General features: G+C 39.0%; 1 long non-coding RNA gene and 2 other non-coding genes across 3 annotated transcripts; 1 reads left to right on the forward strand and 2 right to left on the reverse strand.

Annotated features, from left to right (window-relative positions):
* Positions 1–22,629: 22,629 nt before the first annotated feature.
* Positions 22,630–22,737, reverse strand: LOC130959070 (small nucleolar RNA R71). The gene has a single exon (XR_009078166.1). It is a non-coding gene; the product is annotated as a small nucleolar RNA R71 (small nucleolar RNA).
* Positions 22,738–53,993: 31,256 nt separating this feature from the next.
* LOC130954397 (uncharacterized) lies at positions 53,994–54,886 on the reverse strand. Its single transcript, XR_009076296.1, has 4 exons — positions 54,853–54,886; positions 54,619–54,740; positions 54,388–54,504; positions 53,994–54,064 (listed from the first exon to the last, which is right to left on the reverse strand). It is a non-coding gene; the product is annotated as an uncharacterized LOC130954397 (long non-coding RNA).
* Positions 54,887–69,775: 14,889 nt separating this feature from the next.
* On the forward strand, positions 69,776–69,883 carry LOC130959278 (small nucleolar RNA R71). The gene has a single exon (XR_009078371.1). It is a non-coding gene; the product is annotated as a small nucleolar RNA R71 (small nucleolar RNA).
* The last annotated feature ends 2,206 nt before the right edge of the window (positions 69,884–72,089 follow it).

A 72,089-nucleotide genomic window follows, 5' to 3' on the forward strand; every position in this document is an offset into this window, starting at 1 on the left:
TTCACTTTTATTTTTCTTCACTCTCTAAGCGACGCGGACGCGTCGCTGATGCGATCGCGTCGCGTAGCGAAAATTTTTTTTTTTGATGCAATATGCAGATGCAAATGCAATGCTTAATGTGAATGCTATGCATGATTCCAGTTTCAATAAAATAAAATAAATCTAAAAAACAAACAAAACTAAATAAAATTAAAATTTGCAAAATGAACGATCATACCATGGTGGGTTGTCTCCCACCTAGCACTTTTAGTTATAGTCCTTAAGTTGGACATTTGATGAGCTTCCTACTATGGTGGCTTGTGCTTGTACTGATCCAGGAATCCCCACCATTGTTTGTATTTCCAGTAACCTCCGGGGTCCCAGACTAAGCACGTAAAGCCCTTACGAAGCTTCAAACAGATTTTAAGGCTCCCGGGGTGACAAATGTCAGAACAGATTCTAGGATCCCAAGCTTTACCCTTACACCCGTTTTTGTCTTGATCTGCATTTTTCCAGCCGGGTGAAAGGTGATCTGAATTCTCACTGCAGCGACCAAACAGCTTCCTAGACCCATTTAATTGAGCTCTATACCAACCTTTGCGTTTAAACTTAAAGCTTCCAACCATAATGAACCTTGCAGGTCAATTCTTACCACTGACCATCTTCCTTTTACTCTTAATGCCACAAAGAGCTCTAAGTTGACCATCCGTCTCCAGTAGCCCATATTCAAGTGGGATTAGAAAGCTACGGGATATGAATTTTACCCACTTGAATGTTGTGAAGGATGATGGCAACTTAGGGGGAGGTATCTTTAATGAAATTGCAAGCTCCACTCCCTTGTGCTCTTCTCTGATAATTACCACCTCTTTGCAAACTTCTTCAATTTCAACCTCTTCCTCTTGGTAGCTCTCTTTCAATTCAATCTCCTTTTCATTGCTTTCCAAGGGCATGGGAGGTTGTGCTTCTTCTTCTTGAATCCCCGGCAACGGCGCCATTTTGACATTGGGATTTTTGCCAGTAAAGAATGTCATAAAAACAGTCGCGTTGTAGATATAGTCTCTAAACCGACAAAAATCCCTTCGTACAAACGTTTTGGTTGTCACAAGTAACAAACCCCTTAAAATTGATAACCGAGTATTTAAACCTCGGGTCGTCTTCTCAAGGAATTGCAGGGAGGTATGTTCTTATTATTGGTTATGGAGATTGTAAATTTGGGGTTTGAGAAAGTAGTGGTAGGGATTTTAGAAATTAAGGGAGCAGTATGTTGAATGGCAAGTAACATAAAATAATAATAATAAAATCTCTTGGCAAGGTATGGAGAACTGGAGGTCCTATCCTAGTTATCCTTATCAATTGTGATGAGAATTGGATTCTTCCCCCACCTTATTAACCTCTAACTATGAAGGTAAGTTAAGTGGACAAATCAATTCCAATTTTCAATCAACAATGAGTTTGATAACTCAAGAGTTACCAAGGTCTCAACCAAAGCCAAAAGAAAGAAAATGTGTAAGTTAAATTGAGAGCACTTATAAATAAAGCAAAGCAAAATTAAATCTGAAATTACCTCGAATTGAATTATTAATAGAAGATCAATCTAAACATAAAGAGTTCATAAATTAAATTGAAAAAAATAAGTAAAAATAAAGAACCTGGGATTGAGAGTTACTCCTAAAACTAAGAGAAATCCTAAATCCTAAGAGAGAGAGGAGAGAACCTCTCTCAAAACTAATCTAAATCATGAGAAGTGAATTATGAATGGCCTCCTCATGAATGGATGCATTCCCCCACTTTATAGCCTCTAATCTGTGTTCTCCGGGCCGAAAACTGGGTCAGAAACAGCCCAAAAGTCACTTCCAGTGCTTTCTGGTCCGTACAGGTCGCGGAAAAGTGACGCGGCCGCATGGCCCACGCGGCCGCGCGGGTTGCATTCCTGCCAGGTCACGCGTCCGCGTGACTCACGCGTTCGCGTCACCTGGCGTCGAGGCAGCTATGGCAAATTATATATCAAATCGAAGCCCCGGACGTTAGCTTTCCAACGCAACTAGAACTGCATCATTTGGACCTCTGTAGCTAAAGTTATAGCTGTTTGAGTGCGAAGAGGTCAGGCTGGACAGCTTAGCAGTTTCTCCAACTTCCTGTATTCCTTCCACTTTTGCATGCTTCCTTTCCATCCTCCAAGCCATTCCTGCCCTATAATATCTGAAAACACTTAACACACATATCAAGGCATCTAATGGTAATAAGAGAGGATTAATAATAAGCAAATATAGGATCAAAGAAGCATGTTTTGAATCATAGCACAAAATCGGGAAGGAAAATGTAAAACATGCGAATTGCATGAATAAGTGAGTAAAGAGTTGATAAAATCCACTCAATTAAGCACAAGATGAACCATAAAATAGTGGTTTATCAATCCACCTACAGAATGGTCCAATGACATCTTAGACAATTCAGACAGGCCATCATAAAATATATCCAGGATGGTCCATTCTGAGAGCATGTCAGAAGGACACTTTTTGGTCAGTTGCTTGTATCTTTCCCAAGCTTCATAGAGGGATTCACCTTCTTTTTGCCTGAAGGTTTGAATATCCACTCTAAGCTTGCTCAGCTTTTGAGGAGGAAAGAATTTGGCTAAGAAAGCCGTGACCAGCTTATCCCAAGAATTCAGGCTATCTCTAGGTTGAGAGTCCAACCATATTCTAGCTCTGTCTCTTACAGCAAAAGGGAAAAGCATAAGCTTATAGACCTCGGGATCAACTCCATTGGTCTTAACAGTATCACAGATCTGCAAGAATTTAGTTAAGAACTGAAAAGGATCTTCTGATGGAAGTCTATAGAACTTGCAATTCTGTTACATCAGAAAAACTAATTGAGGCTTAAGCTCAAAGTTATTTGCTCCAATGGCCGGGATTGAGATGTTTCTTACATGGAAGTTGGAAGTTGGTGTAGTAAAATCATCAATCACCTTCCTTACATTGTTATTGTTGTTGGGTTTGGTCATTACTTCTTTTTCGAGATTCTCTGTAAGGTTTTCTCTGGATTGTTGTGCTTTAGCTTCTCTTAGCTTCTTCTTAGAGTCCTTTCAGGTTCAGGGTCAGCTTCAACAAGAATATTCTTGTCCTTGCTCCTGCTCATATGAAAAAGAAGAGAACAGAAAAGAAGATGAGTCCTCTATGTCACAGTATAGAGATTCCTTTATGTGAGTAGAAGAAGAGAAGAATATGGTAGATAGAAAATAAAGGGAATTTGAACACAGAGAGGGAGAGAGGGTTTGAATTTTAAGAAGGAGAGAAGTGTTAGTAAATAAATAAATAAATGGAAAGAGATGAGAGAAAAGAGAAATTCGAAAATCAAATAAAATAAAAAAAGAAATAAAATAAAATTAGAATTTAAAACAATTAGTTAATTAAAAAGATTTTGAAAAAAGTTGTTAGTGGTTTTTGAAAATTGAGAAGTGAAAAAGTAGTTAGATGGTTTTGAAAAAGATAAGAAATAGTAAGTTTTGAAAAGATAAGAAGTTAGAAAAAGATTTTGAAATTAAAATTTGAAAAAGATATGATTTGAAAAAGATTTGATTGAAAAAGATATGTTTAAAAAGATATGATTGATAAAGAGATTAAAAAGATTTGATTTTTAAAATTAAACAAGAAACTAAAAGATATGATTCTAGAATTTAAAGATTGAAACTTTCTTAACAAGAAAGTAACAAACTTAAAATTTTTTTTTTGAATCAAATCCTTAATTGTTAGCAAGGTTTTCGAAAATATGAAATAAAAATAAGAAAAAGATTTTAAAAATCAATTTTTAAGATTTTCAAAAATATTAAGAAGAAAAATGAAAAAGATTTGATTTTTGAAAAAGATTTGAAAAGATAGAATTTTTAAATTGAAATTTTGACTTGACTAACAAGAAACGACTAAGTTTTAAAATTTTTTGACTAAGTCAACCCAAAATTTCGAAATTTATGAGTGAAATAAGGAAAATATATTTTTTGATTTTTTTGAATTTAATGAGGAAAGAGAAAAACCACAAAATGACTCAACACATAAAAATTTTTTATTAAAACAAATGATGCATGCAAGAACACTATGAATGTCAAGATGAACACCAATAACACTTTGAAGATCATGATGATCATCAAGAACTTATTTTTGAAAAATTTTCAAGAAAAGAAAAACATGCAAGACACCAAACTTAGAGATTTTTCATGTTTAGACACTATGAATTCAAAAATGCATATGAAAAACAACAAAAGATACAAAACAAGAAAATATGAAGATCAAACAAGGAGACTAATTAAGAACAACTTGAAGATCATGAAGAATGCAATGAATGAATTTTCGAAATTTTTTTTAGAAAAATTAAAACATGCAATTAACACCAAACTTAAAAATTGACACTAGACTCAAACAAGAAACACAAAATATTTTTTTGTTTTTATGATTTTATTAAAAAAAATTTTCGAGAATTATTAAGAAAATAAGAAATTCAAAAAAAAATTTCAATAGGAATTCCAGGAAGCATGCAATGTTAGTCTAAAGCTTCAGTCTAAAAAGATTAGACATGGCTAGCCAACCTTCAGCAAGACATCACATACAACAGCCAAATTGATGGGAATCAAAAAGGCTCTTGTGATGATGAAAGTATCATCTGAAACTCTAGAATTCATTCTTAAAAATTTTGAACAATTTTTCGAAAATAGAAGGAAAGTTTTGAAAGATTTTTTTGAAAATAAAACGAGAAGAAAGTTACCTCATCTGAGCAACAAGATGAACCGTCAGTTGTCCAAACTCGAACAATCTCCACCAACGGCGCCAAAAACTTGGTACAGAAAATCGTGATACACAACTTCGTGCAGTTGACCAACAAATGCACTGGGTCGTCCAAGTAATACCTTACGTGAGTAAGGGTCGATCCCACAGAGATTGTCGGCTTGAAGCAAGCTATGGTCATCTTGTAAATCTCAGTCAGGTGGATTCAAATGGTTATGGAGTTTTGATAATTAAAAGATAAATAAACATAAAATAAAGATAGAGATACTTATGTAATTCATTGTTGGGAATTTCAGATAAGCGTATGGAGATGCGTTATTCCTTCTGAATATCTGCTTTCCTACTGTCTTCATTCAATCATTCATACTCCTTTCCATGGCAAGCTGTATGTTGGGGATCACCATTGTTAATGGCTACCTCCCGTCCTCTCAGTGAAAATGGTCCTCTACGGTTTCTGTACGGCTAATCAACTGTCGGATTTCTTGTCTCAGATGAAAAATACCAGGCATAGCTACCGCATGGCTAATCAGCTGTCGGTTCTCGATCGTGTCGGAATAAGATCCAATGATCCTTTTGCACACAGTCACTGCGCCCCACAGTCGCAAGTTTGAAGCTCGTCACAGTCATCCCTTCCCAGATCCTACTTGGAATACCACATACAAGGTTTAGACTTTCCGGATCTCAGGAATGCTGCCAAATGTTTCTAGCTTATACCACGAAGGTTCTAATCTCAGATTCAGATGCCCCATTGTCAGAGCAGAAACGATGTGAATCGTTGATTAGAGACCCAAGAGATATGCATTCAAGCTTGTTTTCATGTAGAATGGGAGTGTTTGTCAGGCACGCGTTCATAAGTGAGAATGGTGATGAGTGTCACTTGATCATCACATTCATCATGTTCTTGTGTGCAAATGAATATCTTAGAATAAGGATAAGCTTGTATTGAATAGAAGAACGATAGTAATTTGCATTAATACTCGAGGAACAGCAGAGCTCCACACCTTAATCTATGGTGTGTAGAAACTCCACCGTTGGAAATACATAAGAACAAGGTTTAGGCATGGCCGTTCCTAAAAGTGATCAAAAGATCAAAATATGATCCAATGATGTCAGTACAATAGTAAAAATTCCTATTTATACTAAACTAGTTACTAGGATTACAGAAATAAGTAAATGATGCAGAAATCTACTTTCGGGCCCACTTGGTGTGTGCTTGGGATAAGCATTGAAGCTTTCATGTGTAGAAACTTTTCTTGGAGTTAAACGCCAGCTTTTATGCCAGTTTGGGCGTTTAACTCTAGCTTTTATCTTGTTTCTGGCGTTTAACGCTAGAATAGGGCAGGAAGTTGGCATTTGAACGCCAGTTTTCATCGTCAAAACTCGGGCAAAGTATAGACTATTATATATTGCTGGAAATCTCAGGATGTCTACTTTCCAACGCAATTGAGAACGCACTAATTGGACTTCTGTAGCTCCAGAAAATCTATTTCGAGTGCAGGCAGGTCAGAATCCAATAGTATCTGCAGTCTTTTTTCAGCCTCTGAATCAGATTTTTGCTCAGGTCCCACAATTTCAGCCAAAAAATACCTGGAATCACATAAAAACACACAAACTTATAGTAAAGTCCAAAAATGTGAATTTTGCTTAAAAACTAATAAAAATATACTAAAAAGTAGCTAGATCATACTAAAAACTACCTAAAAATAATGCCAAAAAGCGTATAAATTATTCGCTCATCAATTACGCACAAAATATACCACGAAATAGTGGCGCATCAGATTCCCCGGCAACGGTGCCAAAAACTTGATGTTTATACCGATTTGGAATTTAGCAAAATAATTTCGTTGTGAGCATAGTCCAAACCAATAATCGATCTTCAAATCAAATTTCAATGTTTGGTTGTCACAAGTACAAATCCCAATGAAAATTAACGAAGTATTTAAACCTCGGGTCGTCTCACAAGGAATTGCAATGAAGTGATCAATGATTGGCTATGAAGGAACAAGGGGGTTCGATTTGGTAATTGACAAGAAAATAAATGACAAGAACTAATAAAAGAAAGGAAAGAACTCTTGACTAAGGCATGGGAATTGAGACCACCATTCTTTTTCACAAATCATATATTGACAATTATGAGGGACAAACCCATTAAGTCTACCTCTATGCTTGAAGTACGTATAATGTCTACTTCAATTCTTGAAGTACGTCAAATAGGCTTGATCAACATCAATCCATAAGTCCTAACCTAGCTACTAATTGACTTAGTAGTAGGCTAGTGTTAATGGTTATCAAATTGATCACATAGGGTTCTCAAATTACCAATTCAATGAGACCCAATGATTCAAGGTCACTTAATTCCCTTAGCCTAGGCCAAGAGTAAAGAAAACTACTCTAAAACTAGTGAGAACATTTTATCAAACACCTAGAGTACAATAAAAGTAAACATCACAAAATACGAGAATTAAAGAAACCCATAACTAACACTAGCAAGAAATCAACAATAGCAACTAAGATAAACATAAAAAGACATGGAAACATAAAATTACATTAAAAGAAAATAGAAATCCAACAAGGATCATAAACATAAAAGAGAGCAAAATAAGAAAATTAATAAGAAAATCTAAGAAGATTGAGATAATAGAATATAAGGAGAATTGAAATAAAAACAAGAATTGAAAGTTGGATCTAAGGAAATTTAACCTAAACTACCCTAAATTCTAGAGAGAAGGGAGAGCTTTTCTCTCTAGAATTCTAACCTACAATATGATGAATACTACCCTATGAGTACTCCCCCATTCTCTTGCAATCTTTGGGTTCAAAATCATCAAAAATGAGTTGGATTTGGACCTCCTTGAGCTCAGAAATCGCCCTAATGTTTTGCCTTTAGTGAAGTCACATGCAGCTTGTCACGCATACGCATGGGTCACGCATACGCGTCACTGGCAAAATTTCTCTTCACGAGTGCGTCTGGGTGACACGTGTGCATCGCTGGGCGAATCTCCTTTTCACACGTACGCGTGGGTGGCGCGTGTGCGTGGCATTCTGTTTAGCAAATCCTCATTTCTTCATGAATTCTCCATTTTTGCATGCTTTTTCTTCATTTCTTCAACCCAATCTTTGCCTTTTAATCCTGAAATCACTTAACAAACATATCACGGCATCTAATGAAATTAAAGTGAATTAAAATTAGCGATTTAAGCCTAAAAAGCATGTTTTTACTCTTAAGCACAAATTAAGAGGAATTCACAAAACCATGCTATTTCATTGAATAAATGTAAAAAAAGTTGATAAAATTTTCAAAATTCAACACAAGACAAACCACAAAATTGAAGTTTATCACACAAACTATAAGCTCATTGACTTTCTTATAGAGTTTCCCCTTATTCCATGTTAGAGCAGTTATTGGCTTGGGAGAAAAAATTCTGCAAAGAAGTTAAGATAAATAATCTTTCTTTTTGCTTATTTAACAATCTAAAACTTTTTGTGTTTTCAATTGATTTAATAAACTATTTGTATAGGAGAGTATTATTGGAGTCTTTGATGAGAGTAAGATCAATGCGAGTTAGATAAATAGAATTGTAGATATGAAATGAGTCATAATCTTACTTCTACTCTAAAATAAAATATTATGTAATGCTATAGCAATAATATAATGATGCAGATATTTATTTTTTGAAAATAACATTTCTTTCTCTCTTTTACATTTATTTATTTGCTTAATTTAGAGTAAATCTTTAATTTGGTCCGAAAAATTTTTTTAAATGTTAGTTGTTTTTAAAAGATTAATGGCATTAAATAAGCCTTTAAATTTTATATTATTTTAATGATAATTGAAAGCACATATTTACTTCTAATCCTTCTTTACGAGTTGCTTTAGAAAGTTTGATTTCATTGAGACAATTGCTTTATTGAGTTTTCTTTTTTTTTTTTTGTTTTGTTTTGTTTTTTTTATTTGACTGATTTTCAATGAATGATTATTTATTTCCATCTTATCTTTGCACTTAGTATCAAATTAGGCATGACTCTTCATGAAAATTTTATTGGGTTTTAAACCCACGTGGTACACTTTTTTATTTTTAATATTGGAGAGAAGATGGTGTATTATCACGTTATGGGTGTCTATGGTGCTTCACCAAACTGTGACGGCTGGGCTGAAGAAATAGGACGGACCGATTTCACCACGGAAATCGGACGGTCCGATTTAGGGGCTGGAAAGGAACACAAATCGGACGGTCCGATTTGTGCCCCCAGCCAAGTGTCACGCATGCAAGTATAGTCCCGCACCCCTTGTAGCTAGAATTTCATGATTGCTGAACCCCCCTCCCTCATTCTTTCACTTTCAGCAACCCACCAAACTTTCTTCTTCTCCAACCCCTCTCAAACCCCACAGTAGCTTCTCCATGGCCTCCATTGATAACGTTTAAAATAAAAAAAATTGCACCACTCTCTAACAATGCCTAGAAGAAGAAGAAGAATAAAATATGTTAATCGTCTGGAGTTTCACATTGCAAATTATCTTGATCATCCTAACTATGTAAGTTTGTATTGTAAAAAATTTTATTTTAAGTAAAATAATAATTATTATTAAGTTAGAGATTAATAAATTATTATGATGATAATGTTAGAAATTAGTGTAGTAGTAGTGTCTGAGTATTTTAATATGATTAGTTAAATTTTAGGAATTAGTAATGTTAGAGTATAATGATGCAGAGATTAGAGATTAGTGTAATAAGATTATTTAGAAGAAAGGATTATGATACATTATAATAAAATAATAAATTAATTATTGTTGTTAGCAAAATAATTAAATTAATGATAATAATAATACTGTTATTAAAAATGGAGATATAATAAAAAAATAATTAATATTAATTATTATTACTGAATTTATTAGAATAATAATAATAATAATAATAATAATAATAATAATAATAATAATAATAATAATAATAATAAGTCATACTGATGGTTTTATTATTTTTATTAGGATACGGCCCTAATAGAATAGAATAGATAGATACCAATGTATGATAATAAATCGTTTAGTTAGCATTAATTGTTAGTAATAAATAAATTTTTGTAGTAATAATATTTATTTATGATTAAACGTTCCTAGGATAGTAAAATAATTATTATGATTTAAGTATTATTAAATTAATTATTTTTGTTATAAGTAAAACATAAATATTTAATAAAGAATTAATGATTGATTTATTGTTGTATGTATATTGTTAGAACATAATTGAATAGTTACTTGAATATTAGTATATAATATAATAGTTATCTATTTAACAGTATTGTTATTATTATTATTTTTATTGGTTGTAGTTGTGGATATGTTTTACTGGTTATTTGGTAATGAAAGTTTGATTTGATCAATTTAATTTGATAATTAATTAATATTATGTTTGTGTTTAGGGTTCTCGAATGTTGCAATGTGACCACTACATGCCGCCGGATCGGTACAATCCAATAGTGGAGGGGTATTTACGGGACACCGGCTTTTATCATGTTTCACAGATTGGAGTTGTCCAATGTCAGTCGGCATTGATTAATGCTCTGGTCGAGAGATGGCGCCCTGAGACGCATACTTTTCACTTTCCGGTTGGTGAGTGTGCCGTGACACTAGAGGATGTGGTGCTAATTCTTGGTCTTCCGACAAATGGTTTGCTAGTTATGGGACCAACACTGAGCAGTTATGAGGCTTTAGAGGCTGAATGCTTGGATCAGTTTGTGTTGCACCTATGAAGACAGACTGCAGGGAAAGTTTCATTAAGTTGGTTTGGTTTCGAGCATTGAAAAATCGATTAGTGTTGGTTGATGAGGTCCAGATTCATAGGTACGTGAAGTGCCATATAATGTTATTGTTTGGGATCGTTATGTTTGGAGATAAGTCTGCAGCAGGAGTGCACTGGAAGTTTCTACCGTTACTCCGTAACATTGGCGGGATCATACAGTTCAGTTGGGGATCGACCTGCCTGGCACACCTGTATAGATCGTTGTGTAGAGCAACTCGTGTCGAGTGTAAGGAGATTGATGGTCCGCTGACACTGTTGCTTGCCTGGGCATGGATCCGTCTACCATTCATGGCGCCGATTCCAAGCAATCCTCAAATCTTTCCGATTGCAAATAGGTAAATTTAATTACTAGACGCTTTGAAATAGTGTATTTTACCTTGTATTGATAAATGTAAGTTAACGAATCGCTTGATGTCAGGTGGCAGAACTGGGAACGTGAGAATCGGCCATACAGATATCGTACCCTTGATCACTATAGGAGAGATCTGGATCTTCTGCAAGAAGGACAGGTTTTTTGTAATAAATAAGTAGTTTTTTTCGTTTACTCGTGTTATTATTCTGTGTGTAATCGTCGGTTACTTGTATAATGTGTGTAGTTTGTTTGGGAGCCTTATGCAATTGGAAGGACCGATCCTGACGTGATTCCTCCTGACATTCGTCAGCATTCTGCTATTTGGAGTGCCAGAGTTCCACTTATATCTTTTGAAGGTATTGAGTGGCATGCATCTGATAGACTGAGGAGGCAATTTGGTTTGGCTCAAGGGGTTCCTGATCAGGAGCAAGACCTAGGTGAAGCACACGGTGAAGTTTTGACAGGTCCGAAGAATCAAGATTGGTCTGGAACTGATGAGCGGATATTTTATACGCTTTTTGGGGGTAATTTCATGTAGATTTTAGTATGTTTTAATTAGTTTTTAATAGAATTTTATTAGTTTTTAGCAAAAATCATATTTCTGGACTTTACTATGAGTGTGTGTATTTTTCTGTAATTTCAGGTATTTTCTGGCTGAAATTGAGGAAGCTGAGCAGAAATCTGACTTAGGCTGAAAAAGGACTGCAGATGCTGTTGGATCCTGACCTCCCTGCACTCGAAATGGATTTTCTGGAGCTACAGAAGTCCAATTGGCGCGCTCTTAACGGCGTTGGAAAGTAGACATCCAGGGCTTTCCAGCAATATATAATAGTCCATACTTTGCGCGAAGATAGACGACGTAACTTGGCGTTGAACGCCAAGTACATGCTGCTGTCTGGAGTTAAACGCCAGAAAAACGTCATGATCCGGAATTGAACGCCCAAAACACGTCATAACTTGGAGTTCAACTCCAAGAAAAGCCTCTACTCGTGGATAGCTTTAGTCTCAGCCCCAGCACACACCAAGTGGGCCCCAGAAGTGGATTTCTGCACCAATTATCTTAGTTTACTCATATTCTGTAAACCTAGGTTACTAGTTTACTATTTAAACAACTTTTAGAGAATTATTCTGTACCTCATGACATTTTCAGATCTGAATTACATACTTTTTGACGGCATGAGTCTCTAAACTCCATTGTTGGGGTGAGGAGCTCTGCAGCGTCTCGATGAATTAATACAATTCCTTTGCTTTCCATTCAAACACGCTTGTTCTTATCTAAGATGTTCATTCGCGCTTAATTATGGAGAAGGTGATGATCCGTGACACTCATCACCTTCCCCAAACCATGAACGTGTGCCTGACAACCACCTCCGTTCTACATCAGACTGAATGAGTATCTCTTAGATTCATTACGCAGAATCTTCGTGGTATAAGCCGGATTGATGGTGGCATTCATGAGAATCCGGAAAGTCTAAACCTTGTCTGTGGTATTCCGAGTAGGATTCTGGGATTGAATGACTGTGACGAGCTTCAAACTCCTGAAGGCTGGGCGTTAGTGACAGACGCAAAAGAATCAATGGATTCTATTCCAACCTGATTGAGAACCGACAGATGATTAGCCCTGCTGTGACAGAGCATAGGAACGTTTTCACTGAGAGGATGGGAGGTAGTAATTGACAACGGTGATACCCTACATAGAGCTTGCCATGGAAGGGACTTTTCGTGTATTGAAGGATTTCAAGGAAGAGTTGAAGTTCAGAGGACAAAGCATCTCCAAAACTCCAACATATTTCTCATTACTGTACAACAAGTAACGCTGTTATTCTCTTTCATTTTTCCAATCAAATCTAATAATTTCAACTTATAATTTTAATTAATATCCTGACTAAGAATAATAAAATAAACATAGCTTGCTTCAACCCAATAATCTCCGTGGGATCGACCCTTACTCACGTAAGGTATTACTTGGACGACCCAGTGCACTTGCTGGTTAGTTGTGCGGATTACAAATTCGTGCACCAAGTTTTTGGCGCCGTTGCCGGGGATTATTCGAGTTTGAACAACTAAAGGTTTATTTTATTTCTTAGATTAGGAATAATTTATTTTTATTTTTATTGTTATAGAGTCATTAAATCTTGATAGGATAGTTTCTTTTCAAAAAAATTTCTTTTCAAAATTTATTATTTTTCTTAATTACTTGCTAATTTTCGTGAGTCTAGTGTTTTGTTCTAAGTTTGGTGTCAATTACATGTCTTATATTTTTCTTTAAAATTTTCGACTTGTGTTCTTTGTTCTTCATTGATCTTCAAGTTGTTCTTGTTTATTTTTCTTGTTTGATCTCAAGTTTTTCTTGTTTTGTGTCTTTTCTAGTTTTTCTTGTGCTTTTTCAAAACATTAACTTTTAAAAATTATACTTTTATCCATAAAAATAACACATCTTTAAAATACATTACATTTTTAGCTCAGTTGGTTATAGCGGAGGTTTATGTTCTTAACAATTGAGCACTTTCTTTTTAAAAGCCTTTTTCAAAAATAATTTTTCTTGATTTAATCTTGTGCCAAACTTTAAGTTTGGTGTTTTCTTGTTAATCTTTCTTTAATTTTCGAAAACTTGTCTTGGTTTTCTAAAAATTTTAAGTTTGGTGTTCTTTCTTGTGTTCTTGGTGTTCTTGTGAATCTTCAAAGTGTTCTTGAGTTTTTCTTGTGTCTTGATCTTAAAATTTTTAAGTTTGGTGTTCCTTGGTGTTTTCCCTCCAAAAATTTTCGAAAATAAGGAGCATTAGATCTAAAAATTTTAAGTCTTGTGTCTTTTGTGTGTTTTTCTCTTTCATCATAAAATTCAAAATTCAAAAAAAATTTTAATTTCTAACTAATTTTGAACTACATTTTTCGAAAATTTTATATAAAAATTCAATTTTCAATTTCAAAATATTTCCACTTTCTTTTATTTATTTCGTTTTTATTTTATTTTATAAAAATTAATTTTTATAAAATAAATAATATCAACATATATACCATCTCTTTTATTCCAACATGGAACTAAGTGGGAATGAACAGTCCAAGAGGACTCTGGGGTCATATGCTAACCCCACTACTGCTTCATATGGGAGTAGTATCTGTATACCCTCCATTGGAGTTAGTAGCTTTGAGTTGAATCCTCAGCTCATTATCATGGTGCAGCAAAACTGTCAGTATTCTGGTTGTAACAACCCCGGTTTTCGAGTACGCGAAATCTTTTTTGAAAGTACGGAGAACTCCGGAGGATCAGTAAGGGGAGAAGCTCTGATATATTATCAAGTATCTCAATCCTAATTGTTATTATGTCATCTTTAAGCTAGAACTTTTTATGGGGCAAGCTCGATAATGCAGTTACGAAGAACATAGTTTTTGAACCGTATCGATTAGGAGTTTTGATCCGGTTTTTCGTAAATAGTCTCAGTTTGACGAACTGGACTCGATTCATGAGAGAAGAGAGATAATAGGGTAATATCATCATTATATGAGTATTAGAAGCTTCTTGAATGATATTATAAGGTTACCTGGTCAGTTTTAGTTAAAAACAGAAAATCGGTTTAAGCGGGTTCACAGTTTACTGGTGCAGTTTAGCACCAGCACTCTCTGATGACTTTGGCGATGCCAAGGCATCATTATTCATGTCTTATTCTTATACTAAATATGTTACTAGTGTCATTTATGCTAGTAGCTCAGAAAATAATTTTTAGAGATGTTTTTGCAAGTGTTCCGATACACCTAGTTTTAGTAGTTATACACCTGAGATATTTTAATATTATTTTAATCCACCTCCAAGCCAACCAATCACAACTCACCCTACACCCCCAAAACCCCCAAGGCTGGCTCATTTTCACTTTTTGGCCGAAAATAGGTAGAGAGAAAAAGAGAGAAAAGTTCTTAGTTCCAAATCTTCAAAGCTTGATTTCTGCTGAACTAAAACTCAAATCAAAATTCCAATCCGACCAAAATGATCCTCTCTTCTTTCTCTACATGATCATATGACTTATCAAGGCTGGGATCAAGGTGAGTTGGCTGCACCATCTCTCTTTTGATTCGGTTTCAAGGAAACATGGTTAAATATGTGTTTTCTTGGTGTGATTTAGGAGGAAAAAGTGCTTAAGGACCACCTGAAAGTTTGATTGAATTAAGAGCAGCAAAACCAGGTAGGGTGTCACAAAATTAATCTTGATTATTTGTGTTTGAGATGTGTGAATGTTGTATTATTTGGCTGTGCTAAAAATTGGTTGCATATATGATTGATTTTTGGTGAAAATTTGGTGAAATTTTGATGAAATTTGATGAAATTCAAGCTTTATGTTCATGTTCTTGGAGCAGCTGGAAAAAAGAAACCCTAGGCTTAAATTGAGGTTCAATTTGTGATGAAATCATGTAGAAAAGATGGGGTTTTAGTGGCTGCTAATTTATTATGAATTGTAGTAAAAATCGGTTGCTGAAAAGACTGAAAAACGGGTAAAAACAGAGAAAGAATCTGAAGAATTTATGAAGAACATGAAGAACACTTTGAGTGTCATGAAGAACAATGAAGAACAGGCCTTAGATCTTAAAAAGGGCAAGGAAGTAAAATTTTTGGTGTTTAAGGGGTTGTTTAGTAATTTCTGAAAGTTAGGGTGGTTAAAGTAAAAATATTAAAAGTTACGGGTGGTAAAAAGTGAATTTTAAAGGTTAAAGGTAAAAGGTAAGTTAATTTTCGAAAATTAATAATAAAATAATAAATAATAATAAAATATTAAATAATAATATTTAAATAAAAATAATATTTTAATAAAAATAATAAAATAATGCAGAAAAGGCAGTTTTCTGTAAAAGCTTTAGAAAGACAACTTTAAGTGCAGAATCTCATAATTACCTTCATAAAACACTTAGGGAGTGGTAATAACATGTTAGAGAGGAAAAGATAAAGAAAAGATAAAAGTTGAAGAAAAGACAAAAATCGAAGAAAAAGTCTGTAAAATTTTAACAACAGAGAAACAGACAGAGACTAGTGAACAAACTAGGGCAACATAGTTAGTTCTTGATTTGAGAATAGGGTTAGGTATTATATGAAAAGTTAAACTGTTTCAGTATAGACTTAATGAACCTATACTTGGGGCAGGCTAACTAATCATATCGAAATTTACATAAGCTTTAAATACATACGTTAAATAGAGCAAGCAGAATAAAGTGAGGAAGCGCAGAGAAAGGAACAAACAGAGCAGAATAAAGAGACAAAGCGAAGAGAGTAATATGATAAAGAGTAGAGGACCTATTGAAAGGTCATCTGTTGCATTAAGGCAACCTCAGAGATATCTATATGTTCATCTACTGCATTGTAACAGTCAGATAGATAACGGTGCAAACCACTGCGAAACGCTTTCCTGCGGTACAGATTCATATTTTATTTCTGTAAGGCAGAGGGGTTATTTCCTGCTACAGAAGTACCGTGACCACCTGTTCCATTTCTGTAGTGGCAGAGGGGTTATTTCCTGTATACAGAAGGTGTGTCGGCATACAACCCTGCAGTGGCAGATGTGTTATTTCCTGCGTGCAGTGGACCCTGTGGTGGCAGAGGGGTTATTTCCTGTACACAGGGGTATAGCCAACAGGAAAGCCATATCAGGCTAGTAATGCTGGGTTACGTCGGGAGCGGGTAGAAACTGACAAATGAGCTCATTACCTGCACTAGGACTAGACATGCATCATTCTTGTCTGCGCATTACTCTCTGTTGCATTCCTACTTGTGTTTGATCTATTTCTTTATGTTTGTTTGCTTGAGTGCTATGTCTATGCTTTACTTTCTTGCACTTTTCTGTTTGTGTTCTGTTTTCTGTTTTCCCTATCTATTTTAACTACTGTTTACTACTTTACTGTGTTCTAAAATCCATCTGCTAATCGAAAACAAATAAATGAACGTAACTAATAACCCCGACCCTACTAAGGACTCCCCAGTTCTTACCCCCTTCTCTCCCTTCCTCTCCCAGATGGAGACGGGCGTGATCTTCTTTGAGTTCGAGGACCCTTACGTCTACGAGGATCCGGTACATCACAGTTATTTCATCATGGGATTGGAGCCTCGTATTAGACGATACGCGTTACCTGATCGAGCCTTTCAACATCCTCTGTCTAGCCCGCATTTTGACCCTGATGCTCCTTATGACTTTCCCTTATCCTGGTTACATCCTGACGCACCTGTACATCCTTTTCCTGATGACCCCGAGCACCCTATACCAGCTCAACCTTTGAATGAGGTGGAACCTGAGCCTATCGTTCCTGATGAGCCCGAGTTAGCTGGTGACTACGTACCTGTGATACCACCAGAGTGGGACTTTCCCCCTGAGCCGATCCCTGACTTTCCACAGCCTGATGAGCCGGCACTACCGGATGATGGGGTAACTCCTATATACGCGAACGGACCTGTGCTCGCGAATGATTTTGTACATAGTGACAGCAGTGTTTCTGGTGGATCTGAGGGTATAGTTGTAGCTGCGGATGATGAGGAGGAGGAGGATCCTGAGATAGAGATAGAGCAGGATGAGGAGATGGACGAGCCTCACGGCGGTTCTCCGAACGGCCACGAGTAGATATAGTTTGACTGCGGAAGGGGCATTCTTTTGATGACACTCTAGTCTAACATTATCTGATAGTTAGTCTCTCACTTGTGTTAGTACACCCGAGAGCTAGGAGCTATATAGTGGTTAGGCTAGCCTGGGTGCCAGTTTAGCGGCTTTTTGTATGGGCCAGGCCCTGGGAGTGTCGTGTAAATATTAGCTACGTAGGATGACGAGGATGTAAACTGACTTGATCTTGTGTAAACGCTACATGTTGTGTCATAGTGTACATGATGTATATTACCAGCTGTGTTTCTATGTTTCTTTATGCCACTTCTCTATTATTCTTATTATATGCTTGTCTATTTTACCTGAATGTCCGCAACAAATAAAAAAAAATTTACTCGTAAGATTGGCATCGCTCTAACAAGGAACAGGCTCCTATATTAAATAGTAAATAATAATTAGAAAGGATAAGTTAGTAACACTTAGCTTCTTGTATGACCATGGCATACTGGGAGTTGGGTCGTTACAAGTTGGTATCAGAGCAGTTCGTTCCCAATAGAGCCTAGGGAGTGGACTGACTATGCTTCATTGCATACTCTGTTGTGTGTCTCATGCTTATAGGATATCAATGTGATATGTGTTGCATGATTGTCTCTGTGTTTTCATTCTGGGATTGTTCACACTTGACTTGAAGTGTTAAGACTGATCACCTTAATAATGATTGTTTGGTGTGAACAGGACCACGATGGGTTCACGGAGACGAGGCGTACGGGAAGGAATTCCTAATGTTAACTACGAGAGGGAACAGGAGACGTTTATAACTACCATGAACGCTGTGGCTGAGGTAGTGCGTGAGGCTGCAGAAGCAGCAGCTAGGGCTGTTGATCGTCTTGGAGTGAGAAACGGAAATGAGAATGAGCATGGGGAAGATAGTGGAAATGATGAGAATAACTTAGGGCATCTCGAAAGACCTATGACCCTTGCGACTTTTTTGAAGGTTAAACCGCCTAAGTTTAAAGGTACACTTGTTGCGACTGATGCTGACAATTGGTTCCGAGCTATTGAACGATCACTACGAGTACAGCATGTTCCGGAAGGCCAACACGTGGAGTTTGCTACTTATATGCTGGAAGGAGAAGCTGAGCATTGGTGGCAGGGGATACAGCGACTGTTGCAACAAGATGAAGGCGATATTCCTTGGAATACTTTTAAGGACGAATTTTATAAGAAGTATTTTCCGAGGGCAGCTCGTGATGCTAAGGAGATGGAACTTATGCAGCTGAAACAGGGTAATACAACTATTGCAAAATATGCCCGTTGATGAGCGGATAATTTGTATACTTTTTGGCATTGTTTTTAGTATGTTTTTAGTATGATCTAGTTAGTTTTTAGTATATTTTTATTAGTTTTTAATTAAAATTCACTTTTCTGGACTTCACTATGAGTTTGTGTGTTTTTCTGTGATTTCAGGTATTTTCTGGCTGAAATTGAGGGACCTGAGCAAAAATCTGATCCAGAGACTCAAAAGGACTGCAGATGCTGTTGGATTCTGACCTCCCTGCACTCGAAGTGGATTTTCTGGAGCTACAGAAGCCCAATTGGCGCGCTCTCAACGGCGTTGGAAAGTAGACATCCTGGGCTTTCCAGAAATATATAATAGTCCATACTTTGCCCAAGATTTGATGGCCCAAACCGGCGTTCAAAGTCACCTCAAGAAATTCCAGCGTTAAACGCTGGAACTGGCACCTAATTGGGAGTTAAACGCCCAAACTGGCACTAAAGCTGGCGTTTAACTCCAAGGAGAGTCTCTACACGAAAAAGCTTCATTGCTCAGCCCAAGCACACACCAAGTGGGCCCGGAAGTGGATTTTTATGTCATTTACTCATCTATGTACTAATTTTCTATAAGTAGGACCTTTTACTATTGTATTTAAAGAGAGACTTTTGGTAGCTATCTTTGTTTTATGCTATCTTAGACCTTTGGAGGCTGGCCATTCGGCCATGCCTAGACCTTGTTCTTATGTATTTTCAACGGTGGAGTTTCTACACACCATAGATTAAGGTGTGGAGCTCTGCTGTACCTCGAGTATTAATGCAATTACTATTGTTCTTCCATTCAATTCCGCTTGTTCTTTATCCAAGATATCACTTGTTCTTCAACATGATGAAGGTGATGATTGACGCCCATCACCATTCTCACTCATGAACAAGGTGACTGACAACCATTCTTGTTCTACAAGCATCTGAGGCTTAGTGAATATCTCTTGGATTCCTGATTGCACGATGCATGGTTGATCGCCTGACAACCGAGTGCTCGCCTGACAAACGAGCCAACCATTCCGTGAGATCAGAGTCTTCATGGTATAGGCAGGACCTGATGGCAGCATTCAAGAGAATCCGGAAGGTCTAACCTTGTCTGTGGTATTCTGAGTAGGATTCAATGATTGAATGACTGTGACGTGCTTCAAACCTGTAACCTACTGGGCGTTAGTGACAGACGCAAAAGAGGGATTCTATTCCGGTAGGGGAGGGAACCAAACCGGTGATTGGCAGTACTGTGACAGAGTGCGTGCATTAGCTTTCACTGCGCGGATGGGAGGTAGCTGCTGACAACAGTGAAACCCTACACGAGCTTGCCATGGAAAGGAGTAAGAAGGATTGGATGAAGGCAGTAGGAAAGCAGAGAGACGGAAGGGAAGGCATCTTCATACACTTGTCTGAAGCTCTTACACCAATGATATGCATAAGTATCACTATCTTTATCTTTATGTTATTTTCGTTCATCATCATATACAATTGAGTTTGCCTGACTAAGATTTACAAGATGACCATAGCTTGCTTCAATGCTAACAATCTCCGTGGGATCGACCCTTACTCACGTAAGGTATTACTTGGACGACCCAGTGCACTTGCTGGTTAGTTGTGTGAAGTTGTAGTGATCACAATTTCGCGCACCAAGTTTTTGGCGCCATTGCCGGGGATTGTTCAAGTTTTGAGCAAGCTTTTGGTAACAATGCCTGGGATTGTTCTAGTTTGGACAACTGACGGTTCATCTTGTTGCTTAGATTAGGTATTTATTTTTTTTTCGAAATTCTTGAAGATGAATTCTAGAGTTTCATGATGATTTGTTGAAATCTGGCTGGCTGAGAAGCCATGTCTAATCTGATTGGACCGAGGTTTCAACTTATCACCACAAGAGCTTGTTGATTTTCATCAATTTTGCTTTTGGAGCAGTGATCTGCTAAGGCTTGGCTGACCTTTGGTCATGTCTAGTGTTTTGGACCGAAGCTTTCCTTGAAAGCTTGGCTGGCTGTGAAGCCATGTCTAATTCCTGGACCGGAGTCTTAGACTAGCATTGCACTGATTCCTGGAATTCTCATTAAGAATTTTGATACCTTTTTCCACTTAATTTTCGAAAAACACAAAAAAAAATTACAAAATCATAAAAAAACCAAAAATATTTGATGTTTCTTGCTTAAGTCTAGTGTCTCATCTTAAGTTTGGTGTCAATTACATGCATTCATTCATGTGTCTTAAGGATCTTCAAGTAATTCTTGATGATTTCTTACTCTGATCTTTGAATTCTTTTGGCTTGAGTATTTATGTGTCTCATATAGTGTCAGTAGTACACAAACTGCTAAGTTTGGTGTCTTGCATGCATTGTTATTTGATTCTTGTTGCATTTTGATTATTAAAAATCCAAAAATATTTTTAATTTGTGTCTTTTCAAGTCAATAATACAAAGAATTGAAGATTCAGAACACACTGCAGAGGAATTGTACAGAAAAAGCTGAGCATTCAAAAATGCCCAGTGAAAAAGGCAGACTGGCGTTTAAACGCCAGCCAGGGTACCTGGTTGGGCGTTTAACGCCCAAAAAGGTAGCATTTTGGGCGTTAAACGCCAGAATGTATACCATTCTGGGCGTTTAACGCCAGGATGGTGCTAGGGGAAGATTTTGTTTTCAAAATCAATTTTTTTCAAGTTTTCAAAGTTTTTCAAAACCAAATCTTTTTCAAATCATATCTTTTCAATCAAATGTTTTCAAAATCAATTTCTTTCCTTTTTCAAAGATACTTACTAACAATTAATGACTTGATTGAACATTTTTTTGCCTTTTCTATTAAGGAAGGTTTTATGTTTGAATCATATCTTTTCTTGTTAGGCAAGTCATCAATTTTTTTAAATCATATCTTTTCAAATTGTTTTCAAATCATATCTTCTCAATCACATCTTTTTAAAACCATAAATTTTCAATCAAATCTTTTTAATCACATTTTTTTAAATAGTTTTCAATCAAATCTTTTTAATTTCTAATTTCAAAATCTTTTTCAAAAATCACTTGATTTCTTTTTCACTTTTAATTTTCGAAAATTATCAATCAAATTTTCAAAATGTTTTCAAAATCTTTTAATTGAAATTTTCGAAAATCCACTTCCCTCCTTCCCACATCCTTCTATTTATGGAGTACTACTCCTTCTAAATGCACAATTCGAACCTTATCTAATAAAGTTCGAATTCTTCTTCTCCTTCTTCTTACTATTTCTCTTTTCCTCTGACACTTCAAGGAATCTCTATACTGTGACATAGAGGATTCCACATTTTCTTTTTCTCTCCTCTTTCATATGAGCAGGAGCAGAGACAAAGGCATTCTTGTTGAAGCTGATCCTGAACCTGAAAGGACCTTGAAGAGAAAGCTAAGAGAAGCTAAAGCACAACTCTCTTTAGAGGACCTGACCGAATTCTTCAAAGAAGAAGAACACATGGCAGCCGAAAACAACAACAATGCCAACAATGCAAGGAAGGTGCTGGGTGACTTCACTGCACCTACTCCTGATTTTTATGGGAGAAGCATCTCTATCCCTGCCATTGGAGCAAACAACTTTGAGCTTAAGCCTCAATTAGTTTCTCTAATGCAACAGAATTGCAAGTTCCATGGACTTCCAATGGAAGATCCTCATCAGTTCTTAGCTGAATTCTTGCAAATCTGTGACACAGTCAAGACTAATGGGTTAACCCTGAGGTCTACAGACTGATGCTATTCCCTTTTGCTGTAAGAGACAGAGCTAGAATATGGTTGGATTCTCAACCTAAAGAAAGCCTGGACTCTTGGGAAAAGCTAGTCAATGCCTTCTTGGCAAAGTTCTTTCCACCACAAAGATGGAGTAAGCTTAGAGTGGAAGTCCAAACCTTCAGACAGAAGGATGGAGAATCCCTCTATGAAGCTTGGGAAAGATACAAACAATTAATCAGAAGATGTCCCTCAGACATGCTTTCTGAATGGAGCATCATAGGTATTTTCTATGATGGTCTCTCTGAACTATCCAAGATGTCTTTGGATAGCTCTGCTGGAGGATCTCTTCATCTGAAGAAGACGCCTGCAGAAGCTCAAGAATTGATTGAAATGGTTGCAAATAACCAATTCATGTACACTTCTGAAAGGAATCCTGTGAACAATGGGACTAGTCAGAAGAAAGGAGTTCTTGAGATTGACACTCTGAATGCCATATTGGCTCAGAACAAGATATTGACTCAACAAGTCAACTTGATTTCTCAAAGTCTGTCTGGAATGCAAAATGCACCAAACAGTACTAAGGATGCTTCATCTGAGGAAGAAGCTTATGATCCTGAGAACCCTTCCATGGAAGAGGTGAATTACCTAGGAGAACCCTATGGAAACACCTATAATTCTTCATGGAGAAATCACCCAAATCTCTCATGGAAGACTCAAGAGAGACCTCAACAAGGTTTCAATAACAATAATGGTGGAAGAAACAGGTTTAGCAATGGCAAGCCTTTTCCATCATCTTCTCAGCAACAGACAGAGAGTTCTAAGCAGAGTACTTCTGACTTAGCAACAATGGTCTCTGATCTAATCAAAACCACTCAAAGTTTCATGAATGAAACAAGGTCTTCCATTAGAAATTTGGAAGGACAAGTGGGACAGCTAAGCAAGAAAATTACTGAACTCCCTCCTAGTACTCTCCCAAGTAATACAGAAGAAAATCCAAAAGGAGAGTGCAAAGCCATAACCATGGCCGAATGTGGAGAGGAAAGAGAGGAGGAGGACGCCACTGAGGAAGACCTCAGTGGGCGTGTACCAATCTCCTCTGAGTTCCTCAATGAGGAACCATGGGAATCTGAGGCTCAAAATGAGACCATAGAGATTCCATTGGACTTACTTCTGCCATTCATGAGCTCTGATGAGTATTCTTCCTCTGAAGAGGATGAGTATGTCACTGAAGAGTAAGTTGCTAAATACCTTGGAGCAATCATGAAGCTAAATGACAAGTTATTTGGAAATGAGACTTGGGAGGAAGAACCACCTTTGCTCACCAAAGAACTGGATGACTTGTCTAGGCAGAAACTGCCTCTAAAAAGGCAAGATCCTGGGAAGTTTTCTATACCTTGTACCATAGGCACCATGACCTTCAAAAAGGCCTTGTGTGACTTAGGGTCAAGTGTAAACCTCATGCCCCTCTCTGTAATGGAGAAATTAGGGATCTTTGAGGTGCAAGCTGCAAGAATCTCATTAGAGATGGCAGACAATTCAAGAAAACAAGCTCATGGACTTGTAGAGAATGTTTTGGTGAAGATTGAAGACCATTACATCCCTACTGATTTCATAGTCCTAGAGACTGGAAAGTGCATGGATGAATCCATCATCCTTGGCAGACCCTTCCTAGCCACAGCAAAGGCTGTGATTGATGTTGATAGAGGAGAGTTGATCATTCAAGTGAATGAAGAATCCTTGGTGTTTAAGGCCCAAGGACATCCCTCTATCATCATGGAGAGGAAGCATGAAGAGCTTCTCTCAAAACAGAGCCAAGCAGAGCCCCCACAGTCAAACTCTAAGTTTGGTGTTGGGAGGCCACAACCAAACTCTAAGTTTGGTGTTGAACCCCCACATTCAAACTCTAAGTTTGGGGTTGGGAGGTTCCAACACGGTTCTGAGTATTTCTGAGGCTCCATGAGAGTCCTCTGTCAAGCTAATGACATTAAAGAAGCGCTTGTTGGGAGGCAACCCAATGTTTTATAGCTAACTATTTTCTTTTGTTATTTTATCTTTTTTGTAGGTTGATGATCATAAGAAGTCACAAAAACAATGAAAAAAGCAAAAACAGAATGAAAAACAGGAAGAAAAACAGCACACCCTGGAGGAGAAGAAGCTGGCGTTCAAACGCCAGTAATGCTAGCTGTTGGGCGTTTAACGCCCAGTCTGGCACCATTCTGGGCGTTTAACGCCAGAAAGGGGCACCAGACTGGCGTTAAACGCCAGTAAAGGGCAACAACCTGGCGTTAAACGCCAGGAATGGGCACCAGCCCGGCGTTTAACGCCAGAAATACCTCAAAACGTGATTTTGAGCAACATTTGGTGCAGGGATGACTTTTCCTTGACACCACAGGATCTGTGGACCCCACAGGACCCCACCATCACTCTCTCTCTTCTTCCCCCATTCACCAATCACCTCAATACCTCTTCCCCAAAAACCCTTCACCTATCAAATCCCATCTTTCTCTTCACCACTCACATCCATCCTTCATAAATCCCCACCAACCTCACCCTTCAAATTCAAACCACTTTCCCTCCCAAACCCACCCATCATGGCCGAACCATTACCCCCCCCTCTCTCCTATATATACCCTTCTTCAACCCTTCATTTTCACACAACCTAAACACCCCTTCTTTTCCTTCTTGGCCGAACACACCACCTTCCCCCTCTTCCTCATTTCTTCTTCTTCTACTCTCTTCTTTCTTCTTTTGCTCGAGGACGAGCAAACATTTTAAGTTTGGTGTGGTAAAAGCGTTGCTTTTTCGTTTTTCCATAACTGTTTATGGCATCCAAGGCCGGAGAAACCTCTAGAAAGAGGAAAGGGAAGGCAAAAGCTTCCACCTCCGAGTCATGGAAGATGGATAGATTCCTCTCAAGGGTGCATCAAGACCACTTCTATGAAGTTGTGGCCTTGAAGAAGGTGATCCCCGAGGTCCCTTTTTCACTCAAAAAGGGTGAATATCCGGAGATCCGCCATGAGATCCGAAGAAGAGGTTGGGAAGTACTCACCAACCCCATTCAACAAGTCGGAATCTTGATGGTTCAAGAGTTCTATGCCAATGCATGGATCACCAAGAACCATGACCAAAGTATGAACCTGAATCCAAAGAATTATCTCACTATGGTTCGGGGGAAATACTTGGATTTTAGTCCGGAAAGTGTGAGGGTGGCGTTCAACTTGCCTATGATGCAAGGAGATGAGCATCCTTATACAAGAAGGGTCAACTTTGATCAAAGGTTGGACCAAGTCCTCACAACCATATGTGAAGAGGGCGCACAATGGAAGCAAGATTCAAGAGGAAAGCCGGTTCAATTGAGAAGGCATGACCTCAAGCCCGTGGCTAGAGGATGGTTAGAGTTCATACAATGCTCAATCATTCCCACTAGCAACCGGTCCGAAGTTACCATAGACCGGGCCATCATGATCCATAGCATCATGATTAGAGAAGAAATAGAAGTTCATGAGGTTATAGCCCAAGAACTCTACAAGGTGGCGGACAAGACCTCCACTTTGGCAAGGTTAGCCTTTCCTCATCTCATCTGTCACCTCTGTTATTCAGTTGGAGTTGACATAGAGGGAGATACCCCCATTGATGAGGACAAGCCCATCACCAAGAAAAGGATGGAGTACACAAGAGACCCCTCTCACCAAGAGATCCCTGAGATTCCTCAAGGGATGCACTTTCCTCCACAAAACTATTGGGAGCAACTAAACACCTCCCTAGGAGAATTGAGTTCCAACATGGGACAACTAAGGGTGGAGCATCAAGAACACTCCATTCTCCTCCATGAAATTAGAGAAGACCAAAGAATCATGAGGGAGGAGCAACAAAGACAAGGAAGAGACATTGAGGAGCTCAAGCACTCCATAGGATCTTCAAGAGCAAGAAAGAGCCGCCATCACTAAGGTGGACCCGTTCCTTGATTTCCTTGTTCTTTATTCTTCTGTTTTTCGATTTTTATGCTTTATGTTATCCATGTTTGTGTCTTGTGATCATTAGTGTCTTAGTGTCTATGCCTTAAAGTTATGAATGTCTTATGAATCCATCACCTTTCTTGAATAAAAATGTGCTTAATTGAAAAGGAAAGAATTGCATGAATTCTGAATTTTATAATAGTTTAATTATTTTGATGTGGTGGCAACACTTTTGTTCTCTGAATGTATGCTTGAACAGTGCATATGTCTTTTGAACTTGTGGTTCATGAATGTTGGCTCTTGAAAGAATGATGAAAAAGGAGACATGTTACTGAGGATCTGAAAAATCATTAAAAATGATTCTTGAAGCAAGAAAAAGCAGAAAAAAAAAAGAGAAAAAGCAAACGAAAAAAAAAATCGAAAAAAAAAAGAGAAAGAAAAAGAAAGAAATAAAGTTGTGATCCAAGGCAATAAGAGTGTGCTTAAGAACCCTGGACACCTCTAATTGGGGACTTTAGCAAAGCTGAGTCACAATCTGAAAAGGTTCACCTAATTATGTGTCTGTGGCATGTATGTATCCGGTGGTAATACTGGAAGACAGAGTGCTTTGGGCCACAGCCAAGACTCAATAAATAGCTATGTTCAAGAATCATCATACTTTACTAGGAGAATCATTAACACTATCTGGATTCTAAGTTCCTAAGGAAGCCAATCATTCTGAATTACAAGGGATGGAGTGAGATGCCAAAACTATTCAGAGGCAAAAAGATAAAAGCCCCGCTCATCTAATTAATACTGATCTTCATAGATGTTTTTGGAGTTCATTGCATATTCTCTTCTTTTTATCTTATTTGATCTTCAGTTGCTTGGGGACAAGCAACAATTTAAGTTTGGTGTTGTGATGAGCGGATAATTTGTATACTTTTTGGCATTGTTTTTAGTATGTTTTTAGTATGATCTAGTTAGTTTTTAGTATATTTTTATTAGTTTTTAATTAAAATTCACTTTTCTGGACTTCACTATGAGTTTGTGTGTTTTTCTGTGATTTCAGGTATTTTCTGGCTGAAATTGAGGGACCTGAGCAAAAATCTGATCCAGAGACTCAAAAGGACTGCAGATGCTGTTGGATTCTGACCTCCCTGCACTCGAAGTGGATTTTCTGGAGCTACAGAAGCCCAATTGGCGCGCTCTCAACGGCGTTGGAAAGTAGACATCCTGGGCTTTCCAGCAATATATAATAGTTCATACTTTGCCCAAGATTTGATGGCCCAAACCGGCGTTCAAAGTCACCTCAAGAAATTCCAGCGTTAAACGCCGGAACTGGCACCTAATTGGGAGTTAAACGCCCAAACTGGCACTAAAGCTGGCGTTTAACTCCAAGGAGAGTCTCTACACGAAAAAGCTTCATTGCTCAGCCCAAGCACACACCAAGTGGGCCCGGAAGTGGATTTTTATGTCATTTACTCATCTATGTACTAGTTTTCTATAAGTAGGACCTTTTACTATTGTATTTAAAGAGAGACTTTTGGTAGCTATCTTTGTTTTATGCTATCTTAGACCTTTGGAGGCTGGCCATTCGGCCATGCCTAGACCTTGTTCTTATGTATTTTCAACGGTGGAGTTTCTACACACCATAGATTAAGGTGTGGAGCTCTGCTGTACCTCGAGTATTAATGCAATTACTATTGTTCTTCCATTCAATTCCGCTTGTTCTTTATCCAAGATATCACTTGTTCTTCAACATGATGAAGGTGATGATTGACGCCCATCACCATTCTCACTCATGAACAAGGTGACTGACAACCATTCTTGTTCTACAAGCATCTGAGGCTTAGTGAATATCTCTTGGATTCCTGATTGCACGATGCATGGTTGATCGCCTGACAACCGAGTGCTCGCCTGACAAACGAGCCAACCATTCCGTGAGATCAGAGTCTTCGTGGTATAGGCAGGACCTGATGGCAGCATTCAAGAGAATCCGGAAGGTCTAACCTTGTCTGTGGTATTCTGAGTAGGATTCAATGATTGAATGACTGTGACGTGCTTCAAACCTGTAACCTACTGGGCGTTAGTGACAGACGCAAAAGAGGGATTCTATTCCGGTAGGGAGGGAACCAAACCGGTGATTGGCAGTACTGTGACAGAGTGCGTGCATTAGCTTTCACTGCGCGGATGGGAGGTAGCTGCTGACAACAGTGAAACCCTACACGAGCTTGCCATGGAAAGGAGTAAGAAGGATTGGATGAAGGCAGTAGGAAAGCAGAGAGACGGAAGGGAAGGCATCTTCATACACTTTTCTGAAGCTCTTACACCAATGATATGCATAAGTATCACTATCTTTATCTTTATGTTATTTTCGTTCATCATCATATACAATTGAGTTTGCCTGACTAAGATTTACAAGATGACCATAGCTTGCTTCAATGCTAACAATCTCCGTGGGATCGACCCTTACTCACGTAAGGTATTACTTGGACGACCCAGTGCACTTGCTGGTTAGTTGTGTGAAGTTGTAGTGATCACAATTTCGCGCACCACCCGTAAGTTTGATGACTTGTGCCGTTTCTCCGAGATCTGCCAAGGGAATCCTGCTGACTTTGAAGAATGGAAGTGTTTGAAGTTTGAAGGGGGCCTTCGTGAGGATCTGATGAGTTCAGTAGTCCCATTGGAGATACGAAATTTTGCTGAGCTGGTTAATAAGTGCAAGTTAGTGGAAGAATGTGCTAAGAAGGTAATTGCCTCTAAAGCAAGTCGTCAAGGATTTCCACCAAGGAACTATAATAGTTACAATTGGCAACCACGAAGGACAAACTTCAAGACCCCTGGTGTGCCACAACGAAGGAACCCACAAGCTGGTAACGCTCCTGCTCGCCCTACGGGTGGAAACGGAGGTAGACCAAGGCAGGATAATGGTAAACGACCTCAACAGGCACAAGTGAATATCGCATGTAGGCAGTGTGGAAAGGATCATGGTACCAGGCCTTGCCAAATCAGAACATTTACTTGTTACAATTGTGGGGGACCGGGACACTTGGCGAGGAGTTGCCCAAAAGGACTTTCTCGAAATCCAATACGAACCCAGCAACAAGGTCGAGTGTTTGCCATGACTGCTGATGATGCTATGCAATCAGACGCCCTGATCCAAGGTCAGTGTATTGTCAAAGGTCGATTTCTAAATGTACTGTATGACTCGGGTGCATCGCATTCCTTTGTTTCTTTAGCTGTTGCTCGTGAGTTGGGACTAGATTTCTCTGAGTTGAACTTTGATCTAATTGTCCATACACCTGCGTCCCAAAATGCTTTGACTAGTTTAGTGTGCCTGCAAGTACCATTCACTATTAGGAACAGAACTTTTATACATGATCTAATCTGTTTGCCTCTATGTGGTTTAGAAGTTATTCTAGGGTTAGATTGGTTATCTAAGTATCATGTTTTCCATGATTGCTTTGAAAGAACTGCTGTTATTCCGTCTGATAGTTTAGATACTAAACCATTTTTGTCATATACCTTATATCTGAATTCTGTAAGAGTTACCTTAAACGGGAGTGATTGTGAGGGGTACGTTCTGTTAGCGGCTAGCTCAAATGACAGTGAAGTAAGCTTAGAACAAATCCGAGTGGTGAAGGAATTTCCTGATGTTTTCCCGGATGACATACCTGAGTTTCCTCCTCAGCGAGAGATAGAATTCAGCATTGAACTTGTACCTGGAACCGGACCAATTTCCATAGCACAGTACCGGATGTCACCACTGGAACTTGCAGAGTTGAAGAAGCAGTTGGATGAGCTACTTGGAAAGAAATTTATTCGTCCCAGTGCATCACCTTGGGGAGTTTCGGTATTGCTAGTAAAGAAGAAGGATGGTGGAATGAGACTTTGCGTAGATTACCGACAGTTAAATAAAGTCACTATCAAGAACAAGTATCCACTTCCACGAATAGATGACTTGATGGATCAGTTAAAAGGTGCAACTATGTTTTCGAAGATTGATTTGCAATCAGGCTATCACCAGATTCGAGTGAAGGAATCAGATATACCGAAGACTGCATTTAGAACTCGATATGGTCACTATGAGTATACAGTTATGTCGTTTGGACTAACTAATGCTCCCGCGATTTTCATGGATTACATGAATCGTATTTTCCGTCCGTACCTTGATCAGTTCGTAGTAGTTTTCATAGACGATATTCTCATTTATTCGAAGACAGAAAGAGAGCATGAAGAGCATCTAAGGACTGTATTACAGATACTGAGGACTCGAAAGTTATATGCTAAACTATCAAAGTGCGAGTTCTGGACAGAGAAGGTGGCATTTTTGGGACATGTTATATCACAGGGAGGAATTGCAGTGGATCCTTCAAAAATTAAAGCAGTAGTGCAATGGGAACCACCTACGACCGTTACAGAAGTTCGGAGTTTTCTCGGACTTGCTGGATATTACCGGAGGTTCATCAAAGGATTTTCACAGATAGCCTTACCTTTGACTTACCTTACACAAAAGGAAGTTCCGTTCGTTTGGACGGCTGAGTGTCATAGAAGTTTCAAGATGCTTAAGGAGAAGTTAACAACTGCACCTGTATTAGTACTACCCGACCCACAGAAACCTTTTGAAGTATACTGTGACGCCTCTCATAAAGGACTTGGATGTGTGCTGATGCAAGACAAAAATATGGTGGCTTATGCTTCCCGGTAGCTGAGATCTCATGAACGAAATTATCCGACGCATGACTTAGAGTTGGCTGCAGCGGTGTTTGCTCTGAAGATCTGGAGGCACTATTTGTATGGCGCTCAACTAGAAGTTTTCTCTGACCAAAAAAGTTTAAAGTATATCTTTGACCAGAAGGATCTTAATATGCGACAGCGGAGGTAGATGGAGTTCCTGAAGGATTATGATTTTAAGTTAAGTTATCACCCAGGAAAAGCAAACGTGGTGGCAGACGCCTTGAGCAGGAAGAATTTGAGTATTTCTTGGATGATGATAAAGGAAGAGAAGCTACATGCGGAATTTGAGGACCTTAAGTTGGCTGTGACTGAGACATCAAATGGAGTCTATTTGGCGCAGTTGCATATAACACTAGATTTTAAGATTAAGATTCAGCAAGCACAAGCACAGGACTCAGAAATGATGACGATGCTGAGACGGATGAAAGTAGAGGAACCAGAAGCTGTAAGACTAGATCGTAGCAGTCTCTGGAGATACAAGAACAGAATTTGTGTGCCTAGCTCTGGAGATTTACGGCAAAGGATTCTTGCAGAAGCTCATCAAAGTAGATTTTCTATGCATCCTGGAGTAACAAAGATGTATCAGGATTTGAAACAAATGTTCTGGTGGCCGGGCTTAAAGAAAGAGGTAGCTGATTATGTCTCAAAATGTTTAACTTGCCAGAAGGTGAAGGTGAAACACCAGAAACCGTCAGGAACCCTGCAACCCTTAGAAATACCACAATGGAAATGGGAGCAGATCACTATGGATTTTGTTATGGGATTGCCAAGGACTTCAACAGGACACGATGCCATTTGGATAATTGTGGACAGGTTGACAAAATCAGCGCACTTCCTTCCGATTCGAGTTGACTATACATTAGAAAGGCTGGCACGGATATATATTCAAGAAATCGTACGATTGCACGGAATACCTTCCTCAATTGTTTCAGACCGAGATCCGAGGTTTACTTCCAGATTTTGGGGAGCTTTCCAGAAAGCTTTAGGAACAGAATTGCATATGAGTACAGCATACCATCCTCAGACAGACGGACAATCAGAGCGGACAATCCAGACATTGGAAGACATGCTAAGATCTTGTGTGATGGATAACCAAGGTAGTTGGGATAAATATTTGCCGTTAGTCGAGTTCGTCTACAACAACAGTTACCAACAAAGTATCGGGATGGCACCATATGAAGCTCTCTATGGAAGGAGATGTCAGACACCATTGTGTTGGAATGATGATGGAGAAGCTAGTGTCTTGGGTCCAGACTTAGTGCAAGAAACTACTGAGAAGATAAAGGGGATTCGCTAGAAGATCCAGACAGCACAGAGTCGTCAAAAGAGCTATGCCGATAATAGACGTAGACCCTTAGAGTTTAGTGAGGGAGACAATGTATTTCTTAAAGTAACCCCGACTACTGGAATAGGTAGAGCCCTTAAGACTAAAAAGCTTAACCCTCGATACATAGGACCTTTCCAAATACTTAAAAGAGTCGGTCTAGTAGCTTATCAAGTAACCCTTCCTCCAAATCTATCAAACCTTCATGATGTTTTCCATGTCTCACAACTTAAGAAATATATTCCCGACGAGAGTCACATTTTAAAACCAGAGACGGTACAGTTACGAAACGATTTGACATATCAAGCATCACCAGTTCAGATCGTAGAAAGAAGTGATAAGCAGCTGAGAGGCAAGACTGTTCGCTTAGTCAAAGTAGCTTGGGGACAAAGAGGAGAAGAAGAACACACTTGGGAACTGGAGGATAAGATGAAAGCTGATTACCCGCATCTATTCTCAGGTAACTGAAATTTTGAGGGCAAAATTTTCTTTTAGGAGGGTAGAATGTAACAACCCCGGTTTTCGAGTACACGAAATCTTTTCTGAAAGTACGGAGAACTCCGGAGGATCAGTAAGGGGAGAAGCTCTGATATATTATCAAGTATCTCAATCCTAATTGTCATTATGTCATCTTTAAGCTAGAACTTTTTATGGGGCAAGCTCGATAATGCAGTTACGAAGAACATAGTTTTTGAACCGTATCGATTAGGAGTTTTGATCCGGTTTTTCGTAAATAGTCTCAGTTTGACGAACCGGACTCGATTCATGAGAGAAGAGAGATAATAGGGTAATATCATCATTATATGAGTATTAGAAGCTTCTTGAATGATATTATAAGGTTACCTGGTCAGTTTTAGTTAAAAACAGAAAATCGGTTTAAGCGGGTTCACAGTTTACTGGTGCAGTTTAGCACCAGCACTCTCTGATGACTTTGGCGATGCCAAGGCATCATTATTCATGTCTTATTCTTATACTAAATATGTTAATAGTGTCATTTATGCTAGTAGCTCAGAAAATAATTTTTAGAGATGTTTTTGCAAGTGTTCCGATACACCTAGTTTTAGTAGTTATACACCTGAGATATTTTAATATTATTTTAATCCACCTCCAAGCCAACCAATCACAACTCACCCTACACCCCCAAAACCCCCAAGGCTGGCTCATTTTCACTTTGTGGCCGAAAATAGGTAGAGAGAAAAAGAGAGAAAAGTTCTTAGTTCCAAATCTTCAAAGCTTGATTTCTGCTGAACTAAAACTCAAATCAAAATTCCAATCCGACCAAAATGATCCTCTCTTCTTTCTCTACATGATCATATGACTTATCAAGGCTGGGATCAAGGTGAGTTGGCTGCACCATCTCTCTTTTGATTCGGTTTCAAGGAAACATGGTTAAATATGTGTTTTCTTGGTGTGATTTAGGAGGAAAAAGTGCTTAAGGACCACCTGAAAGTTTGATTGAATTAAGAGCAGCAAAACCAGGTAGGGTGTCACGAAATTAATCTTGATTATTTGTGTTTGAGATGTGTGAATGTTGTATTATTTGGCTGTGCTAAAAATTGGTTGCATATATGATTGATTTTTGGTGAAAATTTGGTGAAATTTTGATGAAATTTGATGAAATTCAAGCTTTATGTTCATGTTCTTGGAGCAGCTGGAAAAACGAAACCCTAGGCTTAAATTGAGGTTCAATTTGTGATGAAATCATGTAGAAAAGATGGGGTTTTAGTGGCTGCTAATTTATTATGAATTGTAGTAAAAATCGGTTGCTGAAAAGACTGAAAAACGGGTAAAAACAGAGAAAGAATCTGAAGAATTTATGAAGAACATGAAGAACACTTTGAGTGTCATGAAGAACAATGAAGAACAGGCCTTAGATCTTAAAAAGGGCAAGGAGGTAAAATTTTTGGTGTTTAAGGGGTTGTTTAGTAATTTCTGAAAGTTAGGGTGGTTAAAGTAAAAATATTAAAAGTTACGGGTGGTAAAAAGTGAATTTTAAAGGTTAAAGGTAAAAGGTAAGTTAATTTTCGAAAATTAATAATAAAATAATAAATAATAATAAAATATTAAATAATAATATTTAAATAAAAATAATATTTTAATAAAAATAATAAAATAATGCAGAAAAGGCAGTTTTCTGTAAAAGCTTTAGAAAGACAACTTTAAGTGCAGAATCTCATAATTACCTTCATAAAACACTTAGGGAGTGGTAATAACATGTTAGAGAGGAAAAGATAAAGAAAAGATAAAAGTTGAAGAAAAGACAAAAATCGAAGAAAAAGTCTGTAAAATTTTAACAACAGAGAAACAGACAGAGACTAGTGAACAAACTAGGGCAACTTAGTTAGTTCTTGATTTGAGAATAGGGTTAGGTATTATATGAAAAGTTAAACTGTTTCAGTATAGACTTAATGAACCTATACTTGGGGCAGGCTAACTAATCATATCGAAATTTACATAAGCTTTAAATACATACGTTAAATAGAGCAAGCAGAATAAAGTGAGGAAGCGCAGAGAAAGGAACAAACAGAGCAGAATAAAGAGACAAAGCGAAGAGAGTAATATGATAAAGAGTAGAGGACCTATTGAAAGGTCATCTGTTGCATTAAGGCAACCTCAGAGATATCTATATGTTCATCTACTGCATTGTAACAGTCAGATAGATAACGGTGCAAACCACTGCGAAACACTTTCCTGCGGTACAGATCCATATTTTATTTCTGTAAGGCAGAGGGGTTATTTCCTGCTACAGAAGTACCGTGACCACCTGTTCCATTTCTGTAGTGGCAGAGGGGTTATTTCCTGTATACAGAAGGTGTGTCGGTATACAACCCTGCAGTGGCAGATGTGTTATTTCCTGCGTGCAGTGGACCCTGTGGTGGCAGAGGGGTTATTTCCTGTACACAGGGGTATAGCCAACAGGAAAGCCATATCAGGCTAGTAATGCTGGGTTACGTCGGGAGCGGGTAGAAACCGACAAATGAGCTCATTACCTGCACTAGGACTAGACATGCATCATTCTTGTCTGCGCATTACTCTCTGTTGCATTCCTACTTGTGTTTGATCTATTTCTTTATGTTTGTTTGCTTGAGTGCTACGTCTATGCTTTACTTTCTTGCACTTTTCTGTTTGTGTTCTGTTTTCTATTTTCCCTATCTATTTTAACTACTGTTTACTACTTTACTGTGTTCTAAAATCCATCTGCTAATCGAAAACAAATAAATGAACGTAACTAATAACCCCGACCCTACTAAGGACTCCCCAGTTCTTACCCCCTTCTCTCCCTTCCTCCCCCAGATGGAGACGGGCGTGATCTTCTATGAGTTTGAGGACCCTTACGTCTACGAGGATCCGGTACATCACAGTTATTTCATCATGGGATTGGAGCCTCGTATTAGACGATACACGTTACCTGATCGAGCCTTTTAACATCCTCTGTCTAGCCCGCATTTTGACCCTGATGCTCCTTATGACTTTCCCTTATCCTGGTTACATCCTGACGCACCTGTACATCCTTTTCCTGATGACCCCGAGCACCCTATACCAGCTCAACCTTTGAATGAGGTGGAACCTGAGCCTATCGTTCCTGATGAGCCCGAGTTAGCTGGTGACTACGTACCTGTGATACCACCAGAGTGGGACTTTCCCCCTGAGCCGATCCCTGACTTTCCACAGCCTGATGAGCCGGCACTACCGGATGATGGGGTAACTCCTATATACGCGAACGGACCTGTGCTCGCGAATGGTTTTGTACATAGTGACAGCAGTGTTTCTGGTGGATCTGAGGGTATAGTTGTAGCTGCGGATGATGAGGAGGAGGAGGATCCTGAGATAGAGATAGAGCAGGATGAGGAGATGGACGAGCCTCACGGCGGTTCTCCGAACGGCCACGAGTAGATATAGTTTGACTGCGGAAGGGGCATTCTTTTGATGACACTCTAGTCTAACATTATCTGATAGTTAGTCTCTCACTTGTGTTAGTACACCCGAGAGCTAGGAGCTATATAGTGGTTAGGCTAGCCTGGGTGCCAGTTTGGCGGCTTTTTGTATGGGCCAGGCCCTGGGAGTGTCGTGTAAATATTAGCTACGTAGGATGACGAGGATGTAAACTGACTTGATCTTGTGTAAACGCTACATGTTGTGTTATAGTGTACATGATGTATATTATCAGCTGTGTTTCTATGTTTCTTTATGCCACTTCTCTATTATTCTTATTATATGCTTGTCTATTTTACCTGAATGTCCGCAACAAATAAAAAAAAATTTACTCGTAAGATTGGCATCGCTCTAACAAGGAACAGGCTCCTATATTAAATAGTAAATAATAATTAGAAAGGATAAGTTAGTAACACTTAGCTTCTTGTATGACCATGGCATACTGGGAGTTGGGTCGTTACACTGGTCTTCCACATGAAGAACCTAAAGAGTTTTTGGCACAATTTTTGCAAATTGCTGACACAGTACATGATAAGGAAGTGGATCAGGATGTCTACAGATTATTACTGTTTCCATTTGCTGTAAGAGATCAAGCTAAGAGGTGGTTAAATAACCAGCCTAAGAACAGCATAAAAACATGGAAGCAGCTGTCAGAAAAATTCCTAAATCACTATTTCCCTCCAAAACGGATGACACAGCTAAGGCTAAGCATCCAAGGCTTCAAACAAGGGGATAATGAATCTCTTTATGATGCCTGGGAGAGATACAGAGAGATGCTAAGAAAATGCCCCTCTGAAATGTTTTCAGAATGGGTGCAATTAGACATCTTCTACTATGGGCTTACAGAAAAAGCTCAGATTTCTCTAGACCACTCAGCTGGTGGATCTATACATATGAGAAAAACAATTGAAGAGGCTCAAGAGCTTATTGATACAGTTGCCAGAAATCAACATCTGTACCTAATCAGTGAATCTTCCATGAAAGGAGAAGCTAAAATAGTAACTGCTGAACTCAGTCCGGTGGATCAGGCTAATGAATTCAATCAGCAATTAGACTTTCTAACTCAGCAGCTAGCCAAATTCAAGGAAATATTACAGGAAACAAGAATGGCTAACAGGAACATGGAAGTACAATTAAAGCAGACAGAAAAGCAACTGTCAAAATAAATAACAGAAGAATGCCAAGCAGTTCAATTAAGAAGTGGGAAAACATTAAATACCTCACTTCAAAGCAGCAGGAAACCAAGAAATGAACAAGTGGATACTCAAAATCCCTCTGAGGACAGTCAGAGCCCAGAGAGGAATAAAGCTGGCGCTGAACGCCCAGACCATGCTCATTCCTGGCGTTCAACGCCAGAAACAAGCATGAATCCGGCGTTGAACGCCCAAAGGGAGCATGGTTCTGGCGTTCAAACGCCAGTAACAAACAAGGAAGTGGCGTCTAACGCCACTCCAGCTCCCACCACTGGCATTCAAATGCCAGTGGGGAATCAGTCACATACAAGTACTGATAACAACCCTTCTAAAAAGGCTTTCCAACCCACTTCTGTAGGTAATAAACCTGCAGCAACTAAGGTTGAGGAATACAAAGCCAAAATGCCTTATCCTCAAAAACTCCGCCAAGCGGAACAGTATAAGCAATTTGCCTGCTTTGCAGACTATCTCAGGACTCTTGAAATAAAGATTCCGTTTGCAGAAGCACTTGAGCAAATACCCTCTTATGCTAAGTTCATGAAAGAGATCTTAAGCCATAAGAAGGATTGGAGGGAAACTGAAAAAGTTTACCTCACTGAAGAATGCAGTGCAGTCATTCTGAAAAGCTTACCTGAGAAGCTTAAAGATCCTGGGAGCTTTATGATACCATGCACATTAGAGGGCACTTGCACCAAGCAAGCTTTGTGTGATCTTGGGGCAAGTATCAACCTAATACCTGCATCTACTATCAGAAAGCTTGGTTTAACTGAAGAAATCAAACCAACCAGGATATGTCTTCAACTTGCTGATGGCTCCATTAAATACCCATCAGGTGTGATTGAGGACATGATTGTCAAGGTTGGGCCATTTGCCTTTCCTACTGACTTTGTGGTACTGGAAATGGAGGAGCACAAGAGTGCAACTCTCATTCTAGGAAGACCTTTCCTAGCAACTGGCCGAACCCTCATTGACGTCCAAAAAGGGGAAGTAACCTTGAGAGTCAATGAGGAGGAGTTCAAGTTGAATGTTGTCAAAGCCATGCAACATCCAGACACCCCAAATGACTGCATGAGTGTTGATATTATTGACTCTCTGGTAAGAGAGGTCAATATGGCTGAGAGTCTCGAATCAGAGCTAGAGGACATCTTTAAAGACGTTCAGCCTGATCTGGAGGAGTCAGAGAAAATAGTAGAACCTCTGAAAATCCCTCAGGAAGAGGAGAAACCTCCTAAACTCGAGCTCAAACCATTACCACCTTCCCTAAAATATGCATTCTTGGGAGAAGGTGATACCTTTCCTGTAATCATAAGCTCTACCTTAGAGCCACAGGAAGAGGAAGCACTAATTCAAGTGCTAAGGACACACAAGACAGCTCTTGGGTGGTCCATCAGTGATCTTAAGGGCATTAGCCCAGCTAGATGCATGCACAAGATCTTGCTGGAAGGTGACGCCAAGCCAGTGGTTCAACCACAAAGGCGGCTGAACCCAGCTATGAAGGAAGTAGTGCAGAAAGAGGTCACTAAATTACTAGAGGCTGGGATTATTTATCCTATTTCTGACAGCCCCTGGGTGAGCCCTGTCCAAGTCGTCCCTAAGAAAGGTGGCATGACAGTGGTTCATAATGAAAAAAATGAACTGGTTCCTACAAGAACAGTTACTGGGTGGCGTATGTGTATTGATTACAGAAGGCTCAATACAGCTACCAGAAAGGATCATTTTCCTTTACCATTCATAGACCAGATGCTAGAAAGACTAGCAGGTCATGAGTACTACTGCTTTCTGGATGGATATTCAGGTTATAATCAAATTGCAGTAGATCCCCAGGATCAGGAGAAAACGGCATTCACATGCCTATCTGGAGTATTTGCATACAGAAGGATGATATTTGGCCTTTGCAATGCACCTGCAACCTTTCAGAGGTGCATGCTCTCAATTTTCTCTGATATGGTGGAAAATTTTCTGGAAGTCTTCATGGATGACTTTTCAGTGTTTGGAGACTCATTCAGCTCCTGCCTTAACCATTTAGCACTTGTTCTAAAGAGATGCCAAGAGACTAACCTGGTTTTAAACTGGGAAAAGTGTCACTTTATGGTGACTGAAGGAATTGTCCTTGGGCACAAAATCTCGAACAAGGGAATAGAGGTGGATCAAGCTAAAGTTGAAGTAATTGAAAAATTACCACCACCCACCAATGTTAAGGCAATCAGAAGCTTTCTGGGGCATGCAGGATTCTATAGGAGGTTCATAAAGGATTTTTCAAAAATCGCCAAACCTCTAAGCAACCTGTTAGCTGCTGACACGCCATTTATCTTTGATAAAGAGTGTCTGTAGGCATTTAAGACCCTGAAAGCTAAATTGGTCTCAGCACCAATCATCTCTGCACCAAACTGGGCATTGTCATTTGAATTAATGTGTGATGCCAGTGACCATGCCATTGGTGCAGTGTTGGGACAAAGGCATGACAAGCTTCTGCACGTCACTTACTATGCCAGCCGTGTTTTAAATGATGCATAGAAGAATTACACAACCACAGAAAAAGAGCTACTTGCAGTGGTTTACGCCATTGACAAATTCAGATCCTATTTAGTAGGATCAAAAGTGATTGTGTATACAGATCATGCTGCTCTTAAATATCTACTCATAAAGCAGGATTCAAAACCCAGACTTATAAGATGGGTGCTGCTTCTGCAGGAGTTTGATATAGAAATAAGAGACAGAAAAGGAACAGAGAATCAAGTAGCAGATCACCTGTCCCGAATAGAACCAGTGGAAGGGGCGTCCCTCCCTCTCACTGAGATCTCTGAAACCTTTCCGGATGAGCAACTCTTTGCCATCCAGGAAGTGCCATGGTTTGCAGACATTGCAAACTACAAGGCAGTGAGATTTATACCCAAAGAGTACAGTAGACAGCAAATAAAGAAGCTGATCACGGATGTAAAGTATTATCTTTGGGATGAGCCATATCTCTTTAAGAGATGCGCGGACGGAGTAATCCGTAGATGTGTGCCTAAGGAAGAAGCACAGAAGATCCTATGGCACTGCCATGGATCACAGTATGGAGGACATTTTGGAAGTGAGCGAACAGCCACAAGAGTCTTCCAAAGTGGCTTCTACTGGCCTACTCTCTATAAAGACTCCCGAGTATATGTACTTAATTGTGACAGTTGCCAAAGATCTGGCAATCTACCTCACAGTTACGCCATGCCTCAGCAAGGGATCTTGGAGATTGAGTTGTTTGATGTATGGGGCATTGACTTCATGGGACCCTTCCCACCATCATACTCAAACACTTATATTCTGGTGGCAGTGGATTATGTATCCAAATGGGTGGAGGCTATTGCAACACCCACCAATGACACTAAAACAGTGTTGAAATTCCTCCAGAAACACATCTTCAGTAGATTTGGTATCCCTAGAGTGTTAATCAGTGATGGGGGCACTCATTTCTGCAATAAACAGCTTTATGCTGCTCTGGTTCGTTATGGAGTTAGCCACAGGGTAGCTACTCCATATCATCCACAAACTAATGGGCAAGCTGAAGTCTCAAATAGAGAACTCAAAAGAATCCTGGAACGGACTGTAATTAACCGTAGAAGGGATTGGGCAAGAAGCTTGGATGATGCTCTGTGGGCATACAGAACAGCATTCAAGACCCCTATAGGGACCTCTCCATACCAGCTTGTGTATGGAAAGGCATGTCACTTGCCAGTGGAACTGGAACACAAGGCCTATTGGGCAACCAGATTCCTAAACCTTGATGCCAAGTTAGCCGGAGAAAAACGATTGCTCCAGTTAAATGAGCTAGAGGAATTTAGACTCAATGCTTTCGAAAATGCAAAGATTTACAAAGAGAAAGCGAAAAGATGGCATGATAAGAAATTGTCATCCAGAGTCTTTGAGCCGGGGCAGAAAGTTCTGCTATTTAATTCTAGGCTCAAATTATTCCCCGGGAAATTAAAATCCCGGTGGATAGGTCCATATGTCATTACAAGCGTATCACCATATGGATACGTAGAGCTTCAGGATAATGAATCCAACAAAAAGTTCATTGTTAATGGACAGAGAATTAAACATTATCTTGAAAGTAACTTCGAGCAAGAATGCTCGAAAATGAGACTTGATTAGAGCTCAGTGGTAGTCCAGCTAAAGACAATAAAGAAGCGCTTGCTGGGAGGCAACCCAGCCAATCACAAAATTTAATTTTATTTGTTTTGATTAATTAAATGATTTTTACAGGTATATGTCAAAGTATCTTCAAGGTAAAATAGCAATTGATTGGATTCACAGAGTTATAAGGGAAATTGGAAGCTCACTGGCATGAAAAAGCCAGTAAGAAACATTTTGGGCGTTGAACGCCCAAAAGAAGCACCCACTGGGCGTTCAACGCCAGTAAGGGTAGCCATCTGGGCGTTAAACGCCAGAAAGAAGCACCTTCTGGGCGTTTAACGCCAGATTGACAGCATCCTGGGCGTTCAGAAAAATGCCCAGTGACAAAGGACTTCCTGGCGTTCAACGCCAGAAAGATGCATCAGCTGGGCGTTGAACGCCCAGGAGAAGCAACATTTGGGCGTTAAACGCCCAAACCATGCAACAGTTGGGCGTTTAACGCCAGGATGGTGTGGAGGAGGTAAAATTCGTTTCTCTTTACAAATTTTCTAATTTTTTATATTTCAATTCATGATTTCTTGCATAAACATATTTTAAATTATCATCCCTCAATTCAAATTAGTGTTCTAAAAATCCTAATTTCTAAAATCCCTTTTTCAAAAATATCAAATGTATCTTAATCCATAAAGACAAATTATTTTTCAATCCAATCAAACTCTTTTAAAGTTTGTTTTCAAAACTCAATTACCTCTTTAAAAATCTTTTTCAAAATTTAAAATTCAAATCTATCTTTTTAATTATTATTATTCATATCTTTCTCTTTTTAAACTATATCTTTTTCTTATCATATCTATCTTTTATAAATCATATCTTCTATCTTATCCTTTTCTTATTTTCGAAATTTCCCACCCCCTCCCCATATATTGAGTTCGGCGCCCCACTCATCATCACCTTGCCACACTTGCTCTCTTCCTATCCCTCTTCTTTCTTCTCTTTTGCTTGAGGACAAGCAACGCTCTAAGTTTGGTGTGGTTATCCGTGATCACAAAAATATACTCATTAAGATCATGGCCCCTAAAGGAAAACAACCCACCCCAAGGGGCAAGAAGGAGAGTGCTCCAAAGCCACTTTAGAATCAAGGGAAGTTCTTAACTAAAGAACATTTAGACCATTACTACAAAATAATGAGTCACAGATCAGTGATCCCGGAAGTCAAATTTGATCTGAAAGAAGATGAATATCAAGAGATTCAAGAGCAAATTCGAATCAGGAATTGGGAAATTCTGACCAATCCTGAAACGAAAGTGGGAAGAAACATGGTTCAGGAGTTCTATGCTAATTTATGGCAGACAGACAGGCAGAGAATAATTGGAGCTGCTCGCTATGACCATCGGACCTTAGTCAGAGGAAAGATTGTTCATACTCATCCAGACAAGATCAGGGAGATATTCAAGATTCCTCAACTGAAAGATGACCCAGACTCCTTTAACAGGAGAATGATGAGGGTAAACAAAGGTCTAGACAAGATTCTAGAGGATATATGCATCCCTGAAGCCAAGTGGACTACCAGCACCACTGGCACCCCAATTCAACTCAAAAGAGAAGATCTAAAACCAGTAGCCAGAGGCTGGCTGGATTTCATTGGGCGTTCCATATTGCCCACCAGCAACCGTTCTGAAGTTACCATCAAAAGAGCTGTCATGATTCACTGCATCATGTTGGGAAAAGAGGTAGAAGTCCATCAACTGATCTCATGTGAGCTATACAAAATAGCAAACAGGAATTCTAAGGACGCCAAATTGGCCTATCCAAGCTTAATTTCTATGCTCTGCAAAGATGCCGGAGTGAAGATGGGAATAACAGAGTATATTCCAGTTGAGAGGCCAATCACTGGAATATCAATGGTCAGACAACAGCAACAAGATGATTCAGCCAAGAGGAGAGCACAGGAAGCCCTCCCAGAACTGCCTCAATTTGAATATTGGGAACATCTTGAGGCTTCTATTTCCAGATTGCAAGAAGCTATGGACCAAATAAAGGAAGAACAGAACAATCAAAGTAGCATGCTTTGCAAACTGCTTAAGGAACAGGAAGAGCAAGGGCGTGATCTAAGGGAGCTAAAGCGCCAAAAATTAATCCTTGAAAAGCACCCCACAGATTAGAGGAACATCTACTCCTCAAAATAACAGGTTGCTGAGTTCCAATTTTTCTGCTTTAACTTAGTGATAGTAGTATTATAGAAATTTACCTTAGGAGATATTTAGTAGTAGTAATTAGTATGTCTATTTTGATTTTATTTCCAATTAAGCTATAATTTATTTTTTTCATCATCATCAGGCATGAATAAAATAGTAGATTTTTTTTAGAATAAAGAAGTAATCTATATTTTTCGAGTTCTTAATAATAAAAATTATAATTAATTATGTGTGGTGGCAATACTTTTTGTTCTCTGAATGAATGCTTGAACAGTGCATAACTTGTACTTTGAATTTGATGAATATTGGCTCCTGAAAGAATGAGGAACACGAAAAATATTATTGATGATCTGAAAAATCATGAAATTGATTCTTGAAGCAAGAAAAAGCAGTAAAAAAAAAAAGGAGCAATAGAAAAAGCCACGAGCCCTTAAAACCAAAAGGCAAGGGTAAAAAGGATCCAAGGCTTTGAGCATCAATGGATAGGAGGGCCCAAGGAAATAAAATCCAGGCCTAAGCGGCTAAACCAAGCTGTCCCTAACCATGTGCTTGTGGCATGCAGGTCCAAGTTACAAACTTGAGACTGAGTGGTTAAAGTCGTGATCCAAGGCAGACAGAGTGTGCTTAAGAGCTCTGGACACCTCTGACTAGGGACTCTAGCAAAGCTAAGTCACAATCTGAACAAGGTTCATCTAGTCATGTGTCTGTGGCATTTATGTATCTGGTGGTAATACTGGAAAACAAAGTGCTTAGGACTACGGCCAAGACTCATAAAATAACTGTGTTCAAGAATCAACATACTGCACTAGGAGAATCAATAATACTATCTGAATTCTGAGTTCCTATGGATGCCAATCATTCTGAACTTCAAGGGATAAAGGGAGATGCCAAAACTGTTCAGAAACAAAAAGCTACAAGCCCCGCTCATCTAAAAGAATCTGAGCTTCATTCGAAACTCTAAAATATTATTACTTCTTAATTTCTGTTAAAACCTATTTTATTTATCTAGTTGCTTGAGGACAAGCAACAGTTTAAGTTTGGTGTTGTGATGAGCGGATATTTTATACGCTTTTTGGGGGTAATTTCATGTAGATTTTAGTATGTTTTAATTAGTTTTTAATAGAATTTTATTAGTTTTTAAGCAAAAATCATATTTCTGGACTTTACTATGAGTGTGTGTATTTTTCTATAATTTCAGGTATTTTCAGGCTGAAATTGAGGAAGCTGAGCAGAAATCTTACTTAGGCTGAAAAAGGACTGCAGATGCTGTTGGATCCTGACCTCTCTGCACTCGAAATGGATTTTCTGGAGCTACAGGAGTCCAATTGGCGCGCTCTCAACGGCGTTGGAAAGTAGACATCCAGGGCTTTCCAGCAATATATAATAGTCCATACTTTGCGCGAAGATAGACGACGTAACTTGGCGTTGAACGCCAAGTACATGCTGCTGTCTGGAGTTAAACGCCAGAAAAACGTCATGATCCGGAATTGAACGCCCAAAACACGTCATAACTTGGAGTTCAACTCCAAGAAAAGCCTCTACTCGTGGATAGCTTTAGTCTCAGCCCCAGCACACACCAAGTGGGCCCCAGAAGTGGATTTCTGCACCAATTATCTTAGTTTACTCATATTCTGTAAACCTAGGTTACTAGTTTACTATTTAAACAACTTTTAGAGAATTATTCTGTACCTCATGACATTTTCAGATCTGAATTACATACTTTTTGACGGCATGAGTCTCTAAACTCCATTGTTGGGGGTGAGGAGCTCTGCAGTGTCTCGATGAATTAATACAATTCCTTTGCTTTCCATTCAAACACGCTTGTTCTTATCTAAGATGTTCATTCGCGCTTAATTATGGAGAAGGTGATGATCCGTGACACTCATCACCTTCCCCAAACCATGAACGTGTGCCTGACAACCACCTCCGTTCTACATCAGACTGAATGAGTATCTCTTAGATTCATTACGCAGAATCTTCGTGGTATAAGCCAGATTGATGGCGGCATTCATGAGAATCCGGAAAGTCTAAACCTTGTCTGTGGTATTCCGAGTAGGATTCTGGGATTGAATGACTGTGACGAGCTTCAAACTCCTGAAGGCTGGGCGTTAGTGACAGACGCAAAAGAATCAATGGATTCTATTCCAACCTGATTGAGAACCGACAGATGATTAGCCGTGCTGTGACAGAGCATAGGAACGTTTTCACTGAGAGGATGGGAGGTAGCCATTGACAACGGTGATACCCTACATAGAGCTTGCCATGGAAGGGACTTTTCGTGTGTTGAAGGATTTCAAGGAAGAGTTGAAGTTCAGAGGACAAAGTATCTCCAAAACTCCAACATATTTCTCATTACTGCACAACAAGTAACGCTGTTATTCTCTTTCATTTTTCCAATCAAATCTAATAATTTCAACTTATAATTTTAATTAATATCCTGACTAAGAATAATAAAATAAACATAGCTTGCTTCAACCCAATAATCTCCATGGGATCGACCCTTACTCACGTAAGGTATTACTTGGACGACCCAGTGCACTTGCTGGTTAGTTGTGCGGATTACAAATTCCTGCACCAGGAACCCACTCATTCTGGGTTATGCATTGGATGAACCGGTATAGCCATGTTCTTGTTGAGCACACGGTGCTGTCACATCATCAGGCAGATATCTACTTGCAATGGTACCGAGGTACATATGGTGACCACCTGCATCTGTCACAGATTGAACCTGAAGAGAATCAGCACGGTGATCCTATGCATGATCAGGAGAATCAACAAGAACACCCACCGCTACCACCATCGCCACCACAACCACCACCGCCCCCTCACAAACACAGGCACAAGAAGCGCCTGAGCAGTTTACTCCATACATTCTTGACACGCATTCTGCGGATTACTTGACTCCACCAGTATATCAGCAGTACTGGAGTGTCCCGCACCAAGAAACAGGTGAACAGGGTTCGTTTACCCAACTACTTGGTTTCATGGCTCCTGTGCCAAGTTACTCACATCCAGCATACGGATCCATTCCCACCGACTAGATGGCCCAACCGAGTGGGATTGCTCCAGGTAGACTATCATTGGATACAAGACCTCGACAGCTCACTTCTTCTGGTACCTCCGGAGGTAGACTTTCTGTTGACTCTAGTATGAGTGATGATGCCTGGAGGGGTATTACACAGAGCAGAATTGAACGTCGTGTTCCGATGAATCTCATTTTAGAGAGCTACCAGCCAGGTGATGAGGCCAATGATGACTTTCTGGTTGACCATCCTAGTGGGGATGAGGTTGCAGATGTGGATGATGATGAGGATGAGGACGACGATGAGGAGATGGCGGATAGTGAGGATGATGATGATGGGGGTGATGGTACAGTGCCTACTGAAGGTAAAACAGTTTGTTGGATATATTGGTTTGATTTTGATCGGATTAGTCGGTTATGGAATTAATTGTGTTGATAACAATTTGTTCATTATTATTAGAGTTGATTATTGAATTAGTTGTTTGTTGAATTATTTGGTTATTTATTATTTGAATTATTTGGTTATTTATTATTTGAATTATTTGGTTATTTATTATTTGAATTATTTGGTTATTGAATGTTTTCACAGGTACAAGCACCAGCGATAAAGGAAAAGGATACAACCTTAGAACTAACCCCCCTCGTCGGAGTGCTAGTCGGTATACCCCATTTGCTTTTAAAAAGGTTGCGAAGAAATGCAAGAAATTAGTCAAAGATGTAAGATGGGCGATGAGAAAATGATGTTGGACCTACTTATGTACCCTGTGTTGGAGTTATTTATTTAGAATGCATTTCACTTATTTATGTATCATGTGTTGGACTTATTTACTTAGAATGTAATTGACTTATTTATGGAAATGGTTGAGAACAGGTTTGAGAAATATTTGGTTGGAACCCGAAAAGGGTGGCGAAGTCCGAGAATTAGAGGAGATGCTGCCCAAATTTTATAGAATTAAAAGTTTCGTTCATAGTAAATGTTTAAAAAGTCATACAATAACGTAGTACAATAACGTCACATATGAAAGTCATACAATATATAAAAAGTTCAAATTCATGCACTAAATCGAGTGACCGATATGGCCAGAGCTCTATTGGGTGGTTGCACCCAGATTATTTTCACCACCACGTTGACGACATCTACTACGGCTGTGGCCCTCGGCCCCGTATTGCTTACATCTCCTAGGACGACGCAACATCCGAGTGTCCATCTCATTCAAGAAACGAGTCATCCTTGGCCGACCTTTGGATACCCGTCTAAGGAATGGATTACCAACGAATCGAGGTCCATGATAAACAGTCCATGTTGTTGGATTCCCAAGTGGCTTAAACCTAGCCCTGTATACTCGTCGAACCTGGTCCATCTTGTAAACATCATGTACATACAGTTGCCAATCCAGACATTGGTTTGCACAACAAGCAAACACATGTCGACACGGAAGCCGGTCAACTTAGAACTCACCATAGTCACACCGTTGTTGACGGAGATCCATTGCATACTCCACACCACTAGGACACTCACGCACTTCGAATACCTCATTCTGTCGGTCAAAGCAACTAACTTGAATGTTACCAGCTGCCCGCTGATTTGCATGCAGTTTAGAGGTTACAAGCTCAGAGAACACATGTCCTGCATTAATTCTAGCCTCAGCCTCAGCTCTTTTCCGGGTGAACAATTCATTAAGCCTGTAAAACGTTGCCTTCACAAGTGCAGTGACTGGAAGATTGCGAGCCCCTTTCAGTACCGAATTGATGCATTCCACAAGATTGGTTGTCATATGACCCCATCGATATCCCCCATCAAATGCTAAAGCATACTGCTCACGCGGTATGCGATCCAACCAGTTGGTATAAGCCTCACCCCGCTCACGTAAAAGCTAATAACGCATCTCGTACTCGCAAATTGTTCGCGAGTAACCTGTCAATTAAAAAGTGACCCACCATAAAAAACCGCATCATAATAACTGAGTTAAGGAGTAAATGTAATCGTAACTATCATACCTATGTTGACGATAAGCTTCTGCAGATATGGAGCCTTGAATTTTCTCAGAAAGTTAGACTCTATATGTCTGATGCAGAACATATGAAAAGCTCTGGGAGGAGACCAAGCTCCGTTACTTCGATCAATAGCAGACCTAATGGAATCGTGTCGATCGGATATAAGGCCCACACCATCACGTCTCACAACATGCTGTCGCAAGTTACTCAGGAAAAAGTGCCAGGCCTCAGATGTCTCTCCCTCAACTATCGCAAATGCAATCGGCACGATGTTGTTGTTGCCATCCTGTGAGACTGCAACCAACAAACAACCCTTGTATTTTCCATACAAATGAGTTTCGTCTACCTACACTATTGGCTTGTAATGTCTGAAGGCTCTAATACAAGGGTAATAACTCCAGAAGACTCGGTGAAGTACACGAATATTAGGAACCAAGTCATCTCCCTGATACGCAGGCATTATTTGGAAATGAACAACTGCGGATGGCTCCTTGTGACACATAGCCTCAAACCATATCGGCAAGGCTTCGTACGAAGCTTCCCATCCTCCAAAAATTGACTCCACTGCCTTTTGCTTTGCCAACCATGCTTTGCGATAACTAATGGTGTAGTTAAACTTTGACTGTACTTCCGCAATCACTGATTTCACCCTTATAGACGGGTCAACTTCTACCAATGGCTTTATTGCTTCTGCAACTGTGTTAGAATCCAGCTTCGAATGATCTTGAGAAATGGTGGCCCTAGTACAGGTGTGACTACCATTGTACCTCCTTATCTCCCAACAGAACTTTCTGGACATCTTGCTCACCCTGATCAGCCAATCACATCCTGCACCATACTGGGTGCATTTAGCATAGAATGTCGTGGGTTCTGACTCATGCACCCGATAATCTACACCTCTGCGGATTGTATAATCTTTCATCGCCTTAATTACTGCCTCCCTAGAACTGAATTCCATTCCCACAGTAAATTCACCATCCGGCAGAAGGGGAAGCTCTGCTACAATCACAACACAAATATTACAGTTGTCAGCAATAATAATCTAATAATTAGATGCCCTATCCGGTCCGCAGTGACCGGCCGCTCAGGACAAACCAGCGGGTTCGACAGAACTGGCCAGTCCGGTCGAACCGGTCGGTCCAAACGAACCGAACGGCTTTGTCAAACCGGCCGGTCCGATCAAATTGATCCGGTCCGATCGAACTGGCCTGTCAGGTCGAACCACCCGGTCTGGTCAAACCGGGCCGATCAAACCGGTCGGTCCAAATGAACCGATCGGTTCGGTCAAACCGACAGGTCTGGTCGAACCGGTCGGTCCAAACGAACCGGATGGCTTTGTCGAACCAGCCAGTCCGATCGAACCGGCCTTTCAGGTCGAACCACCCGGTCTGGTCAAACCGGATCGGTCGAATCAGTCGGTCCAAACGAACCGGTCGGCTCGGTCAAACCGGCTGGTCCAAACGAACCGGAAGGCATTGGTCGAACAGGCCGGTCCGGTCGAACAGATCCGGTCCTATCAAACCGGCTAGTCAGGTAGACCCGTCCGGTCTGTCAAACCTGTTCGGTCAAACCAGCCGGTTCACCCGAACCGGCCATTCCGGTCTCCTTTTTTCAACAGGGACATGAAATAGTACATTTCTCAGCCTACATGTACACTTCATAATTCAACGTTAAAGAATTACTAATTACATGCTATATTTTGCTAATTACCATTGTCTTAACAATTTCTCCTAAACTAATAACCCATGTACAAATCATACTTTCAGAAATCTTAATTTAAATTAATGGCGCACCTGTATTTGCATATTGAGGAAACTCTGGTGCATGCATGGCCTCCAAATCCAACGACTGCATGAAACTCGACTCCACAAACTGCTGCTGATTTACTAGTGCATTTGCCATATTCGCCACATCCGCCACATCTGCCACCATAGCCTCGTTAGCTTGATCTTCGTCTACACCCGGATCAACGACCACGTAGTTACTTTCGAACTCTTCTTTACTATCACTGTTGTAATACTCCAATTCAATATATTGGTCTGCTGCAGATTGCTCGAACTTGATATACAGTTCGATAAACGATACTCACGACCGACTTCCGAGATACACTGAAAATATTTCTTGCATGCTCACTTCGTCTGTCACGTATTTCGTTTGAAATTACAGGAACCCACTAAAGACAGATATAGGATATCTGTACAGAATACACGATACAATCCTTGTTGTTTGAGAATCTATCTTCTCACAAATGATACTTTTTAATTCTTCAAATGACAGTGTGAATGGAATAATAATATCTAACGGATTTTCACACACAAATTTCACTCCTTCTGATGTTTGTAATAAAATTTGACCATGATAATACACTTTTAATCTTACTCTATCATTCATGATAATAGAGAAGAAGAGATCTATAAAAAAAGAAGAACAAGAGATCTACAGAGAAAAATTTTGAGAGTTGGCGAAGAAGAAGAATGAAATGGGCTGCTCAGCTTTAGTAGGTAAATCTATATATATATGACACTCAAATCAGACCGTCCGACCGCATGCATGATCATTCGATATTTTTGTAACAAACAAATCGGACGGTCTGATTATGGAACAGCCCGCCAAAAATTTTTTAAACCCAGAAATCGGTGGGTCCGATTTGGGTTATTTTTTGAATTCCTCCCTTAAATCGTATGGTCCGATTTCATTGTACCAAGCAACACTTCACACAAATCGGACGGTCCGATTTGTGTCCCCTCACCCCTGCAAGAAATTGGACCGTCCGATTTCCGTCCGTCAGCTAAACGCTGTCACACTCTTGTTAAACACCTATGAACTCCATAAACCAGCGTTACACCAAACTAACCATCATATGCAAATAAATTAGCCCCACGTGGTATCCTCTTTTTTTTTTTTAAATTCAAAAAGAAAAATAAAAGGGAAATGGAAACGAGAAAAGAAAGAGTTGCTCAATCCTTCCTTGCCTGATACCATTAACTACGTGAAACACTCTCTTGCTCACTCTCTCGCTTTCTCTCTTGTTGTGTTGCTCTCACTCCCAAACTCTAACCCTTTAACCCTGTTTTTCTCCTTTTCAGTTCGTGTTTCTCTTCAAGTCCGGCTATTCTCTCAATAATAGTCTGCTCTCTTTCTCTTTTCGGACTAGATTCTCTCTCTCTCTTTCGGTCTCTCTCCGAAACCTAGATTCTCAACCCCGCTTTTCAGCTTCTGGTTCATATTTATTGTCAACCGCCGCCATTTTTTTCTAAATGTTTGTTGTTTCATTCGATTTTATGTTAAGAAAACTAACTTGGTTGCATTAATTGCAGCTTCCATCATCAAAAGGTGTAAAATGGAAAGGCGAATTCAACAGAGGCGATGCCGAGTAAGTATCATTATTTTTTATTTCTTTGCCGGTTACTCTATTTTCTTTTTTGATCTGACTCGTGTTTTAGTGTGAATTAGACAAAATAATTAGGGTTTAGGGTCCTCTATATCTGGGATCAAAAGCTGTTAAGATAACGAGTTGATCTGAATTTTAACGTGTTCGATATTTGAATTTAGTTGTTCTGTGTGCTATTTCGTGATTTTTGTGTTGTATTGTCAGGCTTGTCGTAAATAAGAAAGGAATAGCCGTCGCCAAAGGTGACAGAAAAATCGGAAAGGAAAAATGTGTCTAAGACCCTAAGAAACTAAAGAGGCCACTGAGTTCTTTCTTCATTTTCATTTGATTGCCGATATGCTATTCTCTTTTCACTGAATATTTTTCACCTAAAAAACTTTTTGCCACACAACATGGCAATTAATTAATTCTTTGTTGTTATTTCTTAAATAATTTCTACTGCTATATATTTTTCTTAAATTAAATAATCTTAAACTATACATTGTTACAAATGATAATGCTTTCCAGGATTGAATTCCTATTCTGAAAATTAGATATCAAAATGGCAAATGGTGATTTGTAATTTGTTTCTTTTTTTCATATTTGATGGTTTATGGTAATTAGATTGTTTTATCTTATTATTTTGTGTTTTATAATTTGGAATAGTTTAAGCACCGCTACTTTTCATGTGACTGAGGCTGAGTTATATGTGCTTCTTAGCTTTTTGCCCATTTTGATGCTTGCTTTATGTTTTGTAAAATATTAATGTTTAGAGAAAAGGACAATTTAGTCCCTGACCTTTTAACCCGCGGACATTTTCGTCCCTGAGCATTGGAAAATACATTTAAATCCCTGACGTTCCTTAAAATAAGACCGATCAGTCCCTCCGTCCATGAGCCACTCTCAGAGCGGACGGAAAACGCTGAGCTGGCTCCCCCTATGCTGACTTGGCTCATCGGCGTTCCCACGTGGCAAGTAAGTGGGATGGAGGTTTTGAAAACGGGACACATTAGTCCCTCTAACACAGATGTACCCGAAGATGATGCAGCTTGTGTATCCCTCGCTCCGTTTCTTTCTTCCAACACCTGTTTACAGATACTTTTTCTCAATTTCAGTTTACAACTAGATCCAGCAAGGACCCGGAAGAAAGGCCTTAGGAAATCATTCACCCCAGAGATTTTTACATTGCCTGCCTCTGTGACTGCATCATCTGGATCGCAATCCATAGGAGAATTCTTGTCGCTTACTCCACTATCAGTGGCTTTGTCAGTCCCTTTATTTGGAGTTGAGTTGCCTTCCATGCCATCAAGCTCACTCTCTGAAACGTCAGTACCCTGGTGAGGCTTTCTGGCAGACTGAGATGGAGACTTCCATCTTGTAAGATCCTGCCTAAAACTAGACAAAGAAGCCAAAATAGAAGCCCCAGCTACGGCTGAAGGGTCACCTGTTCTCTTTTCAATCTGCAGTAACTTCCCACCACCACTCTGAACTTCTGCACCCTTAACTGCGGTTTCAGGATGCAGTTGCTTAAAAACCTAGGTCAAAATAAATCAAGGAAAATACACAGACACACTGGAAACGGAAAATATGGGGATGGCATTCAACTAGAATTAACTGAAAAGGATACATAAGCATGATTTCCCAGCAAACCAAAAACCACCTCATCACCCGAGTTAAGCACACAGCTGGTACTCTTCTTAACAAGCGTTCCATTTACTAGCACAGATCCTTTGCTGCCAGTACTTTCAAGCACAGCTACAGCATTCCCCTCACGCTGGTCATTTCCAGAAACAACAGTAACCATACTGCACATACACTTCCTAAGATATTCACCTCAAGCAACTGGAAACCAAGAAAATGGGGGAAACAAAGCAACGCAACCATGCACACGACTACAGATAAGTATTTACTGTGCTTAGAAGTCTCTAAAATAGTAATCGGCAAAACAATCCACTAGCAAGTTCTAAGGGGTGCGCATGGAGGAACAACCAAAAAAAAAAAACACAAAAAAAACCCGGACATGACATACCTCACAGAACCACATCAAATAAAAATTCCAAAACCCCATTGAAAATTTACATTGGCCCTAATATGTACCTGGGATTGCTTGATCTTGCACAAAGTTCCACTTGCAGTATGATCCTTCAGCGGGAAGTTGGAATTTCTACTAGAACCAATTGTGAAGTTCGATATGGAAATAGGAACATTCGGATTCTGAAGCAATAATACCATCACATTCCGATTCCCAAATAAACAAGCTTTATCACTTCAAATAAAAAATGGTCAACTGCAACTTGAATTAAATACTCAAAATCACAATTGAATTACCTGTGAAGACTGGGATAAGAGCCTGCACCAGGGAACACCCTCAGAGTTGGGATTTTGCTTCTGATAAAACCACGAAGAGAACGAACTCTTTGGTTTATCAGCCACCAAACTTGGCGTAGACCCTTAAAACCAATTTTAAAAAATCAAATTTTTTTTCTCGACAAGTAACCATTCCGTGTCTAAAATGAACAAAAACAAAGTTGATCCGAAAATCCACAAGTGTGAAGCACGCACCATCGGCGATCGGCGCTGCCACTGGTACGGCTGGCGGGGCATCAGAACGATCCAAACGAATTTTAGTATTAGGGCAGCACTCAGAACGACATCGTTTTGAGTGAGAGGGACTTATGTGTCCCGTTTTCAAAACCTCCATCCCACTAACGTGCCACGTGAGAACGCCGTTGAGCCAGGTAAGCATAGGGGGAGCCAGCTCAGCATTTTCCGTCCGCTCTGAGGGTGGCTCATGGACGGAGGGACTGATCGGTCTTATTTTCAGGAACGTCAGGGATTTAAATGTATTTTCCAATGCTCAGGGACAAAAATGTCTGCAGGTTAAAAGGCCAGGGACTAAATTGTCCTTTTCTCTAATGTTTATTGTGACAGAAAAATGAAAAAGTCTTGGAAAATGGTTCAAGAAATTTATCTTGGGAAGAAAATCATCATCAAAGTATAATTTCTCAAAAAAAAAAATGATATTTTTATAAGTATGATTGATTTTAGATACGATTTTATTGTTTTTGTGTGGTTATGATTTGCCACATTTAGTTTTGTTTGTTAGAAAAGAGAGTATGGAAGAAAGAGTTCTTCAATATGGTGCCTGTTGTAGGTCTTTTATATTTTGAAATATGCATTTATCGGAGTTCTAATTGTTTGTTTCAATTTCCTTTAAAGAAACTAAATAACAATTCATATCCAATGATGATCTTATTCTTTTCAATTTTGTTTTGTTTTACTTTTCTTTATTTATTTTTTAACTAATTTTCAGTGAATGATTATTTATTTCTATGATATCTTTGTACGCAGTGTCAAACTAGACATGGCTCTTCATATAAATTTTGTTAACAGATAAGTAGTTTAATAACTATTAATTTTTAAGATCTACATGCCATTCATTAGAAACAAGTTAATGTTTTTATAGGGTGCAATTTCAGCTGTTCGTGTTTGTAATTTGTATTTTGGAAAGTCTTGATGTGTTTTTTTACAATTTTTTATTTTGTTATTTCTCTCGTTCTCTGTTTTTTTGTTTTTTTTTTGTTTTTGAGTATTTATTTTATAAATACAAATTTTGTTTCTTTTCTTTTTTTTTTTAAATTTTGGTAATTTTATTTTTAGTTTTTTAAAATTTTAAGACTCCTTGATTCTATATTATTATAGAGTCATGCATCTTCATCTTTCATCTATGTTTTTCCCTCCCACGGCGTCGAAAGGGTAATCTTTTTCTCAAGCTCATAACCCTCTTTCCCTTGATGTGGGTGAATACAAATTTTCATTGAAGATCAGAACTGGCTCCATATTTTCTAGATCATATCGTATCTTTGCCTATTTCACAGGTATTCAGCCATCCAAATTCTTATCCATATCTATAAATCCTATTTCTCTCTACTTCGCAACATCTTCTTCCCTATTTTGGAGTAGAGTTTTTTTTTTGTTTCAGTTATTGGAGTAGAAACTGGTTCTTTTCCCTTACGCCTATAAATGCTATTATCCCTTACTTCCCAGCGTCTTCTATGTTTGAAATTGGTTTTATTCCATATACTCTAAATCCTATATTCTGCTATGTATAGAGAATAGTCACCTGAGTCTACTAATTGAGTTTCTTTGTTGATATGGTGGTGCATGATGGCTTATAATGAAGTTTTATAGCTTTTTTATGTTTTTCTTCTAATTAAAATTATATGTGCTGTAACTTGGTAACCATGTTTCATTTGAGTAGTACAATTAATTGAACTATTTCTCTGAGTTATCTAATATATGTTATTTGACGATTGTTGTTTTTTTTTTTTTTTGTGTGGTGGTGATTAAGCTGTCTTCTGGATGAAAAGATGCACTGCACAACCTACAAGCTAGCTGACTTCCGCAGAGAATCGCCCATTCTTCCATGTTGCAACAACTCCTGACTTGGGAGAAGAAGTTCTACGAGGAAGTAAGGTAAATTGTAAGACCAGAGCTTTTGAAAATTTTATTATAAGCCAATTCCAATTTAATTTATTTGTTAAAAATTTTAATTTTAGAAATTATTTTATTAAATATAATTAAATCAAGTTTTGATAAATTGAGTTTGCATTAAATTAGGATTTTTATCTAATTTTATAATTATTAAATCATTTTTATCTTCAAAATTTCAAAATTTAAAGTTTTAGTAGTTATAAAACAATAAGAATTTTATATGATTCAATTTGAATTTTAAGATATTGAATCTAATTTTTATGAATAAAACAAAATTAAGCAGAGTATTACCTTATTTGAAAACCAATTAGCAAATTGATGAATAAATAGAATCCTAAAAGTAATTTTAAGAGATTAAATTAGGTTTTAAATTACTACTTGTAACATCCTTACTACCAAACTATCACACTTCCGGTTGCGCCACTCTGACAGCGAGGATATTATGACAATATCCATATATTTTTATAATAAAATAGGAGCCTTTAACTTGGAACTGTATTAACTTTTTTTTGAAAAACCAGAAATACTTTGTCTTGAAAACTTACATACATACAGACATTATTGTCAAACTCGCGAGTTAACTCGTAAACTTACGAGTTTACGAGTTTAGGTAGTGGAATCGAGTTGACTCGGATATAAACTCGATCTTGAGTAAACTCGGGTAGACTCGGCTAGACTCGGTCAAACTCGATCAAACTCGCGATTCCATGGCCGAGTTAGTGAGTTTGCTTTGTGCCCAATGTTTTTGGCCCAAAATGGCCCAATAAAAAACATTTTCCTTTTGGGGTTTCAAAACACAGACTCACTCATTCATTGCACCATTTTTCACTCGAGTCCCAACTCTCACTCTCTCATTGTGTCACACTGCCGCCTTTTGTCGCGATGTCGCCGTTCATTGTGTTGCCGCTGTTCATTGTTGTTCTCCATCGTTCGCCTATTTCTTCTACCTCTGCTCTTCTTCACGCCATCATCCTTGGTCTCTATTGCTCTTTTGCTCTTCTTTGCTTTGTGCTTGTATCGTCCGCAACTCTACCGCACTGCCACTGTTTCTCAGTTCGTCACGCTGTCATCTAAACTCTCAAGTTTTTAACTTTCTAGCTCTCTACTTTGCTTCGTGCCACCAAGCCGTCCATCTCTGCTCTACATGACGTCTTTGCTCTCTCTATTTCACGCTATCATTGTTCTCAATCGTAATTGGTTGCCTAGACTTTGTTCTCCTCATCTGAATCGCTATATTCAAGTATTTTTTTTTAAATATTATTTAAAATTTTTATAGATTAGAATTCAGCCATTTAGATATTACAATCTTTTTAATCACTGTGTATTATCATTGGTTCATGATTGTAGTCTTGTAGACTAAGATTTAGTAATTTGATTATTTAGTAATTTTATTGCTTTAAGTTTTCTTAGAAAGATTGGGATTTAGGCATATAAATTTTACAAGCTTTTCTAATCACTTTGTATTGCTTTAATTTTATTGCACTTGATTTTACAGATTACTCGAATAGGATTTATTAATTTTAGTATTTGATATTGTTGATTTAGTAATTTGAGTGTTTGTCATAGAAGACGAAGATGACGAAGGATTTCAGATTTAGTTTATTAGAATATTTAATTGTTGATTTGTTGTATTTAAATGTGTATTCTAAATTACCAATTATAATTTGTTCTACTATTTTAGTATATTTTGTATTTTAATGTTGAAATTGTTAATTTTAAATGTCTAAATTTGATTAAATATACATAAAATTTTAAAGAATTCATAGCTAATAAACTCGTCCAAGTCTACGAGTTAACTCGCGAGTCGAGTCTAGGTCAACTCCGCGAGTTTACTTAGACTCGCGAGTTTGACAACCTTGCATACAGACAAACCAATCACAATATATAGACATAATAACAAGAGTTTTTTATACAAATAACTAATCATGACTCCTATTCCTCTTTACAAAAATATAATATTAATGACGAGGGAAATAATAACTAAACTAATACAACAATATCGTATAAGCAAAAATGCAATATGAAACACCCTAATTAGTCTAAGTTTTATCTCGCATCGTAAAGCAAAGGTTAATCAAAGGTTATGACAGTTCTAAGCATAGTTATCAGAACCGAACCGGTAATTGATCCGGTCATATGACTGGGTCACTGGGTCATTGATTCAATCGGTGGGTCACTGATTTATCCGATTAACCCGGTCATAATTAAATAAAAATATAAAATTATAAAAATAAAAAAAATAAAAAATTAAATGCATGTTTTCAAAAAATATATTAATCATTAATGAAATATCAATTCTTAAATAATATTTATGGTGCAAAAATAGATAATAAATTAGTCACTAGTATAAAATATTTTCTCAATTTAAATGAACGAGAGAAAACAAAAAGATAACACAATCAATATCAATATATCAATATGTTTGTATATTAGGTATTGTTATTTGTTTGGTATCCATGTCAATTCATGTTTAAAAGGATAAAAAAAGATATTTATGATTATTATATATTTAATTTTTGTCATAAGCAGTATGAAGATGCTTGATGGCATAGCGGCAAGGGCTAGGGTCTGCATACTCATCACTCCGTGCTCGAACTGGCCGGTTTTCAACGGGTTTGACCACTGTTAATCGGTTCAACTGCATGTTTGGTTCAACTAACTAACCAAACCGGCCAGACTATCAGTTCATCGGTTTTTCGGTCGAACCGGTCAGTCTGGTCCGATTCTGATAACTATGGTTCTAAGCTCATACGTATGATATATAAAAGAAATAATATAATCTAGAAGCATATAGCTCAAAACAGAGTTTAAAAAACGCAAAATGTACTAACGAAGATTCTAACTTACAGCACATGAAACAGATACAATATAATAAAATATCATAGTGTAATATCATAAGGAGTCTAGCCACGGCTGGCGGAGTTTAAGCCAGCTAGCCATAAATACAGACAAAATAGAATTCGAAGCTTAAAACAGCTTATACAAGTTTTCTTCTCAATTACAAGTCTCTAGGCAAAAGTAAAATACAAAAGTGAGATATATATATACACAGAAAATAAATAAAAAAGACTCCAAGAGTAACAGGATCTTCCGCTTCTATCACCATCAAGCAACTCACCGAGGTGGGTTGCGGCCTGCATCTGAAAAACACAACAGAAATATAGTATGAGAACCGGAAGTTCTTAGTATGGTAACAGTGTCCACTGATGTAAGATATAAGACTCCGAGACGCCAAAGGCAATCCTGGACTTCATATCCATCACAAGATTTCAATCTCAAGGCATACTAAAACAATAAAGAATATATGTATAAATCTTAACATAAATAAAAAGGGTTCTCTATCTTTGGGATTTCTATTCTAACCAAACACCGCTGTTCCACGGCCTTCACCAATCTATCCTCCATACGATTCCATTACCACCTCCTTCCAAACCTCCTCAATCCCGGTAGAAATCACAATTAATTACAATGCAAGTAAAACACAAGTAGAAGAATATAAGACAAGTAGTTCAAGTAAGCAATTAGGCATGTTATACAATTAGGCAAGTAATTACAAGTCGGTAAAGCAAACAAATAGATAGAAAATGCAGATAATGAATGTATGTCCTTGGTGGACGAAATTGTGATCCTCAAAGTTGGACTCTTTGTACTTGTATGAAATTTAATTCGAGATAATAATGGCTCTTGGCTATGTGTGGACACAACTCCGTTCAACTTAACCAGCAAGTGTACTGGGTCATCCAAGTAATACCTTACGTGAGTAAGCGTCGATCCCACAGAGATTGTTGGTATGAAGCAAGCTATAGTCATCTTGTAAATCCTAGTCAGGTAAAGTCAAATGTAATTGGATTAGATATTTAAAAGATAAATAAAATAAAGGGATAGAAATACTTATGTAAATTAATAGTGGGAATTTCAGATAAGCGTATGGAGATACTGTGCCCTTTCTTTTTCTACTTTCCTACTTCTTCCATCAATCCTTCTTACTCCTTTTCATGGCAAGCTGTATGTAGGGCATCACCGTTGTCAATGGCAACATCCCATCCTCTCAGTGAAAAAGGTCCAAATGCTCTGTCACAGCACGGCTAATCATCTGTCGGTTCTCAATCAGGTTGGAATAGAATCCTTTGATTCTTTTGCGTCTGTCACTAACGCCCAGCCTTCAGGAGTTTGAAGCTCCTCACAGTCATTCAATCCCGGAATCCTACTCGGAATACCACAGACAAGGTTATACTTTCCGGATTCCCATGAATGCCGCCATCAATTCTAGCTTATACCACGAAGATTCTGATTAAGGAATCCAAGAGATATGCGCCCGGTCTAAGGTAGAACGGAAGTGGTTGTCAGTCACGTGTGTTCATAAGTGAGAATGATGATGAGTGTCACGGATCATCACATTCATCAAGTTAAAGTGCAACGAATATATTAGAATAGGAATAAATAGAATTGAATAGGAAATAGTAGTAATTGTATTAAAACTTGAGGTATAGCAGAGCTTCATACCCTTAATCTATGGTGTGTAGAAACTCCACCGTTGAAAATACATAAATGAAAGATTCAGGCATGGCCGAATGGCCAGCCCCCAAAACATGCTCAATGACCTCCTAAGATGAAGAATAAAACAAAACTGAGACCAAAGATGTAACGTGGTCAAAAGACACTGAATACAATAGTAAAATGTTCTATTTATACTAAACTAGCTACTAGGGTTTACAGAGGTAAGTAATTGATGCATAAATTCACTTCCGGGGCCCACTTGGTGTGTGTTTGGGCTGAGCTTGATCTATCCACGAGCCGAGGCTTCTTTTGGAGTTGAACGCCAAGTTGTAACGTGTTTTGGGCGTTCAACTCCGGGTCGTGACGTTTTTCTGGCGTTTTACTCCAGACAGCAACATGGAACTGGCGTTGAGCGCCAGTTTACTTCGTCAATTCCCAAATAAAGTATAAACTATTATATATTTCTGGAAAGCTCTGGATGTCTACTTTCCAACGCCGTTGAGAGTGCACCATTTGGAGTTCTGTAGCTCTAGAAATTCCATTTCGAGTGTAGAGAGGTCAGATTCCAACAACATCAGCAGTCCTTTGTCAGCCTCCTATCAGAGTTTTGCTCAAGTCCCTCAATTTCAGACAGAATTTACGTGAAATCATAGAAAAACACACAAACTCATAGTAAAGTCCAGAAATGTGAATTTAACATAAAAACTAATGAAAACATCCCTAAAAGTAGCTTGAACTTACTAAAAACTATCTAAAAACAATGCCAAAAAGTGTATAAATTATCCGCTCATCACAACACCAAACTTAAATTGTTGCTTGTCCCCAAGCAACTGAAAATCAAATAGGATAAAAAGAAGAGAATATACTATAAATTCCAAAATATCAATGAATATTAATTCTAATTAGATGAGCGGGACTTGTAGCTTTTTGCTTCTGAACAGTTTTGGCATCTCACTTTTTCCTTTGAAGTTCAGAATGATTGGCTTCTCTAGGAACTTAGAATTTCGGATAGTGTTATTGACTTTCCTAGTTAAGTATGTTGATTCTTGAACACAGCTACTTATGAGTCTTGGCCGTGGCCCTAAGCACTTTGTTTTCCAGTATTACCACCGGATACATAAATGCCACAGACACATGACTAGGTGAACCTTTTCAGATTGTGACTCAGCTTTGCTAGAGTCCCCAGTTAGAGGTGTCCGGAGCTCTTAAGGACACTCTTTTTGCTTTGGATCACGACTTTAACCACTCAGTCTCAAGCTTTTCACTTGGACCTGCATGCCACAAGCACATGGTTAGGGACAGCTTGAATTAGCCGCTTAGGCCTGGATTTTATTTCCTTGGGCCCTCCTATCCATTGATGCTTAAAGCCTTGGATCTTTTTTACCCTTGCCTTTTGGTTTTAAGGGCTATTGGCTTTTTCTGCTTGCTTTTTGGTGCACGAAATTGTGATCTCTACTTTTCACAGCACAAATAGTCCCCGGTAATGGTTCCAAAAACTTGGTGCTCAATACCATGGTCTAAACATACTTTCACAACTTCGCACAACTAACCAGCAAGTGCACTGGGTCGTCCAAGTAATAAACCTTACGCGAGTAAGGGTCGATCCCACGGAGATTGTTGGTATGAAGCAAGCTATGGTCACCTTGTAAATCTCAGTCAGGCAGATTCAAATGGTTATGGATGATATATGAATAAAACATAAAGATAGAGATACTTATGTATTTCATTGGTGAGAATTTCAGATAAGTGAATGGAGATGCTTTGTCCCTTCCGTCTCTCTGCTTTCCTACTGTCTTCATCCAATCCTTCTTACTCCTTTCCATGGCAAGCTGTATATTGGGTATCACTGTTGTCAGTGGCTACAATCCCGTCCTCTCAGTGAAAATGTTCAACGCACCCTGTCACGGCACGACTAATCATCTGTCGGTTCTCAATCAGGTTGGAGTAGAATCCATTGATTCTTTTGCGTTTGTCACTAACGTCCAGCCTTCAGGAGTTTGAAGCTTGTCACAGTCATTCAATCATTGAATCCTACTCAGAATACCACAGACAAGGTTTAGACCTTCCGGATTCTCTTGAATACCGCCATCAATTCTAGCTTATACCACGAAGATTCCGATTAAGGAATCCAAGAGATAAACATTCAAGCCTTGTTTGCTTGTAGAACGGGAGTGGTTGTCAGGCACGCGTTCATAAGTAAGAATGATGATGAGTGGTGCGCGAAATCGTGATCACTACAACTTCGCACAACTAACCAGCAAGTGCACTGGGTCGTCCAAGTAATAAACCTTACGCGAGTAAGGGTCGATCCCACGGAGATTGTCGGTATGAAGTAAGCTATGGTCACCTTGTAAATCTTAGTCAGGCAGACTCAAATGGGTATAGATGATGAATGAAACATAAAGATAAAGATAGAGATACTTATGTATATCATTGGTGAGAGCTTCAGATAAGTGTATGAAGATGCTTTCCCTTCCGTCTCTCTGCTTTCCTACTGTCTTCATCCAATCCTTCTTACTCCATTCCATGGCAAGCTTATGCAAGGGTTTCACCGTTGTCAGTGGCTACCTCCCATCCTCTCAGTGGAAATGTTCAATGCACCCTGTCACGGCACGGCTATCCATCTGTCGGTTCTCGATCAGGCCGGAATAGAATCCATTGATTCTTTTGCGTCTGTCACTAACGCCCCGCCCTCAGGAGTTTGAAGCACGTCACAGTCATTCAATTATTGAATCCTACTCAGAATACCACAGACAAGGTTAGACCTTCCGGATTCTCTTGAATGCCGCCATCAGTTCTTGCCTATACCACGAAGACTCTGATCTCACGGAATGGCTGGCTCGTTTGTCAGGCGAGCACTCGGTTGTCAGGCGATCAACCATGCATCGTGTATCAGGAATCCAAGAGATAAACACTAGAGCCTTGTTTGCTTGTAGAACAGAAGTGGTTGTCAGTCACTTGTTCATAAGTGAGAATGATGATGAGCGTCACATAATCATCACATTCATCAAGTTCTTGAGTGCGAATGAATATCTTGGAATAAGAACAAGCAGAATTGAATAGAAGAACAATAGTAATTGCATTAATACTCGAGGTACAGCAGAGCTCGACACCTTAATCTATGGTGTGTAGAAACTCCACCGTTGAAAATACATAAGAACAAGGTCTAGGCATGGCCGTGAGGCCAGCCTCCCAAAGTGATCAAAAGATCTAAAGATCAAAAGATTCCAAAGATCAGAAGATGTAAATACAATAGTAAAAGGTCCTACTTATAGGGAACTAGTAGCCTAAGGATTACAAAGATGAGTAAATGACATAAAAATCCACTTCCGGGCCCACTTGGTGTGTGCTTGGGCTGAGCATTGAAGCATTTTCGTGTAGAGACTCTTCTTGGAGTTAAACGCCAGCTTTTATGCCAGTTTGGGCGTTTAACTCCCATTTTGGTGCCAGTTCCGGCGTTTAACGCTGGGAATTCTGAGCGTGACTTTGAATGCCGGTTTGGGCCATCAAATCTTGGGCAAAGTATGAACTATCATATATTGCTGGAAAGCCCAGGATGTCTACTTTCCAACGCCGTTGAGAGCGCTCCAATTGGGCTTCTGTAGCTCCAGAAAATCCACTTCGAGTGCAGGGAGGTCAGAATCCAACAGCATCTGCAGTCCTTTTCAGTCTCTGAATCAGATTTTTGCTCAGGTCCCTCAATTTCAGCCAGAAAATACCTGAAATCACAGAAAAACACACAAACTCATAGTAAAGTCCAGAAAAGTGAATTTTAACTAAAAACTAATAAAAATATACTAAAAACTCAACTAGATATACTAAAAACATACTAAAAATAATGCCAAAAAGCGTACAAATTATCCGCTCATCACAACACCAAACTTAAATTGTTGCTTGTCCCCAAGCAACTGAAAATTAAATAAGATAAAAAGAAGAGAATATACTATAGACTCCAAATTATCAATGAAACTTAGCTCCAAATTAGATGAGCGGGACTAGTAGCTTTTTGCCTCTGAACAGTTTTGGCATATCACTTTATCCTTTGAAATTCAGAATGATTGGCTTCTTTAGGAACTCAGAATCCAGATAGTGTTATTGATTCTCCTAGTTAAGTATGATGATTCTTGAACACAGCTACTTATTGAGTCTTGGCCGTGGCCCAAAGCACTCTGTCTTCCAGTATTACCACCGGATACATACATGCCACAGACACATAATTGGGTGAACCTTTTCAGATTGTGACTCAGCTTTGCTAAAGTCCCCAATTAGAGGTGTCCAGGGTTCTTAAGCACACTCTTTTTGCCTTGGATCACAACTTTATTTCTTTCTTTTTCTTTCTTTTTCTTTTTCTCCCTTTTTTTTCGTTTTTTTTCTTTTCGTTTTTTTTTGTATTCACTGCTTTTTCTTGCTTCAAGAATCATTTTTATGATTTTTCAGATCCTTAGTAACATGTCTCCTTTTTCATCATTCTTTCAAGAGCCAACAATTTTAACATTCATGAACAACAAATTCAAAAGACATATGCACTGTTCAAGCATACATTCAGAAAACAAAAAGTATTGTCACCACATCAAACTAATTAAGCTAGTTTTAAAGATGAATTCGAAATCCTGTACTTCTTGTTCTTTTGTAATTAAAACATTTTTCATTTAAGAGAGGTGATGGAATCATAGGACATTCATAACTTTAAGGCATAAACACTAAGACACTAATGATCATAAGACATAAACATGGACAAACATAAAGCACAATTTTCGAAAAACAAGAAAATAAAGAACAAGGAGATTAAAGAACGGGTCCACCTTAGTGATGGCGGCTTGTTCTTCCTCTTGAAGGTCTTATGGAGTGCTTGAGCTCCTCAATGTCTCTTCCTTGTCTTTGTTGCTCCTCTCTCATGATTCTTTGATCTTCTCTAATTTCATGGAGGATGATGGAGTGTTCTTGATGCTCCACCCTTAGTTGTCCCATGTTGGAACTCAATTCTCCTAGGGAGGTGTTAATTTGCTCCCAATAGTCTTGTGGAGGAAAATGCATCCCTTGAGGCATCTCAGGGATCTCATGATGAGAGGGGTCTCTTGTTTGCTCCATCCTCTTTTTAGTAATGGGCTTGTCCTCATCAATGGGGATGTTTCCCTCTATGTCAACTCCTACTGAATAACAGAGGTGACAAATGAGATGAGGAAAGGCTAACCTTGCTAAGGTAGAGGACTTGTCCGCCACCTTATAGAGTTCTTGGGCTATAACCTCATGAACTTCCACTTCTTCTCCAATCATGATGCTATGGATCATGATGGCCCGGTCTAGAGTAACTTCAGACCGGTTGCTAGTGGGAATGATTGAGCGTTGGATAAACTCCAACCATCCTCTAGCCATAGGCTTGAGGTCATGCCTTCTTAATTGAACCGGCTTCCCTCTTGAATCTCTCTTCCATTGGGCGCCCTCTTCACAAATGTCAGTGAGGACTTGGTCCAACCTTTGATCAAAGTTGACCCTTCTTGTGTAAGGATGTTCATCTCCTTGCATCATAGGCAAGTTGAATGCCAACCTTACATTTTCCGGACTAAAATCCAAGTATTTCCCCCGAGCCATAGTAAGCCAATTCTTTGGGTCCGGGTTCATACTTTGGTCATGGTTCTTGGTGATCCATGCATTGGCATAGAACTCTTGAACCATTAAGATTCCGACTTGTTGAATGGGGTTGGTGAGAACTTCCCAACCTCTTCTTCGGATCTCATGTCGGATCTCTGGATATTCACTCTTTTTGAGTGAAAAAGGGACCTCGGGGATCACCTTCTTCAAGGCCACAACTTCATAGAAGTGGTCTTGATGCACCCTTGAGATGAATCTCTCCATCTCCCATGACTCGGAGGTGGAAGCTTTTGCCTTCCCTTTCCTCTTTCTAGAGGTTTCTCCGGCCTTGGATGCCATAAATGGTTATGGAAAAACAAAAAGTGATGCTTTTACCACACCAAACTTAAAAGGTTTGCTCGTCCTCGAGCAAAAGAAGAAAGAAGAGAGTAGAAGAAGAAGAAATGAGGAAAAAGGGAATGGCTTTGTGTTCGGCCAAAGAGGGGGAGAAGTGGTGTTTAGGTTGTGTGAAAATGAAGGTGTGAAGAAGGGTTTATATAGGAGAGGGGGGGTTCATGGTTCGGTCATGTATGGGTGGGTTTGGGAGGGAAAGTGGTTTGAATTTGAAGGGTGAGGTAGGTGGGGTTTTATGAAGGATGGATGTGAGTGGTCAAGAGAAGATGAGATTTGATAGGTGAAGGGTTTTTGGGGAAGAGGTATTGAGGTGATTGGTGAATGGGTGAAGAAGAAAAGAGGGTGGTGGGGTTGGTGGGGATCTTGTGGGGTCCGCAGATCCTGAGGTGTCAATGAAAAGTCATCCCTGCACCAAATGGCATGCAAAATCACGTTTTGAGCCAATTCTGGCATTAAACGCCGGGCTGGTGCCCCTTTCTGGCGTTTAACGCCAGGTTCTTGCCCTTTCCTGGCGTTTAACGCCAGTCTGGTGCCCCTTTCTGGCGTTAAACGCCCAGAATGGTGCCAGACTGGGCGTTAAACGCCCAACTGCTAGCCTCACTGGCGTTTAAACGCCAGCAAGTTCTCCTCCAGGGTGTGCTGTTTTTCTTTCTGTTTTTCATTCTGTTTTTGCTTTTTCAATTGATTTTGTGACTTCTCATGATCATCAACCTACAAAATAAAATAAAATAACAAAGGAAAATATATAAAATATAACATTGGGTTGCCTCCCAACAAGCGCTTCTTTAATGTCAGTAGCTTGACAGAGGGCTCTCATGGAGCCTCACATTTTCTCAGAGCAATGTTGGAACCTCCCAACACCAAACTTAGAGTTTGAATGTGGGGGTTCAACACCAAACTTAGAGTTTGGTTGTGGCCTCCCAACACCAAACTTAGAGTTTGACTGTGGGGGTTCTGTTTGACTCTGATTTGAGAGAAGCTCTTCATGCTTCCTCTCCATGATGATAGAGGGATATCCTTGAGCCTTAAACACATAGGATTTTTCATTCATTTGAATGATCAGTTCACCTCCATCAACATCAATCACAGCCTTTGCTGTGGCTAGGAAGGGTCTGCCAAGGATGATAGATTCATCCATGCACTTCCCAGTCTCTAGGACTATGAAATCAGCAGGGATGTAATGGTCTTCAATCTTCACCAGAACATCCTCTACAAGTCCATAAGCTTGTTTCTTTGAATTGTCTGCCATCTCTAATGAGATTCTTGCAGCTTGCACCTCAAAGATCCCTAGCTTCTCCATTACAGAGAGAGGCATGAGGTTTACACTTGACCCTAAGTCACTCAGAGCCTTCTTGAAGGTCATGGTGCCTATGGTACAAGGTATTGAAAACTTCCCAGGATCTTGTCTCTTTTGAGGTAATTTCTGCCTAGACAAGTCATCCAATTCTTTGGTGAGCAAAGGGGGTTCATCCTCCCAAGTCTCATTTCCAAATAACTTGTCATTTAGCTTCATGATTGCTCCAAGGTATTTAGCAACTTGCTCTTCAGTGACATACTCATCCTCCTCAGAGGAAGAATACTCATCAGAGCTCATGAATGGCAGAAGTAAATCCAATGAAATCTCTATGGTCTCATTTTGAGCCTCAGATTCCCATGGTTCCTCATTAGGGAACTCAGTGGAGGCTAGTGCACGCCCATTGAGGTCTTCCTCAGTGGCGTTCACTTCCTCCCCTTCCTCTCCATATTCGGCCATGTTGATGGCCTTGCACTCTCCTTTTGGATTTTCTTCTGTATTGCTTGGAAGAGTACTAGGAGGGAGTTCAGTAACTTTCTTGCTCAGCTGTCCCACTTGTGCCTCCAAGTTCCTAATGGAGGACCTTGTTTCAGTCATGAAACTTTGAGTGGTTTTGATTAGATCAGAGACCATGGTTGCTAAGTCAGAGTGATTCTGCTTAGAATTCTCTGTCTGTTGCTGAGAAGATGATGGAAAAGGCTTGCCATTGCTAAACCTGTTTCTTCCACCATTATTGTTGTTGAAACCTTGTTGAGGTCTCTCTTGATTCTTCCATGAGAAATTTGGGTGATTTCTCCATGAAGAATTATAGGTGTTTCCATAGGGTTCTCCTAGGTAATTCACCTCTTCCATTGAAGGGTTCTCAGGATCATAAGCTTCTTCTTCAGATGAAGCATCCTTAGTACTGCTTGGTGCATTTTGCATTCCAGACAGACTTTGAGAAATCAAATTGACTTGTTGAGTCAGTATTTTATTCTGAGCCAATATGGCATTCAGAGTGTCAATCTCAAGAACTCCTTTCTTCTAATTAGTCCCATTGTTCACAGGATTCCTTTCAGAAGTATACATGAATTGGTTATTTGCAACCATTTCAATTAGCTCTTGAGCCTCTGTAGGTGTCTTCTTCAGATGAAGAGATCCTCCAGCAGAGCTATCCAAAGACATCTTGGACAGTTCAGATAGACCATCATAGAAAATACCTATGATGCTCCATTCAGAAAGCATGTCAGAAGGACACTTTCTGATCAATTGTTTGTATCTTTCCCAAGCTTCATAGAGGGATTCTCCATCCTTCTGTCTGAAGGTTTGGACTTCCACTTTAAGCTTACTCAATTTTTGAGGTGGAAAGAACTTTGCCAAGAAGGCATTGACTAGCTTTTCCCATGAGTCCAGGCTTTCTTTAGGTTGAGAGTCCAACCATGTCCTAGCTCTGTCTCTTACAGCAAAAGGGAATAGCATTAGTCTATAGACCTCAGGGTCAACCCCATTAGTCTTGACAGTGTCACAGATTTGCAAGAATTCAGCTAAGAACTGATGAGGATCTTCCAATGGAAGTCCATGGAACTTGCAATTCTGTTGCATTAGAGAAACTAATTGAGGCTTAAGCTCAAAGTTGTTTGCTCCAATGGCAGGGATAGAGATGCTTCTCCCATAGAAGTTGGGAGTAGGTGCAGTAAAGTCACCCAGCACCTTCCTTGCATTGTTGGCATTGTTGTTGTTTTCGGCTGCCATGGGTTCTTCTTCTTTGAAGAATTTGGTTAGATTCTCTACAGAGAGTTGTGCCTTAGCTTCTCTTAGCTTTCGCTTCAAGGTCCTTTCAGGTTCAGGGTCAGCTTCAACAAGAATGCCTTTGTCTTTGTTCCTGCTCATATGAAAGAGAAGAGAACAAGAAAATATGGAATCCTCTATGTCACAGTATAGAGATTCCTTGAGGTGTCAGAGGAAAAGAAAAATAGAAGGCAGAAGTAGAAAAGTCGAACTTATCAAAGAAGATGGAGTTCGAATTTTGCATTAAGGAATAGTGTTAGTCCATAAATAGAAGGATGTGAGAAGAAGGGAAGTAATTTTCGAAAATTAAGTAAAAGATTTTAAAAACATTTTGAAAAACACTAATTAATTTTCGAAAACCAAGAGTGGGAAAGAGATCAAGTGATTTTTGAAAAAGATTTTGAAATTAGAAATCAAAAAGATTTGATTGAAAACTATTTTGAAAAAGATGCGGTTAAGAAGATATGATTGGTTTTTAAAAAAGATGTGATTGAGAAGATATGATTTGAAAAACATTTTAAAAAGATTTGAATCAAATCATTAATTGTTAGCAAGTATCTTTGAAAAGGGAAACAAATTGATTTTGAAAACATTTGATTGAAAAGATATGATTTGAAAAAGATTTGATTTTGAAAAGATTTTGAAAACTAAAAAAAATTGATTTGAAAAACGAAATCTTCCCTCTTGTGCCATCCTGGCGTTAAACGCCCAGAATGGTGCACATTCTGGTGTTTAACGCCCAAAACTCTACCCTTTTGGGCGTTAAACGCCCAGCCAGGCACCCTGGCTGGCGTTTAAACGCCAGTCTGTCTTCTTCACTGGGCATTTTTGAATGCCCAGCTTTTTCTGTGTGATTCCTCTGCAGTATGTTCTGAATCTTCAATTCTCTGTATTATTGACTTGAAAAGACACAAATTAAAAATATTTTTGGATTTTTAATAATGAGGAATAATCAAAATGCAACTAAAATCAAATAACAATGCATGCAAGACACCAAACTTAGCAGTTTGTATACTATTGACACTAACAAAATAAGAATGCACATGAGAAATAACAAAACACTCAAGTCAATAGAATTCAAAGATCAAAACAAGAAAATCATCAAGAACAACTTGAAAATTAATGAAGACACATGCATAAATTCGAAAAATGCAAGAAGAACAGAGACATGCAATTGACACCAAACTTAAAATGAGACACTAGACTTAAACAAGAAATATTTTTGGTTTTTATGATTTTGTAATTTTTTTGGATTTTTCGAAAATTAAGTGGAAGGAGAAAATAAAGGTATCAAAATTCTTAATGAGAATTCCAGGGATCATGCAATGTTAGTCTAAAGCTTTAGTCTAAAGGAATTAGACATGGCTAGCCAAGCTTCAGCAGGACATTGCATTCAAGAGCTAAATTGATAAGAATCAATCAGCTTTGGTGATGATAAGAACATCACCTTGAAACACTAGAATTCATTCTTAAGAATTCTGAAAAATACCTAATCTAAGCAACAAGATGAACCGTCAGTTGTCCATACACAAAACAATCCCCGGCAACGGCGCCAAAAACTTGGTGCGCGAAATCGTGATCACTACAACTTTGCACAACTAACCAGCAAGTGCACTGGTCGTCCAAGTAATAAACCTTACGCGAGTAAGGGTCGATCCCACGGAGATTGTTGGTATGAAGCAAGCTATGGTCACCTTGTAAATCTTAGTCAGGCAGACTCAAATGGGTATAGATGATGAATGAAACATAAAGATAAAGATAGAGA

This window comes from Arachis stenosperma, chromosome 10 (genome assembly GCF_014773155.1).
Source record: "Arachis stenosperma cultivar V10309 chromosome 10, arast.V10309.gnm1.PFL2, whole genome shotgun sequence".
In the NCBI taxonomy this organism is placed as follows: Eukaryota; Viridiplantae; Streptophyta; class Magnoliopsida; order Fabales; family Fabaceae; genus Arachis; species Arachis stenosperma.